General features: G+C 37.8%; 1 protein-coding gene across 3 annotated transcripts; it reads right to left on the bottom strand.

Moving 5' to 3' along the window:
• Positions 1–4309: 4309 nt before the first annotated feature.
• On the bottom strand, positions 4310–55787 carry LOC140338056 (uncharacterized). Of its 3 annotated transcripts, none has more exons than XM_072422097.1 (28): positions 55731–55787; positions 54290–54433; positions 52902–53048; positions 51188–51310; positions 50661–50822; positions 49565–49747; positions 48914–49036; positions 48418–48531; positions 47299–47608; positions 45604–45629; positions 45174–45291; positions 44045–44136; positions 42841–42991; positions 38273–38382; positions 37026–37146; positions 32725–32855; positions 30176–30285; positions 28638–28806; positions 27382–27486; positions 16186–26325; positions 14943–15094; positions 13622–13766; positions 12102–12254; positions 11381–11533; positions 10357–10454; positions 9187–9321; positions 6417–6528; positions 4310–5877 (listed from the first exon to the last, which is right to left on the bottom strand). In XM_072422097.1, the coding sequence occupies exons 1-28, from the start codon at positions 55773–55775 to the stop codon at positions 5719–5721; spliced, it is 13731 nt and encodes a 4576-aa protein (XP_072278198.1). In that variant the 5' UTR covers positions 55776–55787; the 3' UTR covers positions 4310–5718. The 3 variants fall into 3 exon arrangements, with proteins under 3 accessions (XP_072278198.1, XP_072278197.1, XP_072278196.1); XM_072422096.1 differs by having other exon boundaries at positions 37059–37146; positions 45520–45629; XM_072422095.1 differs by having other exon boundaries at positions 45520–45629.
• Positions 55788–62534: the final 6747 nt, after the last annotated feature.

Here is a 62534-nt window from a genome sequence, read left to right on the forward strand (position 1 = left end):
TGACATGTTATTTGTCAGGAGAAAGAGGAATGAATCATAGGTGGAAACTAAGACATTGATGGAAAAATGACAAAGGTTTCTAACCCTTCTAGATCCAGTTTAATGATACTGTATCTTTCATCATATAAGGCTGCAGGTATTACATACCAATGACCCAATAGTATTACAGTCTCATCTCCCTGCTGGCTTTCATAACCATAAACAATATTCTGACCTATTAAATCAACCATTTATAGGATAAGTACAAAAATACAAAAAAATTATCTTGCCCAGGAGAACTGTGGAAACCATGGAACACCTCCTTCTTGAGTTTTCAGAGATGTGAACGTGAGGAAAAAGTGTTCTAAAGTTCCAAAACATCTCGTCTCATGGTGACAATGCTACTTCTTGGTGGATCTGGTACAGTTAATGAGTGCTGTTAGCCTAGTATGTGACGAGTGTTACTGCAGGATAATCAAGTAAAAGTAAAAAAAAAAAAAGCCTGATAAAGTAAAATTATTACAGTCACCACAAGGAATGATAAGAAACATATTACATATTTTTTTCTTGGGTTTAAAACACATTGCCCTTAGCAACTGAGCTGATCATTTTCAAGTAAGGATCTGAAATCTCTCCTTACCTTTCTGCATATTTCAGCAACATGAAATTCTTATTTGCCGATGAAAAAAATCTCTGACATTAACTCAGAACAGAAAAAAAAATGTAACCTTCCCGGCATCTGGCATTCCTTCACACAGGTACACTGTGCTTCATGCTAAATTCAGCCCTGGCTAAAAATGGAAGTCATAGAACGAGTACAACTGTGTGCAAAAATATACTCTAACTTAACCAATCAGATGCTGCCATTTTTTAAACTACATTAGAGATGACACTTACAGAAGATGGAAAATCTGTCCACATGCTCCCCTTCAGTAGGGTAAGAAGGAACTAGGATCACAGCTGTGATTGATTCCATACAATTGCTATAACTATGGTCCTTTTATTGCCCCACTGTGCTCTTGCAGTAAGTTGCCTAGACACTGTTAAGAGTACACGATGACCCTTTTCGTGTGTTTCCAGTAGTTGGGATCTGATATCATATGACTAAACCTGGCTTGTTCACTGTCAGATGCACTTTTTAAAACTTACGCATTGACCTGTAGTGTACTGGAAAGGTAAGTTTATGATACCATTAAGAATTATTCATAACATAACAGCAACAGTAAGAACAAAAGAAGGAGGAAGAAAGAAGTTGCCTAGCAAGTGGGTGTCAAGGCTTAGGCTAGGTACACAAGTGCAATAATTATCGTTAGAAAACGAACGACTAACGACAGATCAAATATAATCCAATAATGTACACACACTAGATAGGATTGTTTGAATGATGCAGGAAGTGACGTGTACCGGAGAAAGTGTACCGCAGAACAATCCACAATCACTGAACGACCATCGCCCAAACAGATCTGCCAGGACGGTTGTTCGTTTCCAGCAACATTCCTCGTTCATCAGCGTTGTTGTGCTGTTTTGTGCTTTGTTAATGATTATCAAACGATCGGTCGTGATTTGTTCATTTGCAACGGAAATGATTGCACATTTGCATGTAGCCTTACAGCAAAGTGAGACCGCAGTTAAACATTTGCAGAGGCCCCTATGGACTGTAACTATGTCACTGTCCATGGTTGCTATAACTCCAAGCAGTTTTGAGATCTCCACCCAACTGCCATATTTTCTTTATTACAACACAGATGAGTTCTCAAAATTCCCTGTGTTTAGGTGCTGATGTAGTATTCAATATATTTATATATATTCACTCACCTGAACAGAGCAAGGTAAGTCAGATTACCTGATCTACATACATGTTCCAGGTCAGTGTCTCAAAGTACTAATTGCACATGCCCAGAACCTTCGGTACCACCACCAGCTGACTCACACGTTTTACAAATAACATTTTTTTTCTGGTCTTAGCCTTGGATAAAGTCTTTACGCACATTTCTACTATTAATTTGAGGGAAGGGGTGCGTGGTGGATAATCAGGAAAAAAAGTTGTCTATCGTGGCTAGACAACTAGAATTTCCAAAAGAAAACATTTTTATGGCAACTACAAATTTCTTACAGTACAAGTTTCATATAATGGTTAATATAATTATGCATTTTGATTTTGCAGTCTGCTTTAATTACAAGTGTGTGATAATACATTTTTGGCCATTGAGTTCCACAATTGTTTTTGCCTAGATTGAGATGACGTTATCAGTCTGCATAGACAAGGTGGCATTTTCTCCATCTCTTCTCCAGTGATCAGACTAAAACACTGTAGCTTTGTAGCAGGCCAGACTTTTGTAAACACAGCCAATATTTGCATAAGCATCAGGACATTCATGGTTGCATCTACGTAGAAGGAGGTGACCAAGGCTGCTATCTGAACAAAGATGGCTCTCGTTCTGGAGAAAAGCATATGAAGGCATTGTCAGGGGGAGTACTGTTATCAATAATACCGATAATATTATATATATATATATATATATATATATATAATATATATATACACATATATATATAATATCAATGATACTTATGTTTTTCCTTTGCCTGCATGCACTTAACATGAATAAATGTGTCTAAAGCCAGGTCAACTTTAAAGAATGTGAGGTCTTTGAGTTAGAATTGTCAGCTGTTCTGGAAATCCTTATTTGACTTGATCTGCTCTGCATCTGTAAGAAGCCTCCAGGCCATGCTCGATTTTCAGATCATGACAATACACATTTTTATACAACCTCCGAAATGCAATCTCTTCCGCCTGCGACCAGTAAGAGACAATGAACATAGGGACAAAATGCACCGACAAAGCTGGTCACCGGTAATCCGCTAAAACTTCACCAGTCTACATACAGGAAAATGCTAAGCAAATGAGTGATTCTCATTCCGAGTTCACCATAATTACGCGCTCAGCAGTACGTAAGTAATAACCAAACGCAGAGAATGGTTATATCACAGTGAGACAAAGGCTTCTCTAATCACTCAATATGCCTGGTAAAAGTGTTCATCTGTGACAAACTAAAATGTATTGATGTAATCAATGAACTGTATAAACAGATATGAAGTATATCCTCAAAGGACCGGTGAACCTGAGCAAGCCGAGCTGCAAGCTCATTTCTATAACATATTTATATACAATTTTGAATACAAGTTTCCATAACAATAAATAAAATGACAGACATTTGTATTGTAATGCGGGTTATAATTATTTTTCCATTTTAATCCTCTGCTTGCTATGAAAATGAACTGTGCACAAGCCTCAACTTCTATTCCTTGCAAACATGGCCTACCCAGATATCCTAGTTCCCTACTCAAGTGATTGGCTTGGCTTTTCCAGAAGGTTTGTATAGAGAAGGAGTCTAAGTTACAGGTGTCCCCTGCAATACAGATTTTCATCTTTGGCAAGATGTTTCTGGTTTGTGCAGGCATAAAGGGATTCAGGGGTAGTAGATTTTTACATCAATAAACCCCTGATCCCTGAAGTTAAACCCCTGAAGTTTGCATGACTTGCAGAAGAAATCTTTTGCTAAACACAGCTGAAACTGAGCTCTTTTATAACTCTTTATTGATAAGACAAAACTCTGCAGTTGTTTCCTTTTTGCATATCAAAGAACAGTTTGCTCCAGAAGTTAATGAATATCTAAGCTTCATAAAGTTTTTTTTTTTTGTGATTAACTCAGTGTGGATTTTATACAGTAACTGACACCACGCTGCCTAATATGTTGAGATAAACATCTGTGCATTGCATTTAATAAAATAATGTACCTGTTCTATAATATTGTACCTGACTTATAAACAAATTCAACTTAAGAACAAACCTACAGTCCCTAGCTCGTATGTAACCTGGGGACTACCTGTATACTATCCCCATAGTTGCCTACTTAGCATTTCCATTTATCAGATACAACTTTATTACTGCAGAAAAGTCTCTGCAATGTAATATATCACCCCTGATACAATACTACATTCAATGAGAGCAAAGAGTGGAATAAAATGAGGAAGTGATACAGGTTTAAGGGATACATTTAGTGAAGATGCCCCGCATGTAACCCACCCCTACATAGCGCACTTAACTTCTATGTTCTTCACTATATGGTCCTTCATGGTGCTGCACAGACCTTGCAAGTGGCTGGGTCCTCTTGTTACTGCTCAAAAACTCTGCAGCCCTAATAATTTCTATGAATGAGCTGCTCCTTAAACCGCTGGAGGTCACCATGTGTATGGCAGGTATTTTTACCTAGTGTGTATCTATTTTATCTTGCATCCAAATACGACAAAAAAAAGGAAATTGACAGACTGGTATTACACGTATTTATTGCACTTGAAAGCATCCCTGCCACACACCAAGAAGCTGAAGAACAGTTTACCGAAACTCATATTGGAGCTGATAAAATATCTTCTTTCTAGAAAATAATTTAATATACACTGATTCAAGTCCTAATTCTCAATAGATCCTCTAGAAGCAGCAAACTATATACAATGAAAAAGAATTTTTTGTTTTAGCAAATATAATATATAATCTCTTATAACACAACCAAAATATACAGTATACAGCTTGCACGTTGCAGTGAGTAGTCTATGTACACAGTAGTGGCTAGTGCAAGGTTTAACAGCAGCAATACATGGAGGGTGAGCATGAAGGTTTAAGGGAGTGCTGAGGTGTCAGTCCACCAGATATCACAATCAAGGGTGCGAGAATTTATGTGTCCTTATCTCTGCTCAACATAAGGTTTGTATACACATATGTCTGTCAGATTTTCTGGGAGTCCTGGGTAAGAATCTGACAACCTACTCCAGCCAAACGTTTTGGGCATAGCATAAAATATTTCCAATGTTATGTCATAATTTAATTGCTGTATAACCATTTCCCTTCACTTCCTGATTAGGGATAAGGTTTGAGCTTGGCCTCCGCTGTTCCTCTGCGATTTTCATAAACTTACATGGAAAATCAAATGGACAAAGTTTAAAACAATTGGCAAAATAACAACCAGCAAACAGCAGAAGTAACAGCTGGTGAGAAGTAGGTCATTAAGGTATACAGAAACGGCCAGTGTTCCCATTGGTTGATGGCTGTCAGGGGTAGCTCATGACATGAATAGCTCCTGATAGCCACTAGCCAATGGAACCACTGCTCTCTGTGTACCTTGGTATCCAGCTCCCATTCAGTGTTTATCTTGTCAACCAGGTGAAAAGTGGTGGATAAAAAACTTGAACTCATTTTAGACGTTTTAAACCAAACAGACATATGTAGGACTCAAACAGCGATGTTGCACTTGTCCTTGCCCACTTTACTAATAAAAACTTGACATAACTTCTAACTTTTCTGCAAAATATTTAAAATTTCATACGTATATACACATTGGAGTTCTGATTTGGCTTGCCAACATCTCATTGCACCATTTTTGGGTGGACTGACCCTTTTAAAAGACCTACAATGAAAGGGGTAATTAATAAATTTGTTACCCATTATTGTCCTTCTGTGCTCCTCACCCACTACAATCAGTAGTGTTACTCTACTCAGTGTCGTTCTTCTGTGCTATTCCTCTGTTCCAGACACTCATTATAAACACACAGTGTGCTGCACAGTTTAACCGGAAACCTGGACTGATAATCATTAGTGTCTCTTAGGTACAAGTCCCATTAATACACGGGCATTTGGATAGCATGGGAAGATGGAGTCTAGCACTTGCATTGCGATGTCCCTTGCTAAAGAATTCCAGTTAGGCACATAAAGATGAGAATGTGTATTCCCAGCAGGTAGGTGAGAAATATGTAACGGGATTTCGATCTGGAAGTCAACAGCTTTGAGCAATAGAGGCTTCGTCCACGCAGCCATCTTCGTATGGAAAGAGTTCCACCCTTGATCTAGAAGAGATATAAAAGAGTTTCGGCATTTGAAACAACAGTCTCTATTTGTAACCTTAACATTGAATGTTGGGTGTAACTATGCTTGAAAAGCTTTAAAGGGGAAGTAAACAAAAAAAAAAAAAAAAAACTCACCCACCTTTACTTTTGCAGATCCACCGATCCCTCTGCGCGAGATCGGCTGACTTAGCCTGCAGTAGATGGGGAAAAGAAGAATGACGATCTCACTGTGCATGCGTGAGATCGGCATTAATCTCCCATTGAAAAAAAAAGCTCTCTCTAGGCACAGAAGGAGCAGCCATAAGTTTCCTGGGGATGCAAGACATATGTATCCCAGAAGGCTCTTGCTGCGGCAATTAAGACAGAAGGGGAAGGGCATTACCCTTTTTTTTACCTTTCATATAAGGGTTGTCTATGCTTTTATGTAAGGTAAAAATTTTATTTTATGTCTACTTTAAATTGTTTTTTTTTTTTTTATTCCATTTAAATCTTTTTTTTGCTCAAACACAGAGAGGTTTAGGCATTGGCTCAGCACTTACTTTCCGCACCACAACATTCTGAGTGGGATCAATAATTAAGGCTTCCCGTTCGTCGTCTGACTCCATCTGGAGTGAGAAATCAAATTCTCTGGAAGATGACTTTGTCTCCAGCCTACAACAAGCAAACACAACATATTTTGATAGCAGTAAGAGTGCCAGTTTTAGATAATTGAGAAAGATTTGTCAACATGCTTTACAAGAGCAGATTCAGCCTAAAAATGCTGAAACAAAAAATAAATAAAAATATGAAGAAGTGGTTAAATAAACAAGGCAAACAAGGCAGCTTTCATGTGTTTTTTTTTTCTAGGAAGGTTACCAGTGCAGTTTACTCCTGATAGGTATAACAGGTGTATCTGTTTGTGTTTTGATGCTTTGTTTGGCAGAAAAGCTAACAATCTATACCAGACTTTGGCTTATGGCAACTCTAAAAGAACATTTGCGATATAACTTCTATTTCTGTTCCAGTAAACTTGGGCAATGAAAATGTAGCATATAATTAAAAATATATGAAAAGTCCTTTTCTGCATGTATTTTAATCTCTAATTTCTGTGTCACTGCAAGACAATAGGAACATTTAGGGCTGGAATAACAAACAAGGGAAAGCCAAGCATGGGAAAGGGGTGTAAGCATTCAAGAAGCTGATAAAGTTTAAAGCAGAAGTAAACCCCCAAAAATCACACTTACCTTTGATCCCGCAGAGCAGTCTATCTGTCGGGAGGTTTCTTCCATCGGGTGCTGTGTCGTCCCGGTATCTGCCTTCAAGCCAGGCGCCGACATCTTCTCTCATCTTCCGGGTTCTTCTTCCTGCGTCACCCAATCTCGCACTGCGCAGGTGCGAAATTGGGCAACATAGACTGGGAAAAAACTTGCCAACCTCACCGCACACGTATGTGACATCGGCAATTTTTTTCCTATTGATGAAAGTTCTCCTTCTGGGCATGACTGAGCAAGGAGCAGCCAAGAGCTTCCCAGGATGTGTGAGGTAGGTATTCCGGGTCATTCTTGATTCCTAGGCAATCAAGAATTAAGGGGGCGGTGCTGCACCCTTTAAAAAAGGGGGGGGGGGTTGCACTTAAAAAAACACAAACCTAATCTTTACTTTGAATAAAGGGTTGTGAAACCTTTTATGTAAAGTAGAAATTCTGAGTTTAGGTACGCTTTAAGCATGCATGGCTTATGTTGTGACTGAAATTGTGGTCAGGGGCAGGCATGCCAATTATGCCAGGGAGAATTGTAGACTTGTAGATTAAAGATGGGTGCTAAATTCAGTAGCTGGGAAAGATGAAGGGCCATATTAGACAATGCCACTATTAAAGCATGAATAAGTATTTTTATACAAAATGCTGCCGGCAGCAGCATCTTTCAATCACTATCATTATGGCTGAAAGTCTGGACATCCCGATGTGCTAAACCGTGCATATTAGCTACGAAACATTGCTATTGGCTCATCAATATGATGGGCTTCATTACTAGTGAACAGCAATGTATAAATGGCAGTAAAAAAGGGCACGCAAGTGCTGGAGCTTTGTGACTGTCAGACTGGTTTAGTATTTGGTTACACCCACGTGTGTTTCCATGTGCTTGAGCTTTATACCAGGCAGCATAGTAGTCATAAATAGGAGTAAAGCTTTGTGTACATTTCAGAGATCTTCAGGAAAATCTAAGCCTAAGGGGGATATTAAGCAGTGTGGTAAATGGGCTATGCAGTAAGCAAGAGGATCAATTAGCCATAATGATGCACTAATTAGTAAACAATAGTTCAGCCAGATAAAATTTTGCCTTGTGTGACAAACAAAATTACAGCCTTGGAAAATCAACCCAGTGCTCTATTTAAAACCTTTACAGTTGCTTCAGAGTAAATAGCAATTAAAGTGGTCACATAGAGGACAATTGTCCATAAAAAACATTCTATATATTAGGGGATGAATAAACAGTTGCCCACATGCACGGGAGTTTTGTTATTCTGGCCTAGCCAATTAGGATGGGTGAAGATATGACACCCAGAAGAAGACTGGGTGAGGATGGTAATTCCTGTGGTGGAGCGAGGACAGGTGAGTGTAATTGTCTGGATTGTCTGTCCCTTTTGCAATAAAGGACCTGTCTTGTCACAATTATTTTATTGATAAGGTTTAGCTTTGCTTTGGAATCTTTTACACAGGTTCCACTTTGCATTTAAAAGGACCATTTTTAAACTTTGGGCTAAGCTCCACCATCCACCTGTCTGGTAAAAAAAAAAAGCCCTACTGACAAATGAGGTGCACTCAATGGATAAGGAAGAGGAAAGTGGCTTAGTTTTAAGGCAGAGAGATTAACCTCCCTGGCGGTATTCCCAAGTGTGGCTCGGGGTGAATTTTCTATAACAAACGTAGTAACCTCGAAATTAAAAGCTCTACCTGGTTCCCACGGCATCCTCCAGCTATGCCCACTGCTTCTTCTTCCACCTGGCCATGCTGGCCGGGCATCTGTGTAACCTGGCGATGCCTGGCACCTGCGTACTTGGCGTGTGAACGTTGGGGACGCAAGGCCAGGGGAAGCAGATGCAGGCCAGGCATCTGCTCGCGAGTGTGTGGCTGGAGGGTGGGACCATTGGGCTGGTAGGCAGGCAATTTGAAATACTAAGTATTTGTATTTAAAAATACTTAGTATTCATACCACCAGGGAGGTTAACTGAACCTAGAAGTAGAGGGGATGCCCTGAAAAGCCTGGCTTTTTATTCTTCACAACTTTAATAGCATTTCAGTGAATTCTTTACCACAAAAAAATGTCCTACCTTCTATTATTCTCTTCTGTGCGGTGAAGAGCCTCTTCAGCAGCCTCTCTGCGTACCCTTTCCTCTGCCAACCTCTCAGATAGCTGCAGGAGCTCTTGCTGTGCACTGTCATAGCTGACTTCAGTCTCTGTGAGCCTTTAAATAATGGTAAAACAAGAAATAAGTAAATAATTGGCAGCCAATAGCCTTAAATACATAGAAGCAACAATCCGCAGCATTGTACATATAAGGAGAAACTGGAAAAGTTTTTTTTTTATCATGCACATTTAAAAGTGATATTTGCAAAGGTTCATTTGAGAGTATTCCATAGGCAGAAACATTTAGGAAGACCTTTCTTTAGTGTTCTAATTCTGTTTGTATTTCCAAGCAAAATGTATTACAAGTTTTTGCATGAAAAGTCATTATAGGCCTATAATTCTTAGGCATAACTCACCGAAATATGCTCAATATTTATTAAATTTATTAAAAAACTTTAAATAAAAAAAACAAAAATCGGTTAAAAAAAATGTTAAACATGTAATATAACTGTATAGTAGCATGTGAAATATATATATATATATATATATATATATATATTATATAAAGATTTCTTTGTATTGGACTCAACAGAGCTATTTTGTATTGAATCCAATACAAAATTATTTGAATTTCCCGCCACTCCTCCCGCCCGCACCAACATCCCTGGGAAACCTGGAGATCGTCTCTGCACACGCCGGGAGAAGATGACAGAAGACATGCCGGGGGACAAGGGAACGAGGTAAGTGTTTTTCTTTTTTTTTAAATATTTTAAGCGACCCGAGTGTGACTCGGGATTACCGCTTTTTGCATGGTAAATTCACCCCAAGTCACACTCAGGATTAACGCTAGGGGGGTTAATATTATACAATTTCATACAAAGAACAATATAAGCCCTACTACAGCAGGGGCATATGATTAGCTAAGGCAATACATTTGCAACTTATATATATTTATTTTTAAGCAAGCTTGCAAGGTTAGCTGCATACTCTATGTACAACCCACCACAATCTATTGCTTCACAGCAATCCTATGCCCTTTTTTCAACAAAGGTATCTTAAAATAATTTTCATGAGGAGAAAGAATGACAGATATATTGGTGTCTTTAAAAGGTACAAAAAGCTATCTGGAAAAAGCACAGTGACATTGACAAACCTTCTCCTTAGGTCGGCCAGCTCTGCATTGTCTATTTCCACAAGGACATCAGTCCTCTCCTGGGGAGCTCCAGGCGGAACCTCTGTCATAACATCATTCTGCAAGCAAAGGAAACATGTTAGCTATTCACAGACAAAGAAAATGCTTGGGTAAATCAATACATGTCTTCTATACATTTATGTACATCTCTGTGTGAGAGAGAACTATTTGTAGCATTGTAAATGAAAAAATAACACTTCCACTATCACCATCAACCATCAAAAAATCTACAATTTATTTATCTACGATTATTTCTTTTTACTAAAGAAAACACATTTATTTTTACTTCACCACATACCAGTCCTATTTAGCAAATCACCCTTCATTATACCTTTGGAAATAATGTGTTTTTCATGTACAACTGATGATGCATGGTCAATAAAGGATCTTTGGGATAGAAGCTCAGAACATATATCATTAACATATGTCTATATATTCCTACCATAAAGGATCATATACTCTATGTGGCAGAATTCCTCATGGAAGAATTATTTGGACATAAGAACAAGACGTTGGCTACAAGTTAATAGATCAAGTTACATTTGACTTGAATGTACCTTAGCTTTTATTTCTAATACTTATGCTACATGCCAAATCTTAAGAACTCTCCGCATGCAAAGCCATCATCCCGTTATTTTAGTCATGCAACAATTGATGTAGAACCTATATCTCTTAAAGAAGATGAAAAATCCATATCGCAGGCAATAAACACCAGTAGAAATATATTTGCTAATAAAACAAAAGTGAAGAGACAACAAAGCAATGAAGCGATTGCTTATTTCACAGTAGCGGTTGTTAAATGTATGGGAATCTCAAGCCTTTAAATGTATATTGAAAAATAAAATGAAAATGTGATCATAGTAATTATAAAAATATTCTTATCAGTATGTGTAAATATTTGATAAAATGTACAGATAATGCATGTAAGCACCTAGAAGTAAGCAATTTAAACAAATGCCAATATTAAGTTGAAACAAGCTCTTACTCGGCTGGTTACTTTTGAGCTTTGCAGATCTCTCTGTAGATTGTAATACTGATTCTGCAGGTCAGTGTATCTCACTTGTGTATCTTTTAGTCCCTGGGACACACTCTTCAGCTGAGCTGATAAAACAGCATTCATCTGTATTGATTCCATGGCCTGCAAGGGAATAACAACTGGATTAGCAATATTAGATCAACGGTTACATATCTAGCATCAATAAAATCATCAATAAAAAACTGACACCATGTGTCAACTGCTCAGCCTAAAGATTTCTGGGAAACGGAAGTATAACAGAAGAAAACACAAATGTGTTCTCAAAGGAAGTGGGGAGTATTTTAAAGTCATGTTGTACAACATATTGCAGCTTGTAGAGGAAAGGCTGCAGCGAAGATTTAGAATGTTAGGCTACAGATAATACTGAAATACCACATGCAGATAGTAGTTGTTAAGATTTAGTGTACACAGTATAAATTTTTTGTAATTTTCAAAACCAACCGAGGATCACTTGAAAGCCAAAGTGTACCAGAGTATTGCTGAAAACACTTCAGTGTATGTATTGAAATGGCCATGGAATGTAAGTCATTCTTCCATATGAATTAGAAGAACAAGGTCAAAATGCTTTGTGATAATTAAATAGATCATCTTACCGCTGTGAGTCTCATGTAAGTAAGCATCATATTACCATGATTACAGTATTTTATGTAATGTAGGTGCAGGATTTTACCTTGGCATTTATTTGCTGGATAATCAGATCTCTTTGCTGTATTTCTTGGATATATCTTTGCACTTCTAACTTAGCTTGTTCTTTGTCTTCCTGACGAGAATTTGTTTTTTCTGGAGCTGAAGAATTTCCCACCAATGTGACCGCCTCTATGCCCTGATGAAAGAATAGGTTTATTTGTCAAGGAAACCTGTTTTCAATGTATTAAACAGCCACTGCAATTGTCTGACTCAAAAGCTGCATAACCTTTCCTGGGCAGAGAACAACCTTCACCATGACCTAGGTAATGGACATGGAACTAACATGAAGCTTAATAGGAAGGCAAAGGCAGCCTCCATCATATGGCTATTAAGCTTAAGCTCATATTGATTTTTTTAAAAAATAAGTTACATTCCAATTGAAGTTGTAGAAGAAACATTACAGTGTGAGTGAAAACCCTGAGTCCTGCACTATGCAGAGGACTACACGGCTCTTTTTGTGAAAGCAGTGGTCTTCTGGAACTAGTCCACCATACCCCCAACCGACTCACAGTTACAGCCCACCAAACAGCAAATTGTATGTTCCTTGGTCATTGCTGGGCTCTAGGTTTGACTCATTAGGATGGTGGATATGTCAGACCACAGCGGAGAGACTAATGCTTTAACACAAAGAGCATCTTTTCTTAGCAATATATTACAGGCTGCAGGATTTTCTACTCTGTTTAGGACTACCTTGCAAAGAAAATGAATGGTAAAACACCGAGTACCTATCATTCAGCTTACACCAAATTTAAAAAAAGCATTTACCCTGAAAAATAAAGTAGGTTATAAAGTTGAACACTTGGCACGAAAACTTTCTTTTAAATATATTTCCCATTAGCAACAGATGATCTAAACTCATTTTGTGTGCACTTAACACCTTTGCCAACCAAGATTTTACCATATAAAAGTATTAGTTGCGCAGAACTGTAAAAAGGACCCAGCAAGCCCACCCACCACAGGCTTCTTGTAGCTAACTACAAGAAGGGGGTAAATACAAGACTATTCACTCCACACAATGAGAAGAAGCAGCAGTGACTGCTCTGTTAACAGGAAGCTCCTAATAGACAATACTTGCATATTTTGGAAATGAGGTGTGTGATTTTAAAGAAGTTCCGCTTTGAAAGTGATGTCCCTTTTGCATTAAAATACCTACCGGTAAAGGGCCTTTTTTTTTTAAAATATGATGCCTGGATGAGATGGGTATGTGAAGTTTTTGCATCCTGGTACTGCAGGTTCCCTTCTCAGATACCTCTCCTGACTTTTACAACCCAATCCCTTCCCAGATACCTTTTCCCCTTTCAGATATCTCTCCCAGCCATTTTCTGTCCACATGCACATACTCTCAAACATGGCAAATATGGATTCTAAATTGAGCTAAAATAGAGATTACAAATTGCTGATCTCGTCCTAATATTGACATCTATCTCTTGATTTTACATTTTTAATAACAGGAAAATCAATAATCTGGTAGCAAAATATCAGAATATCTGATTTAAGTCTTACCTTTCCTCCATGTACCACATTACTAAAAGCCACAGTTTCCTGGTGTTTGTACAACTCTGCGATCTGTCTCTCTTTATCAGCAAGAGCGGTGGTAAACTGAAGACGAAGGGCTTGTGCTTCAGACACCAGGACATTTTTCTCTGCTCTGAAACAAGCAAAAATATAAAATAACATGAATACATAATACACTAATATGTTAAAAATGTAATTAGAGGATAGTGATCCTAGCAACCACACAGACTTAAATGTAGGTATTCAAATGTAATTAAATTCTTGTTTTTATCCAATCTTTAAAAAAAATAGACTGCACACAAAAAAGTGGAAGAATAACAAAGACTATCACTCTGCACAAACATCAGTAATGGTCCAATCTGGTTCTCAAGGAATATCATTTGTAATTTTAGTGTGAAGAGCAGCTAATAATGTGCACTCAAAAAAGACTAACCCATCTCACTTGTGAATTTCCAAGTTTACAGAGGGCCAGTCCACACAAAAAAGGTATTTTAGATATAGTTAGCAGTTGTTTGGATCAGTCAGTCCCTGGCTTCGTTGATACCAATCATATGTGACACCTAACAATCAATCTACAAAGGTCTGTTGGAAATCCAGTTCCAAAAACCATGGGCAAGAATATGGTGCTAAAGTTCCTTTGCAACTCACAAAACTTTGCAGCATGTCTAGTGGGAAGCTAAGAGGTCATGCACTGATGTTGCGGAAAACCTGGTTCACATTTGCTGCTCCAATTTACTGCAAAGTGTTCAGTGTGATGAAGAGGTCAGGGCTCTATTAAGACCACTTAAGCTCCTCCTAACCAAAATCATAAAATCTTACCTTTAATAAGATGGCTCGTGCTTGAACAAAAAAAAAAAAAAAAACTCTCCATGAATTGAAGCCATACGGTTCAAAGCCATACCATACATGTTTTGTAAATTCTTACAGTGAGATTCTTCTAAACATCTCTCCTGGCTCTGGTAATGTCCACCTTGGATTTCAGGAGTCCCTGCAAATCTTGTTACATTTTCAAACACATTAAAAAAAAAACTGCAGGCAGAGTGGAAAACCCTCATAATAAAAAAATAAACAAGTGTGCTGACCCAGGATTCTTCCACATAGGCACACAGCAGGTGTTGTGCAAGCCCAATTCATTCAGTGCAGAAATCTCCCCAAGAGTCATGTTCAGCAATTACCAAACACTTATGAAAATTTAGGATGAAACAAACCTTTACAAAAATGGACTTTGAGGACCAGATTTAAAATGTCATTTATAAATAGGCAGTTATTTGTGACTCAGAATAATTACAGATAACATAAGAATAAATACCTCAGTTCAGTCAGCTCACACTGATAGCCTGTGATTTCTTTCTCCAATTTCTCCTGTAAGGATTTGGCGTCCTGTAATAGTTTCTCCAATTCCTGCACTTTATTCTTTAGTTTCAGGGATTCGGCTGCTGAATTTTTCATCGTCTCTGCCACCTGATGAAAGGAAACAACAATTTAACAAATGTTTTATAGATAGGACAAAGCATATTAGCCAGGTCAACAAGACAATGACATATGATATTAATCATCACTTATCATTCAAAGGAACCAAAACAATGAAATAAGACATTTACTATCCCATGCCATGCAGGGAAACCAGACAAGACAAAAAGGGCCAATATGCAGCATTGGGGGCATTCAAACAAGGCACATAGGACATCTACCATCCAGTGATACTGAACATGGGACAAAAGGTTTTTTTTACCTGCACAGATCAACATCAGGGCAATAGTAGGTAGGACAGTAACCTAGTAGGTAGGTAGGATTTATTCTTGAAGGATTTAAATTTTAGAAAGTAATTTTTTTTTTAGAAAAAAGCTTAAAATACCTATTTCACAAAGAAGTATTTATAGCTATGTATATTTAACAAAGTGTCCTACAGTAAAAGAAAGCCCAGCATGTCAACTAACAAATGGTAAAGGTAAATATAAAGTACTCACAAGAAATCAAGAAATATGTTGTACTTAGCCAAAATATAGCTAAATATTTTATTTATGTGTGTGTAATATATATATATATATATATATATATATATATATATATATATATATATATATATATATATATATATATATATATATATATATATATATATATATATATATATATATATATATATATATATATATATATATATATATATATATATATATACACACACACACACACACACACACCAGACAAAAAAAAAATCATATAGCAATAGTTTCCTTTTCTGTAGAAATAAAACGTGTTCTTTGCATTATTGCATGCTATTATCCAAGCCTTGAATAATCTGAGCCCTAAATTCTAATGGTTGTAGGAAACATTACCATTTATCTCCTCTGTTGCCCTAAGGAGATCTGGAAATGGAAATCTAAGAATCGATGTAATATTCTCTATCATGCCATAACAAGACAATGTTCATGCAAAAGCATGAAATGGTACAAAAAATGAAAACATGAAACATGACAACATGAAATAGTACAAAAAAAAATATATGGATATGCAAAACCACAAAAACCGTCCTTAGGGATAAAACATACCCAAGTTAATTTATCAGTATGTGATCCAATAGAGGTAAAGTAATCCGATTCCATGACCTCAGTAGGCTTATTAGCAGAAGTGGTGCCATGCTTGGACTCTCGAACTACGTTGGGTTCCTTGAGGTGCTGTAATAGTCTTTCTCGATCATGTTGTAGACTTGCCATGGCCTTGGAAAAAGCATCAACCTGTTGCATGTAGGCAGCACACTCCGAAGATAACCTGGCAATTTCCGATCCCCTGCTTGCTAGAAGGTTACACATAGAATCCATTTCTGCAACCAGCTGATCTATTGTTATTGGATTTTCAGCAGAAAGCTTGGCTTCATCAATTAAAGAGTTCTTTTTCAGCATGCTGTAAATTTGAAACTTAAAATCACGAAGCTGTCTTTCTAGATCTTCACCACGGATCTTTTCCGATTTAAGTTCAGAAGCATATCTCCACTGCAACTCTTTAAAGTCATCGATCAGGGAATCTCGATTGTCCTGTAAGGCAGCCATTGCTTTCCCAAAAGACTCATTCTGAGATTTAAGCTCTTTGTTCTCTAGTAACATTTCTGAATATGTCTTTTCAGTCTTTTCTGCTACCTTACTGCTTTCACTAGCTATAAGAAAACTGTTTTGCCTAAAGTTCATGACATCGCGGTTAAATTTGTCCTCCAAGTCCTTAATTTTATGATCAGTAGAATTTTGATAATCATTTTTCCTACTGGTTTCAAAAATAATTTTTTCTTTGTTGATTGTTGCAATAAGATCTTCTTGGTCTTTGACTTTGGAGACCAGTTTCTGATTCTCCAGCTCTAAAGCTTTGGCGGAGCTTTGTAAAGCAGCAGAAGCATTTTGTAATTCTCGGTTTTGCTTTTCCAGATCACATTTTTCTTGTTCTAAATTTTTGATGTGGTCTAGTTTCTGTCTCAGTAACTCTTTTAGCTGATGGTCTTTTAGAGACAATACTTGGTTAAGGTCTTCTCTATATCGAATAAGTTGTGCACCCAGCATGGCATTCTCAGCGTTGAGGTCATCAACACGATTTAGGATATTTCTAAGTTCTGCTTTCAGGGCACTGTTTTCAGCAGAGGTGGAGATGATGATTTTGTCTTTTTGACTTAGCAAAGACTTATTGCGCTGATGTATGCTCTGTAATTCTGAATAAAGTTGGTCTCTATCAGTTTGCAGAGAAGACATGGATTTTCTAAATGCTTCAATTTCATTTGACAGCAAGAGCTTATCACGAACAGCTTTATCATGAGTCACCTGAAGAATCAGTAGTTCCTTTTCTAGCTTTTGGCATTCCATGTCAGACTTTTCTTTCTGAGCCTGGATATTGGATAAATGCTGCTCGTACTCTCCTTCTTGTTTCCTATACAAGCTTTGTATTTCTTTTAAGTAAGTGGATATTCCACCATCCTTTGCAGAAATTAACAGCGAAATTTCCTTGTCTTTATTATTGATAATTTGCTTCATATGCTCAGAAAGAATGATCTGTTTTTGGACATCTGCTCTAAGTTTCTTACATTCTAATTTCAGATGCTGAAATTCTTCCTCTTTATTTTCCAGAACAGTTTGCAAAGCCTTTAAATTATCTCTAGGGCTTTCTGAAACTTGCTGGTAAGAAACCTGCTTGGATTTTAATTTTGACAGGGATTCATCTCTGGACTGAGAAACTGGTGCAAGTTCCTCCATACCATTACTTCCACCCTCACCATTACTGTATACCTCTATACCAAGCTCTTGACTATTTCTGCTTGAAGGGCTTCCTTGGATTAAATTAGTAACCCCACCAGAGCCTACAGGTACTACTGATGTGTTATTTGGGTCTATCTTTTGAACTGGGTTATCAACTACCAATTCACCATTAATCTCCTTAAATTTTGCAAGCATTGTTATTTGATTATTGGCATGTTCCAGCAAATGATACTTATCAACAAGTTCTTTGTTAAGGAAAATTACATCATTTCTCACTTGAGTTAACTGAGCTGACATACTTTCAAGCTCTTTTTTAAGAATTTCATTTTGGCTGTTAGATTCCTTAATAGTGCCTTCAAGATCCAATATTAACTCCTGAAATTTTATTGATTCTTGCTGAAGTTGATTAATCTCTTGTTGTTTCTCTTTCAGAAGTTCCTGCAATTCGTTTGATTTGTTCTTTGTTCCTCTATTATCATCCTGGGCAGATTTAACTTTCTCTTCTAAATTTCGAAGAACTTGTAACTGCTGTTCATCTCTCTCGTGAATAATATTGTTTTTCTCGCTTCTGAGATATTCTACCTGCTGGCTAAGAACATTGGTTTGTGCCTGGAGAGATTTAAATTTATCAGAGAGCAAACTGTTGTTTTTAACAGCTTTAAGTAATTCAATCTCCATACTTTCTCTTTCATTTTTTACTGTACAAAACTGCTCCTGTATATTTTCAATCTCATCTAGCAAAAGTGCCTTGTCGTCCTCCAAAATTTTTACTTTTTCCTCCAGGTTCACCTTTTCAAGCTGCATATTACTTATGTCACTTTCTAATTTCATAAGGATTTCCTTCTCTTGAGTAAATGAAACCTCAGAAGATTTCACTTTTTCTAAAAGGTTGTCCCTTTCAGCTTCAACTTTTACTAGATTTTGCTCTGTCTCTTCCAGTTTAATGCTTAGCTCTGTAATCTTCTTTAGGAGTACTTCATTTTCAGAACTCATTTCTGAAATTTTTATCTCCATGTCAGACTTGTACATGTTCATGTCCACTTGTAACTTATCTAAGGCAGTTTTAATAATAAAAAGACTATGGTTTTCTTTTTCTTTATTTTCAAGACATAACTTCAGGTTTTCACTGGTTTCTTGTAAATGTCTATTTTCTTCTTGAAGCTGCTGATTCTTTTCACTTATTTCATCAATATGAGATGCCTTGTCCACTATACATGGCATACCATCTAATTCTAGTTTCAGTTGCTTTATTTCTACATCTTTAGATTCTAGAAAGGTTTTAAGTTTCACAATGTCTTCACTATTCTCCTCAATCTGACTTGACAAGACTTGATTTTCATTCTGAAGGTCATGAAACTTGATAAAAATGTCATGCTTTTCTTTCTTTGTTATGTCTATGACTTGTCTCATCTTTTCAATTTCATCACTTACATTTTCATATGCTTGCAAAAGAGACTCATACTCTTTATTTAACTCTCCATGCTTGGCTTTCCATCCCGTCAACTCATCTGTCTGTGAATCCTTAAGAGAACTTAGTTGGAAGGAAAATGCTTCTTTTTCTTGAACAATGGTCTCCATCGTAGATTTAAGGCTTTCACAAGCTGCAGAAAGGTTCTCATTTTCTACTAAGAGTCTTTCATTCTCAGAGAAGAGCTCCTTGTTTTTAATAATGAGTGAGGAAATTTCAAGCTCATGCTTTTCGTGAATTTCTTCAAGAGAATGTTTAAGTCCATCTGTTTCCAGATTAAGAGATTCAACACTCTGCTTCAGTGCTTTGTTTTCTTTCAGTAGGTCTTTGCGGGACACCAATGCTGCCTGAAGCTTTCTTTGGATTTGCTCTTTTGCGCTAGACTCTTCTGCAATGTTTCTCTTGTGTTCCTCAGCTAGCTCTTCCATAGCTTGGTTTGTTTTCTTAATTTGATCTCTAAGTTCCTCTATCATATTTTGTTTTCTTAAACAATCTTCACATGTGAGCCGAGGATAGTTAAGGTTATCCAAAGGTTTTGTTTCGGGAACCAATTGATTAGGATCAGGTTTTTCTGAGAGCTGAATGCTGTTTGACTGTAAAGGTATTTCTTCCTCCTTTTTAGAGTCTATTAGTTTTGTTTTAAAATCTGATATTTCTGCATGTGCCATTGTTAACTTAGAAATGCATTCTTCCAGCTCCTCTTTAGTTTGTTCATAATCAGTGTGCAATTTATATGCCTCCTTCTTACTTTCCTGTAATTGCTTGCACAGATTTACTATCTCCTCTTCAGATGTTTGTACATTAATTTGGAGGGAATCTTTTAAAGAAGAAATTTCTTTATCTTTTTCTAACAATTCAAATACCTTTGCTTCAAAATCATTCTTAAGTTTGGTTATTTCTGCTTTGTGCACCTGGCAATCTTCAAAATATATATCCCTTTCTTTAGATATTTGCTGAACAGTCAACTCAACACTTTCACTATTTTTTCTTGCTGTCTTAAGTTTTCTCTGTAACATATCAATTTCATTTTTCAGACTTTCTCTTACAGCTTCTAATTTTTCTAGATCTATTGACTTGGCTTCCACTGAATCCTTTAAGCAGCAGATTTCCTCTTGCCTTTGTTCAAGATCATAGGATAGTTTCTGTAATTCATCTTTCATTGATTGGCTTTCACTTAATAACTGAATATTTTCAGAGCTCATCTTTAGCATGGCTTCTTCTTTTTCATGGAGACCTGCCTTTAGTTCTGAAATCACATTTTCATATTCCTTAATATTCTCCAATTCATGAGAAACGTCCTCAATTTTATGCTTTAACTGACCTACTTCCTTGTCTCTGTCAGTCAATTCCATTTCTTTATGGAAGACCAGTGCTTCTTGTGCTTCAATCTGGCTTTGCAGAGATAGTGCTTGCTCTTTTTGATTCTCGTACTCTGCACATTTTGTCTTGTAAGCAAGTTGCAACTCTGCATGTGCTTTCTGTAACAGCTCAAACTTTTTCACACTCTTGCTAAGACTTTCTAACAGAATGGCATGTTTTTCTTTACTCTCCACATTTCCTTGGGTGCATAAAAGCGAAGCATGGACATTATTATGAACAATTGTGTTCTCAGCAGATGATGGACTTGGTGACACTTGGTGAGGAGTGTCAGGAAATTCTAGGTTTCCCTGAGCCTTTTCAAGGCAGGATCTAAGGTTTTCTAGGTTCTCCACTAGATGAGAATTTTCTTCTTCTAAAGTCTTAAGCTTTTCTTTGAATGTGTTTTTAGACTGAGAAAAGTTGTGTTCCTTTTCCTGCATTGTTTGTATGTATTCCTGCAACAAACCATCTTTTTCAGAAAAACTCTGCTGTAATTCAGTGATCTCATTCTGGAGTACTACCAGTTGATTGTCTTTTTCTGAAAGAACCCTGTGAAGCTCACTAGTTTGCGCATCTTTCTCTAGAATCTCTTGCTTATAAAAATCTATTTGAGACTGTAGATCCTCATTCTTCTTTATAACGGTCTTTAGTTTACCATTTAAATCCTCAGCAGTTTTCTCAAGTTCCAACATTTTAACCTGTTCATCATTTAAAGCATCTTGCTTGCTTTGCTCCAATTTTTCAATTTTTTGCAATAAATCTTTCCGAATGACTAAAGCTGCCTGCAGCTTTCTTTTCAAATTTTCTTTTTCTTTATTAAATTTCTCCAACTGGTTGTTCTTCTCGCTAGATAAATTGCATAAGCATATTTCTTTTTCAGCTAACATCTGTTCAGACTGCTTCAACTTCAGATCAAAATCCTGAAGCTTTTCTGACAGTTCAGATATTTGCAAGAGACAGGAACTTTTCTCTGACTGTAAATTCTGAAGTTCTAAATTCAAAGAGCTCTTCTCGTCTGAAAATTTAACCATTTCATTTGACATTGATTCCATGACCTGCATTAGAGAAGAATCTTTTTCTTTTACTTGGTCGCTTAGCGTGGAAATTAACTCTTTTTGTTGGCTAAGTTGAAGGTTCAAACTCTGAATAACAGAATTTTTCATTCTGACATCTTCTGCGAGCTCCAAAACTTTAGATTTTTCTTCACTCACCGTCATTTGACTTTTCTGCAGATCTTCCATAGTGAAACCTATTTCTTCCTTCAAACTTGCAATATGAATGCTCATTTGTGACAATTCTTCCTCCTTTTCTTTTAGGATATTCTGCTGTTGGGCTAAAGCTTCATTAGCAGCTCCCAGTTCACGAACAGCATAATCACTGCCAAGTTTTTCTTTTTTAATTTTTTCCAACTCTGCTTGCAAAATTTTACTTTCCTTCTCAAACACCACAATTGCTTGAGATTTATCATTAAGATCTCTGTCTTTTGCCTCAAGTAATTTCAATAACTCTGCTACTTTTGACTTGTACTCCAAAGCCTTGGACAACATTGCTAAATGGTTTTCTATCCTGCTACTAAAACTTAACTGCTGGCTGGATGAATCATATTCAAAAATGTTTTCATCACCTATCACAGATAACCGATCCTCTATAAAATTCAAGTCTTGCTGTAAACCTTGTACTTCATTCTCCTTTTCTTTCAGTTTATTGTCTAAGCTACTGTTCTGTTCTCTAAGTGCTGCATTTTGCTCATATACCTCTTGATACTCTTTTTCTGACTGTTGCTTTAGTTCACTAAAATTGCACTCTATGGTTTTAAGACAGACTTTCAAAGAATGGATTTCTTCTGCTTGTCCACTAACCTGCTTCTGAAGATCTGCTTTGTCGGACCTCAGCTGATGTAGGACTTCTGTGTCTGAGCTAATACGTTCTTCTGATTCCTTCAGCAGATGCTCAAGCTTTTCTTCAAGTTGCTTTATAGATTCTGATTTTTCAAAAATCTGCTTTTCTAAAGTAGACAATGAGTTGTTTTTTTCTGTCTCTGATTTTTGCAACACTGTTTCCAAATGCAGCTTCTCTTGCTTTACAGATTCAAGTTGATGTTGGAGCTTTTCCTTCTCAAATACAGCCATATTCCGAGTTTCAAGTAACTCTGAATTTAAACTTTCCGCATCATGCTTAAAATTTTCAATAAGCTGGCTCTGTAAATTACATTTTTCCTGAAGATTGTGGCTTAATGAACTGCTTTCCTCTTTTTCTCTCGTTAATGCATGCAGCTGAATTTGGGTCTCTTGGTACTGTGTTTTCAGTTTTTCCAGCTCAGCTTTTAAGACTTCCGCTGCTTTCTGATGCTGAAATATGACTTCATCTTTCATTCTGAGCGTGTCTAATGTACTTTTGACATTAGAATTACCTTTGTCTAGTTCTTCTCTTAGAAGGCTGACCTCATTGGTAAATGCTAGAATATTGCTTTCCAAAACTTGAAGCCTAGCATCCTTTTCATCTACAGTGCTTAGAAGTTTAGACATTTCATTTTCCTTTTTTGTAAGAGATTCTGCAAGCTCTTGTTTGCTATCGTGGAGAGAAGTGTATTTTTCCTGCAAATTCTGTACTGTGTTTTCTTTGTCAACAATGGACTGCTGAAGATCTTTGATTGTGGTATTAAGCGTGTGCACTGAATTTTGAAGATGCAACACTAATTTTGTCTGCTCCTCTAATTGAGTATTTAAGAATTCTTGGTTTCCTAAAAGGGAGGTTTCCTGTTCTTTTATGGAAACCTTCAACTCATTTAACTCATTGTTCTGTTTTCTGTTCAATTCTTCTAAGTCTGTAATCTGCTGAATCAATGTGTTGCATTGTCCCTCTTTAACAGTTAGCTTCTGTTTTAATGCATCACATTCTATTAATGAATTACTTAAAGCCAAATCTTTTTCTGACACAGATGCCTTAAACTGTGTGTTTTCCAAAGTTAATTTTTCAACATTGGTCTTCTGCACTTCCAAAGAGTCCTGAATCTCTGAAAGCAGTGTTTGCAGATTGACATAACTGTCTACCTTCTCTTTCAAACATTCATCTTTTTTGGTTAAAGCATTGTTTAGCTCATCTAGGTTGTTCCTCAGATTTTTTATTTCAGAATGAAGGTTGGAAATGATCTCCATATGTTCAGACAGCTGTGTTTTCAACAGCCCTGCTTCCTCGCTTTTATCTTTCAACAGTTGCACCTGCTGTGTCAATTTCTGCATCTCCTGCTCTTGCTCTTTAACTTTCTGCTGGTGTAGAGCGCACTCAGAGAGTGAACTCTGTAGTTCATTTTGTAAAGCAGAGATAGTCTGTAAATAGTAACCTTCCCCTTCCAACTTCTTCTCAACCTGCTGGATTAATTCTTCTTTCTGTGAAAGAAGTGCATCCTTCTCTTTGACACTACAAAGTAGAGACTGTTTCTCAAGTTGTATTGTGTCAATTTGATCCTTTAGAGATAAAATGGTATGGCCCTGTTGTGATAAATGTAGACTCAGAGCATTAACTTCTTCTGACTTACTAGACACATTGGAATTTAGCAACTCAATGTCAGAATTCATTTTTTCTTTTTCGGAAATTAACAAACTTACTTGCTGTGTTAAGGAATCTACTGCTGATTGATGGTGAACCATTTGTGACTGGAGGGCATGACACTGACTTTCTAGATTTGATACAGACAACAAAGAGGAGTCTCTTTCTAGTGTTAACTTTTCAACATCCTTAAAACTCATCTCTAATCTTTCTGTCAGTGTTTTGTTTTCTTCAGTCCTACGGCTGCATTCCTCTTGGAGTTTGGCTATCATTCCATTTAGACCATGTATGTCCTGTGCAAGTTGTACATTACTCTCTTTAAGAGTCTTTTCTTCTTTCTGTAGCTTCTCCAAGTTAAAGGTCAGATCCTTCAGCTGTGATTGTTGGGTAGCAAGTAACAAATCCTTATCTTGCAAAGCCTTTCTTTCATTTTCTACAGCATTGTTTAACTCATCCACTTGCTTTTGCAGGAGTTCATTTGTTTCTTTTTGCCGTTTCACATTTTTACATGCCATGTTGTAATCAGCCACTCTAACCTTGAGTGTATCATCTCTTTCATGGAGACTCCTTTGAGTATCTTCAAGATCCTTCTCAAGGGACTGCAAATGTTTCTGTAAGTTATGAGACACCTCAAGCTCTTTATGTAACTGACTCTTTAAACTAAGGCACTCTTTTTCTTTCTCCTCTAACTGTGCTGCAAAATTACTGTCATTTTTGGAACTCTGAGCAGAAATGTGTTCAATTTTTGCAAGCAATTCTTCCTTGGCATCAGATAAATTGGAAACATTTTTTTGTTCTTCCAATAGTTGATGCTTCTTTTCTGCCAGTTTTGCCTGGACATCGTTTAAAGTCTGAGTCAAGTGAGAAATTTCTACGTCTTTCTGGCTGCCCTCTGTCAGTAAATTTTCCTTCTCGTTGCAGAAATGTTGATTTTGATCTTCCAAATCCTTAACTTTTTTACCCAATTCTTCAACCGTGTTCACATAAAGCTGAACGCATGAATCCTTATCAGAAATTGAAGTTTCGAGAACTTTATATTGTGCTTGCAGGTCTTCTTTTTCTGAATGCAACCTTTTAACATTTTCAGACTTCTCATCAATCTGCTTCTGAAACTCCTGTATTTTTTCTTGGAGAGCTTTAATCGAATTGTCTCGTTCTTGCGCCATTGTTTCAATCTTCATCCTTAAAGAAGACACATCATCTTGGTTTTCGGCCAATTCTTGGCTTAGTTTATCACAAAGGTCTTTTTGCTCTGAGAGATGTTTTGATAACCGTTGCAGTTCTTCATCTTTTATTGACATATCAGAAACCAAGTGGTTGTTTTGTTCTCTCAAAGCTTTTAACTCTTCTTCAAAACTTTGCTCCTTATTGCTCTTTTCTTTCAACAGCTTTGCAAGCTTATCTTTCTCTGAGCAATCATTCTCTAACTGCAACTTTAAGCTTTCAATTTCCTCTTTGTATTTTGTTTCTGTTTCATTGAGCCTTACAACCGATGCATTTATCTGTTCTTTAAGAGATGTGATCTGTGCAGAACACTCAGTTACATGGTTATTGTGTGTAACTGACTGTGTTTGTATCTCTTGACGAAGATTCTTAATTGTTATTCCGTTTTCATTATTCTGTCTAATTAGTTCTTCAGCTTCTTTAATTTTGCTCTCGTTAAGGCTTTTAGCTTTATTCAATTCCTCATCCATTTCACTTATCTGCTCTGTCAGAGAAGAAATCTTAGTGCTTGTCTCTTGGACATCTAATGTTTGGGCTTCTTTAATGAGGTGATGCTCTCTCTCCATTTTAACAAGAGCATCAGACATCTCTCTCATCTGCCCATCCTTGAAGTCCATTGTTTGCTTTAGGACAGTAATCTGCTCAGAATATTCTGTTAAAGTGACAGACAGAGAAGACATTTCCTTGTCTTTTTCCTGTAACAGTTCCTTAAGAACATCCATTTCCCTCTCACACCTCTGCAGATCATAAATAAGTTGGGATCGCTCCTCCAGATGACTTGAATTAAGTCGATCGAGATCCTCATTCGTTTGATCCAGGTCATTTTGTAGCTTTTCCAAGGATGAATCTTGAATTAGTACCTGGAAGTGTCAAAAAAAAAAAAAAAAAAAAAAAAAGATCACAACTTGTTAATGGGGAAAAAAAGTTGCTGAAAAATTTGGATTAGCTATATCTAAACCAGAACATACTGATAAACAATTACTTATGCCACATTTTTGTGCCGATTCCCATATATTGCACTAGACAGTCATATTTGAAATGTGTATTTGTAGACCAAAAATTACTCTATTTAATTTTGGTACTAGTAGGTTGAAGATCAAACCACTGGTTTAATATGCTGGTTTATATGCAGGAGTTAATATGAAATCTTTACAGGCAGTTGTCACTTGAACAGTTTTTTTCTATTGGGTTTTGGCTATGCGTACATTTTAGGTACACCATTTAGTAGTAAAACCAACAACTTAACTACCAAGCGCAGTACTCAGTTCCAAGTACCATATATAAACTGATCCAAATAGAAGAAAAAGGTATCACAAGGTAAATCACATAAGCTAAATCTGTTTTTTTTCCTTTGAAAAGTTATTCTGTACCTTTGAATAATTTGTGATTTGCTCTTGATGTGGACTTTTTCAAGGCCAGAGTGTTCTTTTAGTGATATACTTAGTCTTGGGTCTGATGCTATTTTGCCCAGTTTTTTTCAGTTAAATGGGATTATCTTTTATGCATTGTTGTTGGTCACCAGCTGATGGCACTGGGTCCTCATGTAAAGTATCTGACAAACTTTAATAAGCAAGAGTTTGTAATACATGTTACATGAGGACAGAGAATAATCTAGTGTTGTGACCAGAGTATAGACAGAGTTTTCCTAAAGGCATTATCAGGTTATAAAATCTTTGTTTATACTCTTTGTTTATATAATATTTACGGTAAGTAGTCCCTGGATGTAGGTGACATGACATGTCCCATGACATGTCCTAAATGCTGAAACCCACAGATCTGTCACCTGAAAAACATGGTGGTCGTTTTTGTAAATGCTGAGAAATAAAGGCTATTAATGTTACTGAGCCAACACAAGTAAATTACACACAGCCTTTGTACAGTGCAGTAGTCATCTCCCAGCAAAATGTAGGGCATACCCGCTCTTTGAATGCAGACACCTTCTCTGTGAGATCATTGTTAGACTGTTTTAATGTTGAGTTTTCAGCTTCCAATGCCCCTTGCTTTTTTTTTACCTCTTCAAGCTGGAAAGTTAAAAATAAATAGGTAATTGAAATAAAATAAAAACAAGTGTTGCCATTTCTGACTTCTGAAACTATTTTTCTATATAATCAATTCTTAAGCAAAATTTACATGCAAATACAGAAAATAACATTTTTAAACAGAAGACACACTGCTTAGTATGACGCCAGTGCTAGTTCAGTCTAGGGGAACCCTGGTAGGATTACTTCACACTAGACAATAGGTTCCAAGACAATACTTCGCTTTGCTGGCTGTGCGGCTGCCCCCACTTCATCAAAGTGAACAGGTACAATGCAAAACCAGAGGACCTGAATTGTATGTGAACATGTTAGGGGCCCATCTACATTTGAGGGCTGGAGCATGACTGCAGAAGAGCATGAGTTGCAGGGAAGAAAATATTAATGATAACATTCCTCTGTGGTAATTTTCCTATACAAAACAAACATTGGAGAATTACTAGGGGGATGCAGGCTACCAAAATACATTTTTATAAGTGGACCAGAGTTTTGCTAAAACATGAAGTTGATTTTAATGATTGCTGAACAGGTATTCTTCTGAAGGACCACATGGTTGTGCTAACAAAAATTTCAGGGTGGCAGAAGATTACCAAATATATTACAAATATCTGTCTCTTTGTTACACGCATAAATTAACCAGCAACTTACTGGAAGAAAACAATTTGTTTTTAGAGCATTTAAAGAAAGTATAAGTATTCAATATTTGCTGCTATTTTTGTGTTCCTGAAACAGGGCATGTGGAAGTAGGAAATCAATTAAGCCATTCATACTTCTGTACAAGTAACACAAGATATGCATGCATTGAAGTATGTACTTGTGCGCCACAAAGGCATTCTTCTTTTACCTTGAACCTAAAGATTTTCACCAGACAGCCAAGATGTAAACTCTTGCTCACAGTAGGAAATGCAATAGAAAGGAAAGAGACTTGTTTGCAAATTAAATCTGTACTTGTATATTACAATTTGGTAAAAGGGTTTATTATTTGCGCCAAGTTCCACATTAGTTAATGAATAAATTGATCTGGTTTTAGTGATGACCTTTAAAAAACTGCCTAGTTTGTGAACAGTGTAAAAACAATGCAAAGTGCAGACAGATTATACAGACGGACAATTAGGGTAAAATGAAATAAAACTTACCTGATGCTCAGATTGATCCAGCTTCTCCAGGAGCTCCTTGTTTATGGTCTCTTTCTCCTGCAAAGCTTTCTTTACTGCTCCTAGCTGATCCAGCTTTGATGTTGTATCCAGGATAGTTTGATCTTTTTCAACAATAGCATTTTCAAGAAAAGTATTCCTATTTGTCAAGCTAAAAAAAAAAGTTTTGTGTAATTGTACAGATGCTACTAAAACAAGGAAAGTCTTGAAAGCAGAAAGGCTGACATTTCAGGCCTCTTCTGAAAAATTGATTTTTTTTTCTGTGTTCACCTTAAAATCCTTCTTGGAGTTGGTTGAGGTACACAAAATAACCTTAAACCTTTAAGTGATCGCCTACATGAATATTGGACACTGTATGCAAGCCCGGGATAACCCATCCTTATACCAGCATGCCTTTGTTTAATAGCCAAATAGTACTGGATGCATAATCATAAGTATAAGCTGAGGGAAGGGACCTGTGACCCTTAATGCACCCTGTGGGTGAGAGAAAAGAACGCACCTCTTGGGTTCAAGTTATGATTTCTGTAGCACAAGGATAATCAGCTTAAGGTCCTATAATGGTATTGGGTAAATGATGGGAGTTTTACATAATGTACAAAAGTCTTAAATCAAGAAGAATAACAATCTTTAAGACCAGCCACAACTGAAGGAGCAAACCATGACCCTTTAGAGTTCAGTGAGAGCCAAATCCCACAGGAAACTCTGCGGGAGGACGCAAGACTCAAACCAAGCAAGCAGCCTGTCTTCCATGTCCAAAGTGAGAAACAAAGACACATTGCTAACCCCTTAGTAGAAATATAGCGAAGAGGAAAATGAAGGGCAGAAGGGGTATTTTTTTAGGGAAATTATTATTTGAGTGCAACATTTTTACACATCAAACATGAAATATAGTAATAACAATGGTGGTACAATTATATTAAATTCAAGTTTCAGCCCCAAGGTAATCGTTATGAAGCTTTCATGAGACTAGGTACTTTACAGAGTTCTCCTTATTATCATAGGTTTTGTTTCAGTCCATATACCCATAAAGAGATATCAGACTAGAAACCGCTTGGAGAGAGAGAACAAGTCTCAGACCCAACGCGTTTCACCCTTTTGGACTTCTTCAGGGAAAATGACGATCTATTGAGTAAATAATGTATACTTTTATTTTTTTTCTGTTATATTATATTAGTTATATAGTTATATATTAGTTTCTCAAACTATTACGCGGTAAATATGGTATAATACAAGTCTAATCACCATAACGGGTTACAAAGATCATGAGTGGCTGCGGGTTTGAAAAAGCATTTATTCTGAAAAATTGTATGCAACAGTCACACTAAAATCATTCTGTAGCTTAACAGTTCATATAATATACCTATAGTCATTTATAGTCAGCATAGGACCGTCAACCATTAAGTTTTATGACTAAATCCCAAGAGTATGGTATGCTGGCCTTTCATCCTTCTAATCATATCTAGCAAAACTGACTTAACAAATAATAATACCCAAAGTGATGCAAATTTAAGGGAACATACCCTTTAAGTTGGTCATTCAAGGTGGATATGAGATCATGGTATTTTTCAGACTCTTGGCCCTGCTGCTGTCGCATCTGGGACACTTGTGACTGCAATCGTTCATTTTCACCCTGGAACAAAAAGTAGCACATTTTTTTAAGCCTCCCCACAATATAGTTTATGAGCCAAACGTATAATGTTATCACCCGTGCTGCTGAAAATTGGGAACGTCAGGAAATGGAGAGAAAGAGTTATGTCCTATATGCAAACCCCTCACCAGAGTGAAGGACAGGGGACAAACAGTGATATTCTTCACGATATTCGGAGGATTGGGAAGTCAAAGTAATATTGGTTCCTGATCCTTGATCAGGAAATTAGATGTAACTCAAACTGTTTTGTTATTCAACACATCACAAAAAAAAATAATACCTTCAGGTAAAATAGAAAACTACCGTTCGTTTCTGAATGACCATTCTTTAACCAAATATGCCATCTACGTTCAGCCTTTAAAAAAAAAAAAAAAAAGCCATTTTTTTCTATTATTTACTCTTTTTTGGCCTATTAGGGAGGCTTTTCTTTCATACCGGTGACAAAATACATCATCTTCAGAAAGCAAGAGGAAATCCCTTCTTAGGCAGTTGTTCACAGTGGAAGATTTCCGCTCCACTAATGTTCCAGAATATTTTGGATTTCTTATCATTTTCTACACTGGTGGCAATAGTCAATTACAAGAAAAAAGTGAAGTGAAAGATCAGACTGTGCAAATCTAAATCACTATTTACACTGCACCAACGTTCCGTCATATATAATTTTGTTTGCCTTCTATGTACATCTGCCAGTTAACCTCCCTAGCGGTAATCCCAAGTGTGGCTCAGGGTGAAATTTCAATACCAAAAGCGGTAACCCCGAGACACACTCGGGAGGAATTGACAGGCACTTTAATAACTTACCTGGTAAGCGGTGCCTGCAGTGTCCTCTAGCAATGCCCCCCATCTTCCTCCCCTGGCGATGCCGGCTAGGGAAGAAGATGCCGGGCATAGACTGGGTCCAAAAATATGCACAAATGCCAAAACTTTAGCATTAAATTATTTATGTTTTCCTGGATAAGGTGTCAAGAAGACATAAATAAGTGACTAAACTTCACTTTAGACACATTCTAAAGTGAAGGTATTCATTCGTAAGGATCACAAGAATCACTTCAGAGTTGGTTTAAAATAGCTTTGAAATATCTGCTCATCGTTTATATAGGCAGAATGCCAAGATCGGCTCTTCATTAAAACAGCTAGGGATTTTTAAACTGTGTTGTGACCTTTGAAAATAAATTTCCCCACATTGCTTATAGATAGAGATAAATGATTGTTTTCTTTTTTTAAGCTTATTTAGAAAATGTTACAGGTTAGGGATAGGCTCACTATAAAATGTTTTAAGGCCACAAGAAAGCAGCTTAAAGAATGTTAGATGTTTTCTTCTGTTTTGCTTCTAAACCTGCCTCTTGAACACCTATACCAAAAACATTTCTATTTTATCTAGGTTTCTTAAGAAAAAGCTGTGCAAGTGCAAACATGTAGTTTATGAGCACAACTTTCTTTAAAAGTAGGCATCTTTGATTAAAGAGGGGTTGATCAGTATAAGCCACTTTTAACAAAAACTCTTTTTGACAGACAGCTTTAAAAGTGTTAGAAGCAAAGCACAATTACACTCTAGGGCCAAGTTTGTGGACAACTGATTATCACACCAACATGCATATGCTGGGCATCTCATTTCAAAAACATGAGCATTAATATAGACACACAGACCAACCCTTTTGTCCATATTCTCCTGAGCAAGCATTACACAAGGTTTTGCTGGGAGTCTGTGCACAGTAAGACCTGACTGGCAATCCGCACTCCAATTAATTACAAAGGTGTTTAGTATGGTTGAGGTCGGAGTTCTGTGCAGGTCACTTAAGATACTCCACAACAAACATCTTAAAGTCTTTAAGAAGCTGGCTTTGTACACAGATGCATTTTTATGCTGGAAGAGAAAACTGCTTTTTACAACCTCGTCACAAGGTTGGAAGTGCACAGTTGTTTAAAATGTCATTGTATGCTGTAGCTTCAACTGTGTCCTTTGAAATCTGTAAAAGTTTCCACATACTTTTGCCTATGTAGACTAGATTGAACGTCTGGTGTCCACAAAGCTTTGGCCAAAAAGCATGTACTGAAAAAGTGCATATGAGATATGTGAGACACACAGATCATACCAATGTTACTTTCACCCCATACACCAAACACACCTGGGAGAAGGGAAGACTCTCTTCATCTACATCAAATGTTACCTGTATTAAAAGGTGCGATTACAAGACAAAGAAAATAAGGCAGAAAGCTCAGCTAGTGACTGATCACCTCTACTAGAGGAAAGAAAGGAGCTGTAAGGTATCATGGTAATGAATTACACAATTAATTGCAACAATAATTCAAACAAGCTCATCTACAGCCAGGCTAAAATCAAGGTGCATCATGCTACAGGATAAACCCTATTGCATCTTCTATCATGTAGTCACCCATTAGTATGATAGCTGAAACACATACCTGTAAAGATTCAATACGATGCTGTAGCTGTAGCCTGTCCTCTAGCTCCTGGCATCGCTCCTCCAATGTCATGATCTGCTCCTGAAGCTGGTTCCTTTCGAGCTCCAGTTCTTCCACGACAGCTCGCAATCCTAAAAAATTTTGAGGACACAAAATTCACAGATTACTTCACACCAGTCACTGTCTATGCAACATTAGAATTAGAATACAAAGCCAATATTTTTTTACTTTGGATAGAGTATGACAGAAAAAGGATTGGCTAGGATTTCTAAGCATTTTAGCTTTTTTTTTCTACTTGACAAAATGTATTTTAATTTCCTGTACTAGAGCCTCAGCAGCAAAGAAAGAAGAATAAATATTCAATAAAAAAAAAGAGATTCCCTCTTAGATAGTTTTTTTCTATTGGGAAAGTTCTCATAACCAGATGTTCCTGTAATGACACTAGTTTTGGATTTCCCACTATTTCTGCAACTTTTTCGTAAATTACATTTTATTGTTACAGGTACACTACAGGTAACTACAGGTGCCCTTCAAGATCACATGGTGTACATTACAATTAATGCACTTTAAAGTAAAGATGCTTTTTTTGTTAATCTATAAGGAAAGTAAACAGAGCATGTAAAATATCTTCCATGTACAAATGCTTAAAGTCCAACCCAAATGTCACCTGTCATAAGTTCCATTACTGACTTTATTCTGAAACCTTCCAACTTAGAATGCAATGGCATCTGGTGGATTTCTCACAATACAATCTTATCAATGACTAACCAATCTCCCATTACACTTTTACAGGCTTTTCCATGGCAGAATTTTTAGAATTTATGTGAACATTTAGAATCTGTACGCAGATATGGAGGTAGGATCCCTCTACCAATCAATATTCTTATGTTTTATTTTAACAAAAAAAGTTTATAAAGTCAATATAAAAAAAAATGACAGCCACGTTTGCTCAGCAAAATGAAGCCGTGATCACATAAGCATGCATAGTACAGTATGAAAATGTCTCAGTATAGAGAATGAATTGCCTACATACAGAGCACCTAATCTACATATAATATTCCCAAATTCACCATCACATACCTTTTACTTCTTTAAAGACCAGCAGGCAGTCATGTAGTACATTACTAATAAAAAAGTATTTTTCACCTAAATTACTAAGGCCAGGTTTGCAATTGTCTAATGCGTAGAAATGCATGTTAATGAGAGTTACCCTGCATTGCAAATATGGCAAACCATTAATTTTGAAGGAAGTACCAATGCGCCCCAGCATTGCCAAAACTGCACCTAATCTTGTTTTGTTATTGCACGATACATAAATGGCTTCCCCCAACCATAGAACTCTGATACAGGCTACATACCACAATCCACATAGTAGTCGCAGGTCTCTAACCATAGATCTAGTTTACAACTGAAATCTTGGCAATGAGCTTATTTATGTAAAATAACAAACTTTTATTTCTGCTCAAAGGTATAGCTTTCGCTACACCTGTAGGCTGCTCTGAATATGAAAACTGTGGATTTCAGACAATCCAGCACAGGTGTCTAATCTGAACCTCTACCCTTTCACATTTCTTACAGAATGTTCTGCTTTATTCTGTGCTAGGCAGACCTACTGAGATAAAAGGCATACACATAGGCTACATACACACATTAGATTTTTGTTGTTGGAAAGGACCTTTCATGATCCTTTCCAACGACAAAAGACCGAAAGATGAATGAGCGCCGTTCTGTTCTATGAAGAGGGGGGAGAAATAGCGAGGGGCACCCTGCTGCACTCTCTTCTTCATGTCCATTGTGGTCGTTCGTGGATCTGCCTGGACAGCCACTGTACACATCAGATTCTCGTCCGAGACGAGCATCAGACAGAAATCATCTGACGTGTGTACGTAGCCTTAGGCAAATGACTGATAAACATTGGGCAAATTCTCAAAATGTATTGTTTCTCTTTTGCACAACCAAAAATACAATGTGCCTTTTAAATGCAAAAATTAAAAATTGTGAAAACTCATTACTTAACAATGCATTTGGTGTGTGACTGCATGCATATAGGTATGGCAGATTTCTAAATAAAAGCTGGCACCTCACTGATGTCATACCTGGTTTGTGCACTGGTCGGTGTTATGATTACAGTACTCTGACTAAATGAAGCCTTACAACATATGTAAAGGCAAAATTAAAGTTTTTGGATATTAGAGTGGGGATGGTTTAGGCAACATATCCTAAGATATCGTGCTCAGGTACAAAAATCTGTCGTGTACAGCAGCCCCCCAGAGTGCACAGCAGGTGTAGCTTGCTCGTCCTTTTCCTCTCTAGTCTCTCTTCTCCATTGAACAGAATGATGCTGTGTACAGCGCTGGGTTGTTTATCTGTCACTGGAAATGATAATGAAAAATTGTTTCCAGTGACAGTTATATCTGACATGTGCCAACCTTAGACTAAGTTTATACTTTCACAGGAAAGATCCACCCCATTGGCACAAGACAGGAAGTGACAACTCCCTAACATGGAAATCACCCCCATTTTTGGGGAGACTTCCTAAAGTCCTTAGGCAGGGGCAGGGGATGTCCATTCTCCAATAACTATTCTTACCTGCCTGATCACTGACCAGCATTTGTTACCAGGGATACCTGGAAATCCCGGCTACCCTTGCAGGTGCCAGGACTGAATAAACTTCTGCGTGCCTGCATGTCATTTATGATATCCCAGCCAATCAAGATGGAGGAAAATAAAGTGAAAAGCAGGGCAGACACAGCAATAAATAACCTGATACAGGTTTATACTTTTCCCTATTTAATACAGAAACAAGACTTTGGCTATATACATTTTGATGGTTGCTACTGCAAAGGGTGTCGAAAATTTTCGGATGATTGTTAATAGTTATCATTTAACATTTTCAGCATTTGATATTTTCCTTGAATGGGTAAGGGTTTGAGATTATTACATTCTGATCTGTGTAGACTTCCCCTGCTCTGCAAGTATTACTCATCTGACCTAAATAATTGTGTTTTATTTTTACCAACATGCATATAAATAAAACATATTTAGCAGTGAGCAAAATGTATTACAGTGGAGACAAAACATTACCAGACCCACAAGAAATGCTGCACAATACCCATGAGCCAAACTAGGCAGTTCATCCAGCTTGCACATGCCTCAAAATTAAAAAAAAGAACAAAACAAATGAGCAAAATCATATTCACAAAATAAACTAGTTTAAAGGGACACTATCATTTAATTAAATCCTATGTTAAAGAAATGTAGAAAAACCTTAGTGCCAATTTCCATTTTGCAGTAACATTACCCATGTTTAGGATTTGCTTATTTCTTATCTCGGCTTTATATAGGGGCAGGGCCATATATTAGCTGCCTTCCTGTTCTTTTTACTTAGCAGAAAGTTCTTGCTACACAGACTTTCATATTATATAACATTGTACTGTGTGTGATACAAGTCAATTGACTATGGAGACACATAGCTATTCCTAGGCAGCTAGGCCTTTATCTTGCTAGTAAAACAGCCTTGTGTTGGTTGCCCGCCCTGCCTATTGGACTACAGAACACTCTTCTACGTTATGGCGGAGGAGATGTTCTGTATTTAAGCCAGAAGGGCCGACAACCCTGGTTGGGCATTTATCACAGAAGAAACAATGTGTTGTCAGCTCAAACAGGAAATTAGGAGCTTAATGGGTTTTTCTTGCTATTTGTTTTTTATCAATGTGTAATGTGTATATGCATGGATTACAGAGATTTGGGGAATGTGTTCTTTTTTTTTATTTTGCCCTGACATACACCTTAAGCAAATGTTTAATAAAAACTTAATCATTGCTCCTCTATTTACCCTTTGACTTGCTGGAGGGAATTATCCACCCAGATTATATACCTTTAAAGGGAAAACATAAAAAAAAATTCCGGTCCACCTACCATTCATGGTCATTACAAAGGAGCGAACAAACATGCTTGGAGGTCCTAGTGATTAAACCCAGCGTTTATATGTAAACACCTACACTATTAAAAAATTCCTAAATCATTTTAAATCAAATCTAGTAGGCAAGAGAAAACAACTTTACTGCCATCTACATATTTATTTCTGTATAGTATTATTATCATGTTTTTTCCTATTTTAGTGATAGTGTCCCTTTAACATGTTAGGAACCAATACTCAACGAGCGGTTAGGTTATAAAAAAAATAATCCAAAAACAAAAGTGTGGACAAAAAAGGCACAAGGTGACGCAGTGCATGCTCCACCCCTTGTCTGCTGGGTTGGACAGACAAGAGGGCAATAAACTGTCTAGTGGGGTCACACCTGAGTTAGGAGAACCGAATTCAGGCCACCAACCTCCCATGTTCTCGCCCTCTATGGTATCACTGCTCTCCATCGCAAGGCTCTGTTCTTCAAAACTCTTGTTGCTATAATCAAATTCATCCTGGTTTGGGTGGAAAAGAAGTGATTAGATTGGAGGTAAAGTAAAGTAAGCTCAATTTGCTAAAAAAATTTAAAATTATTAAAGACTATATAGTGTGAGCTTGTGCTTTTGTTTTTCTAAAAATCATTGGAAATCCTATTTAAAGCTCCTAATAAACTGTAAGCACTTGACTCATAGACTTAGAGGCTTATTTAGATGGGTGGTTAACCTAGGTATGGTTAATGAACAACTGCTAGCCACTTGTTACCCACCTGTCTACGCTTTAACATTGAAATAAATGGAAGTAGAAGCTACAAGTTGCTTTAATAGAAAAAGAACAGAGCAGGAAACAGATGGGCCAATCAACTGGAGGTGAACCACCCAACTTATTCAGCTTTAAGTGTCTCACCTAAAGGGTCTCTCCTGGCCAAACTCAAGAATGCCTAAAACAAACAAAAAAAAACACTTACCTTCAATCTTGCAGCGCAGTCGATCGATCCAGGGGTGTCTTCCATCGGGTCCCACGTCGTCCAGACATGCAGGCGGCGCCATCTTCGCTACTTTTTCCTGGTTCTTCTTCCTACGTCACCCCACCCAGGCGCGTGATCGGGTGACGTTGGATGGGGAAAAAAACTTGCCGATCTCACTGCACATGCGTGAGATCGGCAAATTTTTCTCTTCTCATGAAAAGGCTCCTTCTCCGCATGCCTGAGATGCTTGGACATGGGCAGAAGGAGCAACCAAGAGCCTCCCAAGATGCGTGATGTAGGTCTCCTGGGAGGCTTTGCGCTCTCATTCATTAGGGTGTTGCATAATCCTGTGGGAGGATTATGAAAATTCAAAATAGAATATTTACCATATCCAATATTAAATGCCTATGATTTTGTAACATACATGAAACATTGTAAGTTATAATTTAGTGCTGCACGTTATATATGTTTTTGCAATAGGTGGCTATATTTCTTTAAACTGAACTAAAACTGAACTTGGAAAGATGTCGGGATCTAACTAATAGAGGTACCTTAGTCTGCCAGGCATTGTTTAATGCAGATAGGGTGCACTTTAACCTTGTGCAAGGGTTAGAAATTCAATTATCCTTTAAGCATATTACAAATGTGTAAATAGGACACAAAACGTAGGAACTAACCTGCAGTTTGGTGGCTCCTCTGCTTCCCTTCCTTCGCGACGGTCTCATTTTCCCCACTCCGCGAGCTGCGCTCAGCTCCTCCTCCAGTTCCACCTGCCCTGAGTCCATGGCTGGATCGGAGCAGCCAGGAAAGAACCAGTCATCCTCAATCAGTTTTGTGCCACAGGAAAAGCATTTTTTTTTACAACATAGCTCCACTAATCCCACCAGCCCACACAACAGAGCCCAGCACATTCATCTTGTGAGTTCCCCCTAGCCACACAGGACACAGCACAAGTGACCAAAGAGCTTTTTGACAAAACCGTGCCATGTTTTGCCAAACAGCAGTCAGACTTGCTTTGTAATCTGTTATGACGTGCATGTTAAAAATAAAGTTAATTAGAGGGAAGTACACAGGATCAGATCAATACAGATGATTACTCAGCACCATAAGCAGATAAAAAAAAAAAACAGATCTCATTCTTAGTGCAGTAAACAATGTCCGGTAATTCAAAGGAAGTCACATGACTGGGAAACAAGGCGTCAAACAATGTAATTACCCAATAACAATTTGATTCATTGTGACGGAAATAACTGTAGATTACATTATTGTCACACATTAACAGTAAAAAGTAAATCTTGTTGGAGAAAATTCTACAGCTGTAAAAAGTAAATTCCCATCTGTTTTGTGATCTGACAAAATGTTAATCTGGTGAGTAAAATTTTTCATGCAAAGCTTGGGGGAAAATTTCTAAAACAGAAGCGAGATGTGCTTTGCTCAGTTCAGGTATCATTGTATTGGCATTCATGTATCTGTTAGGAGGGTAGGAAAATGAACACCTCTTCAACCAAATGCAAAAATAAAGTCAAAATATCCCCCCTCCGCACCGATTGATTTGCCATGCCATTTTTGGTTCCATAACAAAGTCAGTTTTACAAAGTACATGCAATGGTTCCACTGTTTTTCTCTCTGGGCTTGTGCAGACAGTCTGGGGATGTGCTGTACTTTGATGTTCAGTTCTTTTTTTCCAAAATTGTTGATAGGCAAGCGTGCATCATATGAGAACCATCCGTTTTTAAACTGTGGTGTACAATGAAACATGTATACCACTGTAACTCTACACAATGGTACGATTGCTAGCACTAAACCTAGATATTCTAGGTTACATTTATACCATGGAGTCCGATTTCCCTTGTTGCTGCGTGTTCAAGTTCCTTCTCACAAATCAAAAATTAACAGGTTCCCACCCAGATTGGCTGTAGTGCCAGGGAGTATCCTTCTATGACAGTGGTGAACATAACTTGGTACGTTTTATGAAGTATAATTTGGCTCCATAGTAACATACAGAATTTATGTGTAAATGTCCAGTAGGCTTACCTTAGATAGATGTAATTTTATATTACTGAATTTCGTTTTAGCAAAATGGCTATATCACCACCAAAACAGTCACCACGGCATGTACCTGCAGACAGCTGTTGCTGAGATAAATGTAAAATATCTTCCTATAGCTGAACTCAGTTGCTGCACAGATCTCGCTTTTGCTTTTAAAAATTGATGCAGAATAAATTTTAATTAGTGGTTCTCCAACAGAATTGCTGGGCATGGCCTCCTTTATTTCACAAGTGCTGAAATCCAGTCCAACAGATTATAAGCCAATCACCAAGCCTTCAAGACCATACAGCAGGTTCATTTCATTAAGGACTCTTATGTTAGAGAATCACACTGCATGAATTTATACTCCCAGCAAGCACAACCGATTCATACCAAGCAGACAATACAGGGGTGAGTTGTAAAAAATAGACGTTAAATGAAATAATAAACTAAAGAGAAATGGTTATGATGTTAAACAGAAAGGAAGAAAAAAAAGCCAGACTTGTGTGCTGTGACCAGCTCTGCACTGCTGGCTGTTTCCTCCTCCAGATAACGCTCTAGGGGGAACGCATCAGCAGTACAGCGCCGGCCAGCATGATGAAAAGGAACCTGCATGCACAAAACTGATGGGAAACTATGTTCTCGGTGGCTGACCAAATCACAGTGTGGGGTAGAAGGATGGAGTGGAGCAATGCTGAGCGTTTGGCTCGTTTAACGGTGAAACAAATTAAAAAAGGAAACAAAAGAACAAAAATAAAATGGGAGTCATGCTCAGTCCAGACAGCTTAACCAACAAGAATTAGATATTTAAATATGTCTGTGGATTATACTACGGGGTGGTAAAGGTGTGATTGTTAAAAATAACCCTGTCAATTTTAAAATATTGTACTCATCAATGTGATACAAGTCATGACATTTTATAATTTATTGCCTCTTTTTAAAGAAAGTGGCCCTGATAATTCTATATAAAAAATCTTCCTACTCATTTCTCTCATCTGTCCTGAAAGGACATCTCCTGCAAGTTCTTTAGTGTGGCTACCCCCTTATTACAAAGGTTTAATGCTCTAATAAATCTATTAGGGGTATAAAACAAACATTTCCCAATTCATAATGCCTGAAAACATTGTGTTGTGTAGAGTATACCAAGATGTAAAATGCAAAATTCTTAGCTTACTGATAATGTCAATGTCCACTAGACTGTAGACTTTAAGAAGAAACACAAGAAAAAAAGGGTTTAACATTCACAATTTAAGGGTGAAGGTTTGTCTGTAAAAAATAAAAATAACATTGGACAACTTATAAAGTAGACTCTAACTAGACAGAAAAACAACTGTTTTGCAAGAAAGAGTATTAGTTCAATCTTGCAAGGGAACTATCATGACATCTTGTTTGAGCATTGCAAGCATGATTTGTAATAGGACACAGTCATATCTATCCTGACACGTTTCGCCAATGTGGCTTCATCGGGGGGTTGAAAGAGTTGTACTAATATATAAATAAAAGAGGATATATACTTGTACATCTCTTTCATTCCCCTGATGAAGCCACATTGGCGAAACGCTTTGGGATAGAGATAACTGTGTCCTTTTACAATTCATGTTTACGATGCTCAACCAAGATGTCATGATAGTTCCCTTGCAAGATTGAACTAATACTCTTTATTATAGAACGGTTGTTTTTCCTGTCTAGTTAGAGACTACCTTAAATGGTGTCCAATGGTATTGTTATTTTTACAAACAAGTAAACCTTCACTGTTATATTTCAGATTGGGTAGTCAAGTGGTGAGTTTACAGTGGATTTTCTTGCGTGCATTAGGCTCTCGGTTACTTCTAAGCCTCTCCACTCACTCTACACAGAGCAATGCCAAGTAGAAGATGATTTTATAAAAAACAATTGACTAGGTGCAATAAGTAAAGCACATAGCTTTCAATGATTTTCATGGAAACTCCAATGATTATTTTTGCATAAATATAGGACACATAAAGGCATTAGGGATAATTTCACAACAGACTCCATCCTATTGATGAATACCTATTTAAAAGTGACAGGGCCTTCTTTGAAGCAGACCTTGATACCCTAGTGTTTACTGAAAGCAGAGCCAGAAATAGAATCTATTAATAACTACCACTACATATTAAAGACCCCACACCAGGTAAGTTGATTTGTCTATTATAATGATTATAAAATACCTTAGACAGAAATTAGGTGAATGTGATCACAAAATAAGTGCAATATATAATTGGGTCAGAAAGCCATTCATTCAAATTAATGCTATTGAATATTTGAGTTATACAGTTACCGTCTGCCTTACTGATATTAACTGCTTCCCCTATTTACAGGAAACCTGCACAAAAGGAAGAACAAGCCAGCTGCCATTGCTAACCGCTCCTTCTAAAAATACAAGGTGCCCTATTATCAAGCCAATCATGTGTCATCAGTACTTTCTGATCATATGTTTTTATTCAGTCTAGCTTTGTTTGTTGCATGTCAAGTCAGTGATTTGCAGCACTGAATTAACAAGCATTTCCAAGAGCTCAGCAATGGCCACTTTCCATATTACGCTCAGTGCAGGTTCCTGGTAATGATAATAATTGATTACAGTAGTTAAATGCGAACCTGTCATGATTTCTAAACTGGCCAAAACTGAAACACTGTAAAAATAGTGGCAAAACTTGTCTACAGCTAACCTGCAGGAACATAGAGGTCAGCAGAAGCAACCAATAGGATCTGATGACCAAATTGGCCAACACTCTACAAAATAATGGTTTTACGGTCATTTTATTTATTCTTAAAATACTGTGTTCCCTGTGGACTTTGAAAAGACTATTCCACTTGAATAGAGTTTAGAAAGCCATCGTAGGAGTGGTAGGACAGACAATTAAATGAGTGGGTTAATTTTGTCTGGTTTAAAAATCATGGGAAATCGTTATAAAGTGTTACAGCTTTTCCTAATATTTGATACATCCTTTATGTATTCTGGCTGCGGAAATCAGGAACGACTATTTAATCAAACATCAGCCTACGGACTAAATGTGAACTAATCGATGGGGCAATATTGAAGAAATACTACTGTCTGTTCTCTACAGCAGCAAGAAAGTGATACCCAGCACTTAGGAAATGAACTCAGTGGACAATAATGGACAATAAATGGCTAGCAGCCAGACGCATGTAACTGAACAGTGACATTTTATCGTGAGATGGAAATAGGAGAATTTACCTTCTCTCTCCTCTTCTATCTGAGCCATCCTCAGAGCCATGACAGATGTCTCTTCTCTCTCCTGCTCTGGGGTTATGTCGCTCTCCGCGCTCATGTCATGCCATTCCAGGAGCTGGTTCTGCATCTCATCAACGCTGCCTGACTCGCTGGTCTACAACAATAACAAAAGTAATGATTTAATACAATATTGTGACCCAGTTCTGCTTATCAATAGTTTAGAAATTCTATTCCCAAACGAATTTACACTTCCACAGCCCTCCCCCCAGGAAGTTAAAGTATTTTAAATTCTTTTGATAAACTTCTACATTATGGGAGATGGAAGATGATATTTATTGGGTCCAAGAGTTATGACTGCTGCTTTGGGCTGTATTTCAGATTTAAGATCAATCTATAAATTAAATGCACACAACAAAGAACCACATAATTTGAGGTTGCTGCACCATATACAGCCTCCATCAAGCCTACATCGATCATTTCACTGTTATTGTATCCTATATTTGATGTTCTAGTTTCTCTTAGAGATCTAGACCCCATGTTCAATTCTAGACATTTTTTTTTTATTTGGATAAAGTATGAAGAGACTGAACTGCTGTGAAGTTTGTGATGCTAAGTGATAAGTAATGCCCCAAATGTGGGTATAGAAAATAAAGCTTGACAGAGGTTCAATCCCTTCTACACTCCAAAAAATAAATTTCATACTTTTTTGTTCATCTCCATATACATACTATTGTGGCTTAGATTTGAACCTGGGATCTTAGATGCAGGGACAATTAGAGTGCTAGCATTTATTGTATGTTATTGTATTAAGCAAAGGTGGGCCAACCATTCCACACTATGAAGCCAATGGCTAGGTCCAAGCACTGCCTCACAGAGAAGAATGCCTACTCTTACATGCACACTAACTTTCTGTTACTCTTTGTGGGGCTGCAGAATCTTGTTAGGAAGGCAAGTTAAACATATCATGATACCAACAAATGTCTAAAAGAATCTGCTTTGCTAACTATGTGCACAGACACTTTTCAAAGCAAAGGTTTGGTTTGATGCTATATAAATACAGCCTAAGTTGAACGTTCAGAGTAGAACAATATATGTAAACTGCAAAATCGGGAATAGGGAAGGAACATAAAACAAATTAATCAAAGCAAGAAAGGAAAAAACATGATAAAAAGGTAAATGCAATAAATATAAAAAGTGAGCTGTTTACCTGGGAATCAGCTCTCTTTGCAACTTGCTCAAGATCAGCCTGTAGTTTTCTTTGCTGTTCCTCATAAAGTACTAGTTTGGACAAAAGTTGCTCTGTTGGAAAAAAAAATATTCAGGTCATTCATTATATTAAAAGCAAAAGTTTAAAAAGTTTCTAAAAAGATAAGTAAACACTACCTCTGCCAAGGGTTTTACTGTGTATTGTGTGACTGGCCAAGGAGAGTAAGAATAACACTGCTACATCCAATAATAAGAGCCACAGACACCACGAGTTGTAGTGTGCGGTGCTAAGAAACTACAAATTTATTTATCAGTAAATAGACAAATGAACATTTATTACACCTTGAGGTCCGTTATATTTACACATACATACATCTACTATAAAACAAAAAGGAGCTTCAGGTTACAGGGTAAACCTGAACCTATGCTTTGCCCATGCAGTCCCACACTATTATATTGAGCAGCTAAAGACCTCAACCTCCAATGTTACAGTGCAGGTACTTGGTGACTGGCAACTTAGGTCACCTAGAGATGTCAAATTGTGTGTATATGGGAAAAGGGTGTGGGCATTGGCTCTCAATGTTCTAATTCACAACGCAAAACATAGAATTGGTTTTCTTAAAGGCAAACAGTGGCGAGGTAGCAAAAAGGAAGGAATTTATGTGCACCCTGCAGAGCTGGAAGTTATGCAAGCTTTCACTTTGTCCTGGAATAGAAAAACAGATTCCCAATAAGGTGGAACTCAATATTTAAAAAAAAAAAAAAAAAAAAACAGGCATATTGCACTAAGCTGTGAATGTGCAGCTCACTGAGGTCCAAGAATAAAAGATTGTGAACAGACAGTGCCTTGTTGCATAAAAGTGCAGTAAGTGTTTTATATCTCTCAGGTTCCATCTGTCAGACCCAATGATGCCAGAGATGACATTCACCTGTTTACTTCTGTGATTGCAAATACAATATGTAAAAAAATCAAATGTATTAAACAACTGTTTGCAAAGCATACTACTAGGACCTGCTGGCTGCAAGTGCTAAATATGAGATACCTGTAATACTTCACATTTACATTATTAAAAAAAAAGAAATGTGTAAATGAAAACACGACACAATCTCCATTATATTTATATTCTTACCATTGAAACTCTGCAAGTCAGAAACTGATTGCAGCTTACTCTCCAAGGCTCTCTTTTCTTCTTCTAGCTGAACAACATGGCTGCTCAACTGTGACAGCTCCTGGTTCTTTGCTTCAACCTGCAAACAAAGAGTAACAGTTATAGGAAGGACAAGTTATTAAAAATTGAATAAACTATTACAAAATATAGAATACTGAAGGACAAGACTGAATGCTGGAAAAAGATTAAAGGGATAGTAATGTTATTGGAGAATAAAGTTACACAGATTCAATCAGGTCTAAGAATCAGGCAGAAACGGGAGGAAGAAAACAGTTCAAAGACAGGGCAAATGATGGGGTACTTGTACAATTTTTAGTTCTTCTTCCAACTGCCTGATTCTGGACTTTGACCATGCCTTCATTTTAAGGAATTTAGCCTCTGATTTACTTGCCTCGTCTGTCTTCAACTTTACTTGCTCTAAAAAAAAAAAAAAAAAAAAAGTTAAGCAGTTGTATAAAGCATTTTTACAATGAACTACAGATTTCTTCTTGTCCCTGGAGCCTCTTAAAAAATGCCAATATAATGTATTACCTTTCCTAAGGATAAGTCCTATTTTCAGCATCATGGCCTGTAGGCCCCCTGGCTCTGTGCGTACATTTTGCTATTCACTTTATAATCTTATCCTGGGAGATAGCTACTTAGTCAGCCTAAAGGTGCGTACACACTTCCAATTTTTATCGTTCCAATCGAACGACGAACGATCGATTGGGCAAAAAATCGTTCGTAAAAAAGTAACCAAATCGTATCTATTGTGTGTACAATATCTACGAACGATCGTGTCGTTACCTCTATGTGCAGGATCGGTGCTATACGATCGTTCGTATATATCGTGCATGAACGTTCGTCGTTCGTTTTCCAACGATAATAATTGGAAGTGTGTACGTAGCTTAATGCAGAAAAGATTTTTTATCTTCAACCAGTGCCCTCTAAAGATGGATGGGAACAGTTTGATAGCAAAGCAGGGGGTAAATACAGAGCCAGGTAATGTCACTGGTGAAAAATATATACCTATTCACAGTGATGGTAGATGAAGAGTTTATTTCATAATGAATGCAGTTACAATTTAAAACTAAACAATACTGTAACAATAAAAAATTGCGAGCAGGCGCATTTTTGCATAAGGGACAGGTGATAAAAAAAAAGACCTTAGCAGCCTATTAAGAATTTAGGTACACTTCCAGGTTCATTATGTTTAATATAATGTTTATACTCCCACGCAGGAGTATATCCCCTAATGGCAACCAGGCATGCCGGGTATGCTGGAGTTTATTATGTTTTTGTGCAAAAGAAAGTGTTGTGCAATAGGAAAGTTAGCATTAAGATAAAGGTAAGCATTTAATGTCATAACATAACTGATGAGGGTGGAGGATAAATGTAAAAAACTTATCCCAAATAAAATTAAGCCTTTAAAAAGATCCACATAAACTAAAAACAATTGACAGCAGAATTACACCTAACGCTAAATTTTTTTAAAATTTTTTAGCAAATAAAACTTGACTTTTTGGCACTTGTCTGCCTTTCCTCCATCGTCTGTGTCGGTGATGTGGAAGTGAGACCAGAAGTGATGGCTGGTATAGAAAGTATTTAAGCACCAGATGGTACTTCATCTGCTGCAGGAAGTTACACAGCAGTGAGCATTCCCACCCCTGACAACCATCAGCTAATGGAAACCCTACGAGCTGTGTACTTTCACAACCAGTGAGACCTGTAGTGTAAAATGTTGGCATAGTCTCTACAAAGTGATACTTGTAAGGAGAAAGAATGCTCCCTGCTATTTAACTTTCTGTCTAGGGATGCTGCTGGCACAGAAAAAGGGGAAGAAGGTAGCCAGTCCTTGAGATGCTGCTGCTGTTACGAGGAGAAATTAAGAAGATCTTACAAGGTTGCAAGACTTTGGTGAACTGAGTGGAAGGGCAAGTGTATATTTTACATATGAATAGTAATATAGTGGTATGTGTGCTTAATTTTTTTATTCTGTTTACTTTTGGTTGCACAGTCTAGTTCCAATGTGTAACAGCATACTGGATAAAAAGGAACAGTAGATCTTTCACTGGTAAATACCACTTACCCATCAAGCGATCATTACCTTTTAATTTGCTCGTTTCCCTATCTCTAGCCACAGGAGAATCGGATCTGACCTCTCCTGGGCTCACCAGGCCTTGCAATTGTCCCTGAAGCTGTTGGATAGTCTGGAATTTTTCCTGGATTTCCACCTCATGCTTTTCCTGGATATCTTGTAGTGTTTTACTGTGGCGGTCATTCAACACACGCATTTCTGAATCATGTCTTTCCATCATATCCTTCAGCTGAGCTCTCATGATGTGCTTTTCTGCATCCAATTTAGACTGGAGGTTCTCTTTTTCTGACAGAAGACGTTTGCATTTTTCATTTGTTTCCTGCAATGTTAGAAAGCAAATTTAACTCCAGTAAATTTAGTACAAATGGATCCATAAGTAAAATATTGCTATATTATAAGCAACATCTAGAAATATGTTAACTGTATCAAAACAAAATTATAAAAAATGTTTATTTTCCTGAAAAAAGGGCAGTTTAGTTCCTGCTTGAGCTTCAAAGCTTTATATCTTGAGTGTGGGATCATCTAAGGCAGTGGTCCCCAACCCCTAGGCCACTGACCACTGCCAGTCAGTGGCTGGTCAGTGGGGGTTGCAAATGTCAGGAGGCAGAAGTGCCGTCAGCTTACACTGCTCTAAAGCTAGTGATAGTGTGACAGCAGGAGCGCAACCAGCGGGAGCGCAGGGGACTCTTCTCACACTGCTTACACAGGCGCTGCCGAGAATGGCAGAGCTATGTATGTAAAGCTTCCACATTGCAGCAAAGGTAAATAGCTCCTTTATCTAGAGGATAACAGCGCCAGAGTAAAACCTATTTTATGCCTGACTCCTGAGGCCGCCAACAATCCCCTTAAATTTTTCTAGACTGATCCCATGTAGCCATGCCAGAAGCGCCACTGCATGATCACTGATGTTAGTTTCTTCACTGCAAAACTAAGGACCTTGCATTGTACAGGAATAAGCCAAGACTCCCACACACAATTCTGAGCATTAGGCAGCTAAGAAGAGCACTGGCAGCCGTAGAAGTGCAGAATTCGGTGTTACTTCTATTTTATTGTCCCCTTGCATAGGAAGAGACGGCCTACGCCTTCACGCTAGAAAATAACTGAAAAATAAAAACTTTAGTTACTTACAATGATAAGTTGATCCTTATTATCCAGCTCCTTTTGTAAGACATCGATCACCTGATTCTTCCCTAATAATACTTCTTCTTCCTCGTGCAACTTTTGCTTCAGTGCCTTGAGAAGCTGTAATAAAAGAAGATCCTCTATAACAATCATCAAAAATATAACTTCCCCCTTGTAAAATCCTGCAGCAAACATAGAGAGAAGACAGAAAAAAGCATGTAATAGGTCTGTTGCTGCCTAACTACTAATGTTGATTGGCTAGAGGGATGGTCAGTCCTCCCTCTATATTGGTATAATTATCTTTTTTGTGAAACAATTAAAACAAAAGGAGAACTGTTCAGCCCCTATGTCAAATGTGGGTCAGAGGATATGAACTCCCTAATTTGCAAAATTGTAGAACTAGGACTAGTTGTTCTGCATTTTAAATGAAGTGCCACCAACAATCAATTTTATCAGCTGCCAGGGCTGTGAGAGTTGCAGAAAGCAAAACTGCATAACATACCTGGTGAAGATCAGCGGTAGCATCAGATTTAGCAGCAAGTTTGAAAATTTCCTGATCGTGTTTGAGTGATAACTCCTTCATCTCTTTCTCCTTTTCCAGAATCATATTCTGAAATACCCGAATCTGAAAGCAAATTAATTATGAAATAAAAGTTACCTTAATGTAGATAACCATTGTTTTTCCTCATTTTCTGTCTGGTGAAACTACTCTAACATTCTGGCATATCAATTAGCAACTGTAGTATATGTGAGTGGGGTGGACCAGGAATCTAAGAAGCAAGCAGCAGCATAATAATTCAACATAAGGCCATTTTTATGTCGAGTGGCTGCAGGAAGTCAAGGATTTAATGGTCACAGGGCATGCAAAGTGGAAATTAGGGCTTAAGCTACCATATTATTATAGGGTAATTATGTTCTCATTGATACAAGCATTGAAAAAGGATTACAGAATAAGGGAAGACAAGACAACATATTTACAAAATTGGTTTATGTGAAGCAAGAGATCTTTACTATAAAAGTGGTTAACTAATATTTGTGCCAAATTCAACTTTACCTCCATTGTGTTTACCAAAAACTGAAATACCAGACCCGGAAGGAATAAACCTTTATATACACAGTAAACACAGGTAAACAGCCTGGACAGAACACTCACATTTTCCGTGTACATTGCCTCCTTCTCTTGAAACTCGCTCTTCTCTTTGTGCAGAAGGGCTTTCAAACTTTCTGTTTGCTCACGAAGGAGGCTGTATTTCTCTTCACTTTCTCCCACCTTCCTGTTTAAGTTTTGGATGAGGATCTGCAGGTCCTGGTTGGAATCTTGTGCGGATGTTGGGCTCTGGATGACAGACAAAATGAACAGTGAGACTGCATGTTCCATATTAAAAATAATTATAGGGAAAGTCCAAATTTTATCTTTACAGTGAATAAAATGGTCTTGCTATGGTTTAGTTTTTCCATAGCTTTGTATTAATAGGTGTATTAGGCCTGCAAATATAATTTGTGTAATTAATTTTTTAAGGTAAAGCATCTCTGACTTGCTCCCTTTTGGTTCATTATTCATAATGGACACTGTATGGCTGAGAATGGCAAATGATCATTATCATAAATGACAGAAAATGTGTTAATAGCAAGAAAACCTGATGAAAAAAAGAAGGAAAGTCTGAAGAAAACTAAAGCACTGACCCACTAGGGACCACCTTTGATTTAGTTTTTATAGCTAATCTACAAAGTGAACTATTTTACCTTCCTAAAAGCAGAACCATGCTTTGTTTATGGGAGTAAAGCAAGAGGTTCACTTTAACCCCTATATTTTCATTAAAAGGTATTCCTCTTTCCTTTACTCCATCATCAAATTCTACAACTAGTTAAGTTTAACTTACGAGAAGCTTAAGTTATAGCCTACACTTCTCATAGGACAATGATTGCATTTGTTGACTACCACTAGTGTGTCAGAAATGAAAGACAGGCCAAAGTCATGTTTAAAAGTTTATTTCACACGGGGTTTTAAATGCAGCATTTGTCAAGAAAAAAACTGTTTGTATTGCTCAATGAAAAAGTCTATGGAAATTTATTTAACCTGCACCTTGAAAAATGATGGCCATAGTCATGGACTCTTATTTTTATTGTTATTCAGTATTTTCCTGTTATCCCATTCTGGGATGGTGGTAAACACAGGGACATCTCCCTTAGCAATGATGTTAGCATGAATTACTATCACGTTTAAAAGGCTTTTGGTAAGAACATCATACCTTCACATTTAAATCTGTAACAACTGCATCTGGTGATAAATTTGATGCAGACATTTGTAGGCTGACAATGTACGCTTCCTTTTCAGCTAATTTCTTCTCTTTAGCCGCAAGCATGGCATCCATTTCAGATCCACGCAGACGCTGTGCTTCCAGCTCCGCCACCTGGAAAGAAATTAAGAGCTAGCTTAGAGAACTGTGCGTGGGCTTTGCATTTTCATACATCATACAGCAAATAGCCCTTCAGCCCTTCAAAGCTAAATAGGAGGGTCACAAAAACCTGCTTTGCTGATTTACTGTTCTCACTGAGTTACATTATCAAAGCTATTATAGCCGAGAGCCCAAAAAATGTTGCAGCAGATACTTTTTCTGAGGATAAAGAAATGCTGAAGCTCTGTCAAATCTATCATTCATTTAAAACCTGTAACAGCTAAAAAAATAATTTTATTGTATTGCAACTCAACAAAAAACAGCAACAGGAAACCTTGTTTTAACACTGGAGTTTTACTCCCAAGAATTTAAAAACAAACCTTTTTTTGGAGCTCCCCATTTTTTGTAGCTAATTGAGATTCTAATTCTTCTACTCTTTTCCTCAGCACTAGAATCTTTCCTCTATTTGCTGAAGCATTCTCTTGGTCTCCATCTCCAGAACCCTAGAACGAAACAAAAACCATTAGATGACTCAAGAACATACAGACAGTTCAGTACAGATTGAAAGGAGAATATGTCAATATCCGATCTCTGCTGCATATAGTAGTGGATTGGTAAACAGCAACCAATATCAATTTTGTACCAGAGAAAAACTCATACCTATGCAAGCTCTGATGTAATGGATATAGGGATTCTTACCACTGACTGCTGTTTTTGAATAAAAGAAGAAAGCGGCAGTTGTCGAAGAATGAGGTTAAAGTCCTTTTTACTTGTCCTCTAGAACTTAACTCTTGCAGAACAGGGTAGTCCCACAGCAAAAGTTAACCTATTCCTGGATTTCAGATTTAAGTCTACTTTGTTGTTCTTGAGGAATCCAGACAATATTCAATGTGACACCATGCACAGGTGAAATTATTTATAGCTATAGTCTGCTGTAAAAGAGGTTTTATGCTTACCTCTCCAGTGGGTGGTGTGTTGAAAGTTTGTACTCCCCTAACTCAACTGTTGTCAGAGACTTTAGGGTGAGCACAGTGGTTCATTTTGCTACCCCCTTCATCACTGCTAAAGTTTTAATATATGGAGAGACAAATGCAAGGCTTCTTTCATAGAAGGCTAGTGCTATACTAAAGTTGAAGGCATTCACTATAAGCAACAGGATAACCATAATAGTGTTTTTTTTAAAGTTATAAAAAAACATCTTGATGGATAATTGAGTGGTCCAAACCAACTTTTGAGTTCCTCCTGAAAATAGCAGTGCGCTTTCTGTACCTGGGCACACCTGAGTCCTATTTAAATGGGAGAAAAGGGGTTCTACTCTCTAAAAGGTCAATGCCACCCCTTAGTATTTTAAATTAGAGAAAATTATGAAAAAGACAGCAGAGGGTTTTTAGTTGGCAGACAGACATGTATTAGAAATTTAAATAACACAATACATATGTACAATAAAGATCACAATCGCTTATGATCACTTATGCAAGTGGTCCATCCCCTCATTCCATTCTTGGATGTAAGACCTTATACTATACAAGATAATTCCTTGCTGAAAAAGATACCTAGAAGTGAAGGGTTCCTATGAAGGTTATCAAAAAAGGACTTCTAAAGTAGAAACAGTAGAGCTATGACTATAAAAGATGGGTAATTTCCCTTGCAGCAGGGAGAGATAACTTGACAAATGGTTCATAACACTCAAGTGGTCTGTGTCTTATATTTTCACAGCTGAAAATTGAATCTCTGCTTTTTTTGAACCTCTTGATTCTAACAAGATGCCCTCCTCCAAACAAAAACACAATAGCTTGTTAAGCCAACTAAGCCTTGTTACACCACTATTGCTAAAGCTAACCTACAGGTACCAATAGTGACTATGGCCAAAAAAGGCAAGATGGGGTCAAAGAGCAAGCTAACACAGTTCAACTTTTTTTTAAAGTTGAAGGCATTCATTGGCTCCATTTTTTAGTTCAGCATGTTGGGGTAAGAATAATTACTTCAAACAGGTATATGAAACAACAGATGTATTCTAACAGGTCCCATCCTACATCTCACATTGCTGGTCATAGAAACAGGTGTATTTAGGTTCAGCTCAAGGCAAAGATTTACCTTTTTGCTCTCAGATTTCTTTCCTTTTGTTTCGGGTGAAACGAGCTGCTTCTTTAGGTCTTCTAGTTGAGAAGTTAATGATGCAATCTTGGCTTTGCTCTGGAGCTTAGCTTTCGAGACCTTAGATTCTGAAGCTTCCTTTTCCTCCTGCAATGCATTATTAGCACATTAGTGTAAAGTGAACCTGTCAATGTGATATGCAGCTTTAACCAACACAGCTAACAAGCAGCACAAGTTCATATACTACTTTTATTTCAGTGTGCATAACATAAGTAGTAAGAAATACACCAGGACTAACAACAATATAGTGGAAAGCAGATACAAGGTTAGGTGGGTAATAGTTTTTAACTTTCTTTAATAGTTCCCCCTAAAATGAACTTCAAATCTTGCGGCATTTATTTGTATAAAATAAAATTAATATAGTATACCACAAAAATAAAGTCACCCCATATTGCCTTGAAAAATCTTTTTTAGACGTAAAAAGCAGAATGATCCTTCACTGTTATAGTTCAGTCATTAGCTGTTGTGCCAGTAAAAATAGCTCACATATACATATCAGTGCTTAACCCAGAATTTTTTTAAAGCTGGGTAGGAAATTGTAGCTGGATGGTGCCCCCTGTATTGTGACCAAACTCTTCAGTAACTATTCAAAAACAGCCAGGTGGTTGCTGAAACGTGCCGGGTGGTGCGCCCGGCTAAAAGAGGCTGGGGAGAACACTGCATATACAGATGATCCACGCTTAACAAACAGGATCCAGTCCTGCAAGTGCAGTTTTGTAAAGTTTACTCGTCGGAGGAGCCGGTTGTATGTGCTGGCAGTTGGTAAACAGGTAAATCATAAAATGAGGAATACCTGTATATTTCATAAAGTTTAGCATCTAATCCAGTTCTCAAAAGCTGTAATTTTGAAAATATTATTTTAGTCTCTTTAAATCTGTGACTTTCATTAACATTTGGTAACTAAGGCACCTATGTTTATACGGGGGACAACTGTCTCTCAATTACACTTTTGTATTGTCATCATACATTTTCATCAGTAAAGCTGGGTGATCCAGCTAACCTGGAATTGGTCTGGTCCAGAATTGAAAACATTTGTGAACAAACAGCAAGTTACTTTTAGGAAATCTATTCCTGGTTTAGTGGACCACCCAGCTTCACTGATACAAGTGAATTTTCTCCAGCCTTGGAGAGCTTTAATAAATCAGGCCCAATAAGCCTACAAAATATGTTGTCCATATAATTCAGTGCAAACTGTCCAATAGGTATACATGCTGCATAGTTACTTATTACACACATTTGCTGCAACAGTCAACTAAATGAGTTCCTTATAAGCAAAATATTCTGCTAACAAACCTATTCCATTTACAGCTATTTCTGTAAGAACAGACCTTAAGCTGCTGATCCTTCTTGTGCAGGTCATTGTCTTTCTCTCTGATCAGATCTTTCAGCTGTACCACCAGCTGCTGAGTCTGTGCCAGCTGCTCCGTGAGATCTGCCACTGACATGGTGCCAGCACTGGGATTATCAGAGGCCTGCAAACAGAAGGTAATCACAAAGTAATTCCATATTTCTCTTGCATTAAATACACCACGTGGAACAAAAATAGAAAAATCATTTTCTTATCACTCCGTGCACTTCAGGATTATTTAACAGAAAGCTGAAAAATGCAAACAAGGTCACAAATTAGAATAATGCTAGTGTGAGCGCACATAAAGTAAATTCTTATTGGCTGCTATGGATGAATGAGCTTTTAGCATTTCTCCTGTTTATTAAAAAAGTCAGCATAACTATGGAAATACATCTATTTGGACTAAATTAAACTATTTTTCCAGGGAATGAAACTGGACAAGGCCAATAATAACTACTGACATCTGCGGCATGCATAAGATCAAAGAAGAAAATGAGCAGTGGAATGAAACCATCTTTAATTTATCTGGAGTAATAACCAAAAATGCACACTGAAAAATGATATGAAATTAATTATTAGTATACAGAAAGCATGTGCCACACAATCTGTTCCGCAGTATTCTGCATTGAAAGGCTATACTTGATGATCTGCTGTGCAAGAATCTCACTTCTTCAATTTAATGAGATCTGTATTTCCATTATTATTACACAGTATTTATATAGTGCCGCAATATTACACAACACTTTACAAAGCTGTCGTTCAAAGGGGCTCACAATCTACCATGTCCCTACCACACTCATTATGTCATTACCACAGTCTAAAGTCAATTTTGGGGGGAAGCCAGTTGACCTAACTGCATGTATTTGGAATGTGGGAGGAAACCTGAGTACCCGGAGGAAACCCACACAAACACGGACAGAACCTGCAAACTCCATGCAGATAAGGTCCTAACCGAGATTCGAACTTGGGACCTAGCGGTGCAAAGGCCAGCGTCCTAACCACTGAGCCACAGTACTGCGCACACATTCTACACGTTTTTGCTGCTTTCTGAAAAGTATCCCACCAGTCGTGAGGAGAGCAGCTCTGATATAAAGAAGCAAAGCCCAGCTTCTACCAAGATGGCAATCTACAAAGTGTGCAGAATCAAGCATGGCAAGTCAGTTATGAGTACAAAATCAACTGCAGGGAGCCTCCTGGCAACTAGTCCCTTGCTCTTCATCTACCTTAAATGGCAGCCTCCATAATACAGGTCCCCAAGGACATTTCGAAAGTGCTATGCAGGCATATAGCACAAAGGGTAAATGACAAGAATTGGTGCATTATTGTAAAGCTGTTGCCAAATACAACTATTCCTGGATATGCCAACTGTGCATTATGCCATTTGGCTGGAGTCGTCATTGAATTATTTATTATATACTTACTGCGGCAGAGGACTGCGTCCCGTCTCCAGAGTACCAATTCCACATGATGTCAGATGGGCACTGAAAAAGAAAACAAAAACCATAAATACACTGCTGCTTGGTCATGGAAGGCTAGCAAGAAATGCAATAGTTTCTCCTGCAGGTGGGTTTACCTATATATGTATACAATGGTTACTACAACCAAATCTTTAGTGTTCACATCTGACCTGCATGCAGGCAGCAAAAGCAAACTTTACTGGTTTTAACTTTATTGGGTAACTTTATTATTTTTAGAAGTGCTAAGAATTGGAAAAAGATTGAATGAACTTTAAAGAGCTTATAGCAAATCGACAAGTCTGTAGTGATCTGAAATTGACAGACAAAACTGTAATATTTAAGGTTTTGGTTTGGACATATAGCTTGTTCTGTGTGTTATCTTAGTAAAGAGGACTGTAAAGGGTTGGCCCGGAACTACAACAAAATTATTTTCTTTGAAAGTGAATGTTGGTATTTACAAAACAAAATTCTTTACAAGGAATTTGTAGCAGTCATTGTCCCTGTTCAGAGGATTTACTCTTTTTAATTGCCTCGGGGACCTTTATGACCAGTACTGGAAGAATTCCGAAAATCTAAAAATGTGAGTTGTCTTGGGAACAGTAGGAGCTTTTCCAACTGGAACACTTTGGTTTCAACTAAGGAGGTGAAGCAAAACTGAATGAGACACAGATGGCTAAAAATATATCAAAGGGGTTTTAAACATACCCTTCCAGTGCTCTCCCCAGCCCCTTTTTGCCCACCCGGCACTTTTCAGTAACCACACGGCGGTTTTTGGTTGGTTGCTGAAAAGTTGGGTCCTGATACCAGGGTTACCACCGGCCTACAGCTTCTTCCCACCCGGCTTAAAAAAAATTGGGGGGAGAATATTGGTACATGCAGCATCTCCTTGCCATGAGGAAGCAGTAACTGCACCACAACCTCACCGCCATTCTGAATATAGCCCAGGCATTCATCCTATTTATCTATCCTTTATCTATGACAGTAATTGTTATAAATTCTATATATATATACATCACATATAGCTTAGTTTAAGTGGATGAAAAGTAAGTTGGGTCCTGATACCGGGGTTACCACCCGCCTACAGCTTCTTCCTACCCAGCTTGAAAAAACATTTTGGGGAGAATACTGCCCTTCTATATCCAAAATGGGATAAAATGTGGGAGATAAAGATATACCTATAGGATGCTTGCAGAGTATGGCTACGTACACACGTGCAATATTTGTAGTTGGAAACTAATGATTTATGAGCGATGATCGTTCGCTATCTATTGTGTGTTCGATAAATCATTAACAAAAAAAGTGCACAATGACAGGCCAAGGCCAACGAAAACGATGAACGAGTAATGTCACTGGAAACGAACAACCGTACTGGCGGATCCGTTTGGGTGACGATCGTTCGCTATTTTTTTGTGTGTACTGTCGTTCAGTGATGGTGGATGGTTCTGTGGTACACTTTCTAAAGTACACGTCACTTCCTGCATCGTTCAAACGATCGTGTCTAGTGTGTGTACACTATCGGTGAATTATATTTGAACAATCGTATCGTTACAGAAGGTTCAGAATCGTGCACTATACAATTGTTCAAAATAAGCAAGCGTGCTGTGTCACAGAGACTGGCAGAGTCTGTGAACTCCTCCTACCAAAGATAGATCTTTTGCAACCCCTGTAATGATGTCACAGAGGCAAAGAAATAGCCATAGTACTGAGTCACAGTATCAAAAAAGTACTAAGGGGTACTACACAGGTGAAGGAGAGGGAAGTCTGGGGGCAACTTTAAAGTGCTGACCAGAGTTCTGCCTTAAACAATATCATAAATGTAAAGGTGGTAGGTAAGCGGGGTTAAAAGGAAAAAGTGTTATTTAACCTAGAACTAAAATTCTGCCATGCTTAAACGAGGGCAGAACCAGATATCTGCCACTTCATTTTGCATTAGAACAAATATAATCATTCACTGCCCAAGCACATTCCGCCTTCTGAAGAGCAGCTAAAAAATGTCAAGTTTGCAAGTTTTGTATTCCAGAATACAATAATATGTTCATAGTTTGGTATTTTTATTACATTAGAAAGAGTGAACTGATGAGAGGAATTTTTTCTTTTACACACAATGAATCATGAATCTGTTTTCTTACAAAAAAAAGGAAGAAAAAAAAGAAATACAACAAATATGCAATTGCAATTGTTGTTTAGTGTCTTATTGTCAGTTCTGATGAGATTTTGTTGCCATGTTGAGTTTTTCTTTTTTAAGTTCTGTAAAGCTGATTACAGCTATAATTTCAGTGTTCTCTCCAGACCCTTTTAGCTGGGCACACCACCCGGCAGTTTTTAGTAACTCAGCTGCTTTTGGGTGGTTACTGAAGAGTTGGGTCACAATACAGGGGCTGCCACCCACCTACAATTTCTTCCCACCCAGCTTAAGAAAATTTCTGGCGTTAACACTGCATTTACATTTAGGATGAGCCAACTTGGGAAACTTCAACACCACATTCCGTCTAGGTGACAACTATCAGACTATAAAAGAAAGTAAGTTTCCAGTGCCCAAAGGAAACCCAAACACTAGTATAAATCTGACTCTGGTTCTTTGGCTGATGCATCATTCATTCTGATGGGTTGTAACCAATTCTCTGACAGCAGCTCTGCAAAAAGAATCCCCCAGTATTGATATACAACCTTACTCGTGCTTTTTGCCCCTAAGTAACTATCAAGAGCACCCTGCGGTTTTGGGTATGTTAAAGAATGTGACCTGCTCTCCTAGCCAATTGCTAGACCACTAACATTGTCACATGATTGGTGCAGGAACATTGCCAAACCTCTGTGTTGCTGGCACAGCCAATTGCAGTGCCTGTTGGAGGAATTGCGGGAAAGGTACACAGTGTTCAACCCAGAATATTTTGTAAGCGAGTGGGAAGAAAATTTTAGGCCTTGTATTATGACTCGATACTTCAGTAACCACCCAAAAACACCTGGGTGGTTACTGAAAAGTGCCGGGTGGTGCGCCCAGCGATAAAAGGCTGAGGAGAACACTGGGTACATTTGATGGGGTGGTGGTGAGTCTTTTGCAGTGACATTGTCAACTTGCCTGGATTAAGCTGACAACCTGCCTGGCATTGGCAAGGGGATATCTTTTTAAAATTATATTCATATTTAAAGTTCCACTTTAGGAATTAAGTTTAATAATTACCAGTGCTCAGCCCAGAATTTTTTTTAAGCTGGGTGGGAAGAAATTTTAGGCGGGTGGCAGCCCCTGTATTATGACCCAACTGTTCTGTAACCACCCAAAAACAGCCGGGTGGTTACTTAAATGTGCTGGGTGGTGCGCCCAGCTAAAAGGGGCTGGGGAGAACACTGAATTACCTTTTACATGTACAAGTTTGTGAAAAAGATTTAAAATTCTAACGTTGTCTTAGAATAACCCTATTCTAAATATATAACCCTAGCCAACCTTCCTGCAGGTGACAAGGCATGAAGCGCCATTACCACCCAACTGCAGTGTAATAAGTGACAGAATAAATACCATATTAGTTAAATAATGTCTATCCACAAATCACCACTAACAATATACGCTTTTCACCCCCTGCCAAACACTTCATTATCTCCTCTGTACAGATTTTTATCACCGGCATATCTCATGAACAGGCTGTGTCAATCTCAGCCTCTGTAAAGTAATCTTTGTACTCATCACTCATGATCAGAGAAAGGAAATAAATACCTGCCTCTTACAATCCGAAGCCCCGCATAATTACCCCGCAGGGGATAAAAGCAATAATCCTGACAGCTATCCCTAGGGTCACTTTTCATTAGAAAATTCTGGTTATACCGACAGCGATTATTCTTAATAGTACAGCTTTGTAAAGGAGTACATGACAAGCTTTATTTATCAATGAGCCCAGAATATAATAATAATAAATGATGCCCAATGCAACCAGATTCCCTCTATGGTTGCTGCACATAAAAGAAGTAAAAAAAAGGATTGTAGTTGATTTTGCAGCCTTTTTTGTTTTTTATTCACACAAACTAAGCTATATGTGACATGTATATAAAAATGTATTATCAATTACTGTCATAGATAAAAAAAAGATAAATAGGATGAATGCCTGGGCTATGTTCAAATTGGAGGTGAGGTTGTGGTACAGTTATGCTTTCCTCATAGCAAGGAGATGCTGCATGTACCAGTATTCTCCCCTAAATTTTTTTAAGCTGGCTGAGAGGGGGGTGGCAGTCTCTGTATTGTAACCCAACTTTTTAGTAACCACCCAAAAACTGCCAGGTGGTTACTGAAAAGTGCTGGGTGGTGCGCATGGCTTAAAAGGCCTGGTGAGAACACTGATGTAGTATTTTCCTGTGGAAGCTCAATAGAGAAAATAACGGTGGCAGCAATTAGCGGTTCAGTTCCACACAAACCCTCAAATGCTGGTTCTTTAGCCCTGCAGTGTGGTTGGCCGAATGGCTGGCAAGGAGTCACTCAGAATCACATGATCTGGCTGCAGAGGCCTGAACCTCATACAAAACATAAACCTAGGCATTTGGTCATGTGACCTCTGCTAAAAAAAAAAAAAAGGCATGAGCAAATAGTTTTGTTCAAATAGGTTGATCCTTCCTTTTAGCTGAGATCATGTGACTGAACACCCAAGGCCCTAGGTTAAAGGAAACCTGAACTAAGAGGAACATATTAGCCACTGGCACTCCCTGGTTTCAAAGTTACCGACGAGAAGTAGACATCAAAGTCTAAATGAAGTTTGAAGCAGGTTTTACTTCCTGTGCCTGCTTTTTCATTAACAGAATTAGTTCATGCAAATAATACTTATCTAACATTTAAAAATGGATGAAAAGGCGATTCACACAAAAAAAGTAGTACCCTGACATGAGCACCACAACCTCACTGCTAAGCTGTCTAAAGAAAGAGCATCTGATAAAAGTAGTTTCTTCCCGCAGTTGTCCCATAGTTAATGAATGGGGGTTGCAGTAAATGATACAGTACTGCTTACTGCCGCCAGATGTGAGGAACCCATGTGCATTGGGTTGCCCTTGCTTAGCACTAAAAATGCATCATTCCCATCATCTCCTCTCAGCCACGGCTTGGCTCATTGGAAGGAAGTGGCCATGGGGTACTTTATAGATCCCAACACTATATAGGGCATTCTTAGTGCACCTACACGCTAAGAATGGGCAACCCAATGCACAAGTGTTCCTCACAGCTGTACCATTTACTGCCACCCCCATTCATTCACTATAGGGCTGATGTGGGGAGAAGCTACTTGTATCGTCTCCCCTGTTGTTCTGTTCATTGGTATGAGGAAATGGTAACCACACTGCAGCCACATCCCCAACTTGGTCACACGCAAGGTATTGAACAAGAAAGGAGACCAAACAAACACGGTGGGAACTTGCTTTATTAATACTTTCAAACACCTTGGGCACCTGGAATATTCTGCAAGGTTTCCAGTATGCAGTTTTTGGAACATTTCTCATTGGTTTTTCCCTAGTAGGTTTGGGCTCACTCAATGGACATCACTTCTGGGTCTCCTGCCTGTGTTTAAGCTGTTGGTATCTGCTCCTGCATGCATTTTTTACAACCTACAGGTAGTCCCCGTGGTAAGGACATCCTACATACGGATGCCTACTAGATACAAACAGGGCTTCCCTGCTCTGTGTGCAGAACAGAGGCTTGAAGGGGCAGGGGCCAGTTTGCATGACTTGCACAGGAAATCTTTTGCTAAACACAGCTGAGGTTGTGGGTGATCTTAGGGGGGTGAGCTCTTTCTGCAACCTCTTGTAACTCTTTAATGACAAGGACAAACTCTGCAGTTGTTTCTTTTTGCATATCAAAGCACAGCTTGTTCCAGAAGGTAATTAATGTCTAGGCTGCATACATTTTTTTTTGCTTTGTTTGTGATTAACTTACAGTGAGGTTTTTATACAGTAACTGACACCATGCTGCCTAATATTATGTTGAAGCAAACGTCGGTCCTCATTGCATTTATTTAAAATAATGTACCTGTTCCGACTTACATACATATTCAACTTAAGAACAAACCTAGTTTCAGTCCTTCATATGTAACACGGGGACTACCTGTATAAACCTTGGATACAAGGGATTTTAGAAATCTATTTATATAACCCATTCCTGTAGAAGCTGCGAAACACGTCAAATAGATCCCCCCCCCCCGTTAAATAATGGTCTAAAGGGGTGATGTACTGTACTATTGGATTAATTTAAGGGTTAAATTAAATCACAGTAAGAAAATACTCCACACCAGTATTTGTTTTTATCATTTTTTAGGAATTGTTGTGTATAATAAAATTTGTTGTTTTATATGTAGCCCTTTAAAAGCCCCACTTTTCTGAACTTTCGTGTTCAATACCTTGCCTGTGAATAATTGAGGGACGTGGTTTTATTTGACCAGTTATGTACTATCAGAAATTTTCATAATTTTCATCTCCCCAACTTGTAACAATGGTTCCAACCCCAATGTAGAAATTTAAATGCACTGCGAACCATCACCACCTGCATCAAATTGATTGAGGAAAAATATTTTTACAGCCACAGTCCCTCTTTGGGTTGATGTTGTTTAAAAACGTGGCTCGACTTGTTCTGCCAGTTCCCTACAGGAAGCAGCATCCTCCTCCTTTAATCTCTGCCTGGGCTAGTAACGTCACGGCCCAGCCATCCATCTACAAGTAAAGTGAACTGAAACCTTCTGCTGTCATTAATGCAAATGCTGCACCTAATGCATTAGAAGCTCTTCACATGATAGATTGTAAAGGTCATTA

This window comes from Pyxicephalus adspersus, chromosome 9 (assembly GCF_032062135.1).
Source record: "Pyxicephalus adspersus chromosome 9, UCB_Pads_2.0, whole genome shotgun sequence".
NCBI classification, from domain to species: Eukaryota; Metazoa; Chordata; class Amphibia; order Anura; family Pyxicephalidae; genus Pyxicephalus; species Pyxicephalus adspersus.

Excerpts from the sequence above, each read along its gene's own strand:
- LOC140338056 (XM_072422095.1), bottom strand. The coding sequence starts at position 55,775 with ATGTGGAATTGGTACTCTGGAGACGGGACGCAGTCCTCTGCCGCA. Across the intron at positions 47,609-48,417 it reads ATAAGGATCAACTTATCATT|GAAACAAATGAAAAATGCAA; the intron begins GTAAGTAACTAA and ends CTAACATTGCAG. Across the intron at positions 28,807-30,175 it reads TTGAATGACCAACTTAAAGG|CTTGACAAATAGGAATACTT; the intron begins GTATGTTCCCTT and ends TTTTTTTTTTAG.